Source organism: Cricetulus griseus, chromosome 4, assembly GCF_003668045.3.
Source record: "Cricetulus griseus strain 17A/GY chromosome 4, alternate assembly CriGri-PICRH-1.0, whole genome shotgun sequence".
In the NCBI taxonomy this organism is placed as follows: domain Eukaryota; kingdom Metazoa; phylum Chordata; class Mammalia; order Rodentia; family Cricetidae; genus Cricetulus; species Cricetulus griseus.
In genome coordinates, this window is record NC_048597.1 from 169,934,558 (window position 1) to 170,005,877 (window position 71,320).

General features: G+C 46.4%; 1 protein-coding gene and 1 long non-coding RNA gene across 4 annotated transcripts; one reads left to right on the forward strand and one right to left on the reverse strand.

Annotated features, from left to right (window-relative positions):
* The first annotated feature begins 13,015 nt into the window (after positions 1-13,015).
* Positions 13,016-15,990, forward strand: LOC113835547. The gene is made up of 4 exons (XR_003485181.2): positions 13,016-13,097; positions 13,544-13,610; positions 14,316-14,850; positions 15,626-15,990. It is a non-coding gene; the product is annotated as an uncharacterized LOC113835547 (long non-coding RNA).
* Positions 15,991-20,190: 4,200 nt separating this feature from the next.
* On the reverse strand, positions 20,191-31,825 carry Tbc1d21 (TBC1 domain family member 21). Of its 3 annotated transcripts, none has more exons than XM_035444403.1 (11): positions 31,724-31,825; positions 28,008-28,115; positions 27,793-27,896; positions 24,621-24,715; positions 24,044-24,154; positions 23,844-23,944; positions 22,952-23,048; positions 22,589-22,686; positions 21,719-21,835; positions 20,993-21,076; positions 20,191-20,608 (listed from the first exon to the last, which is right to left on the reverse strand). In XM_035444403.1, exons 1-11 carry the CDS (start codon positions 31,781-31,783, stop codon positions 20,576-20,578), a joined length of 1,008 nt encoding a protein of 335 aa, XP_035300294.1. In that variant the 5' UTR covers positions 31,784-31,825; the 3' UTR covers positions 20,191-20,575. The 3 variants fall into 3 exon arrangements, with proteins under 3 accessions (XP_035300294.1, XP_035300293.1, XP_035300295.1); XM_035444402.1 differs by having other exon boundaries at positions 22,589-22,689; XM_035444404.1 differs by lacking the exon at positions 28,008-28,115 and having other exon boundaries at positions 22,589-22,689.
* Positions 31,826-71,320: the final 39,495 nt, after the last annotated feature.

Sequence of the window (71,320 nt, forward strand, 5' to 3'; positions counted from 1 at the left end):
GACTAGGTCACCTGTAAGTTAAAGGATGGTCCATTATTGCTCTGTAATGAGAAGAGACAAAACCTCGGGATTATTTCCTCTGATAGAGGGGGTGGGGGCTTTGGCACTTCAGTGGACTTTTCTGTCCACGTGGAGAAAGGCTTTGAATTAAAGCATCTACAAACACTAAAAGACACTTAATGTTGGCAAGAGGAGGCATATAAATAAAGCCTGTGTATCAGGCCTCACCTGGTTAAGTGCCTCCTCTGGGTTTCTTTAAGATTTAGAGGAGGATGAGAATGGCCAGAGTTGTAATGTATGTAGAGGGCAGGCCTGGCACACTCTTTACTATGGAGGTCAGTCCCTGCTCTAGGAACAGTTGAGTTACCATTTCTAGAATAGCCTTTTTCCCCAAGTGGTCCGAATCATGTATTCCCTTAATTATTTTCCACTGGAGAGCCAGGACAGGGGGTAGTGTTCAGTTCTCTACACTGATCCATGATTCCCTTTGGTTGCCCCTTGTTTTAGAGCCCAGAGTCTCTCCAAGGATTTATATAACCCTTCTTCAGAGGGACAGTGATAACTCTTGGGGGATCTGTAAGACTGTCTTTTTGTCTAACCATGTCTCTCTGGTAGCCCTTGCAATGAATACTGCCACTCATCTGGAGAGCTGAATAGCTTCTAAAAGATATAGAATATCTAGTTCAGGATTTATGGTTGAGTTGTTGGCTGTTAACAGTTCTCACTCTTAGAGCTGGAAAGATGACTCAGCAGGTAAAGGCATTTGCTGCCAAGCCTTACAATCTGAGTTCATTTTTAGGAACCAGCACCGAAGAAGGAGAGAACTGACTTCCATCAGTTGTCCGCATGCCCCTGAACATAGGCCATGGTGTGTGCACATACACAAAATAGATAAGTAAATGTAATTTAAAAATCACTCCTCATTCTTTATAGATGGTACGTAGACATGCAAGACCATGAAGGAACACTTCAAATCAATGTGAATCTTTTCCTTTTCTCTAGAATGAGCCTCCTTGTTAGAGACATTAGTTTGGCCTTTTGTGCTAGGATAGAAGTGTTGTAATTTAAGAAAAGCGGTGCACAAGAGAAAGATGCCATGTGACAGGGTTCAAGCAGAGGGTTTTTTTTTAAATTAGGGAAAGGGATCATAAAAGGGGGGAAGGAAGAGGGATACTCACTTCTGGAGACAGGAGCAGCAGGATAGAGGAGAAAGGAAAGAGGGGGAGAGGAAGAGAGGAAAAAAGACAGAGAAAGAGAAGGATGGGAGGTAGGCAGGGCCCTTTAAAAAGGGATCATAGTGAATATGCACAGGTGGTGGGTGGCTCTTAGTGGTGCAGCTGAGGGCATATCTTGTCAGAACCCCAAGGACAGGCCAATACAGACGACTGAATACTAACAAGAAGGGGGTTGGGGAAGCCTCGAGTATTGTTTTCTTTTGACCACTGAATATCCTGACTTAAGTTGTCCTTTTAGAACACAACTGCTCCCATCAGATCCCCTCTGGATTAGCCAGGAGCCAATCATTTACCTCAGGGCCTGGCATGGGTGAAGAGGCTCTCAGTATAAAAGTGTGCCAGACCCAAAGTTTCTGTGGTCCCAAGTGAGGCAGGATTTAGAGTGTCACAAATTTTGTTAGTTACCTTTGTGTAGAAGAATGGCCTGACAATTTGCTACTCTACTTCCATTAACCATACTTGTCCCTTTAATTCTAGTATGGCCCTTACTTAATGGAGTATGAAGGCTTCTAATGGTTACCTCTAAAGATAGCTCAGAAGTTTTTTGTTTTTTTTTTTTTAACTAGTAGAACTGTGGCTGCCACAGCTCTTAGAGAGGGGGCTTAGCTCTCTGATGCTACACCATCCAATTTCTTTGAAAAATACACTACAGACCTCAGTTTTGTTCCCAATTGTTGAGTCAATAAATACACCAAGGCAAGGCCCAATTTTCTGTTACAAATTACAAAAAAAGGCTTTTAGGAGACAGGGCATGCCCGGTGCTCGAGCTTCATGAGAACATACTTTATCTATTAGAGGATTGTTTCTGTTAAAGGATTAAAAATCTGAGCTACTCAGTTTATCTGCTATGGACCTAGCTCAATTATGACTCAAGATGGAGATAACTGTCATGCCCCAGAGTCTAAATATATCCCAAATATTGTACTTCCAGATGAGTTATCTTAGCCTTTTTTGGGGGGGCAGGTCGGGGGAGACTTGGTAGTCTGGAATGGATAGGAAGTCTAGGATTCTTATGGTACTTTGGTCTGAATCTGCTTTGGTAGGGCTACTAATCAATATATATCAAAATATCATCCACAAATTCAGAATGGTTCCTTCTGGCAAAACTAGGTCCCTAAGTTATGTCTTTATAGGGAAACCGCCACCCCCCACAGCTTTAAATCAGGAGGAAAAACAAGAGTCCCAGGGGAGAGGCAAAGACTCAGGAAGTGGTCCCAGTACCTATAAACAGATTAAGTTTCTTACCTGTTTTGCCTGGAGAAAGTTCTTCAACAAAGGTAAAATATCACAACTGGAACAAGTCCGCTCTCTGGACCCTCCATCCTGTAAGGTGGCCATGATATTTGTGATTGGACTCCATTTACTTTTAGAATGGGAGTCATCCACCTTCCAGTGCCAAGCCCTTAAGTTCTTACTCCTTGGACATGGCTAAAGAGGGCACAGGTAGTCACATGCTCAGTGGCCTAGGTGTTGTACTCGAAGCAAGCCTGAGTGTGGCCTTCTGGACTCTGAGAATCAATATGGGGATCCCTTAACAGACAGATCCAGCCAATAGCTCTTCCAAGGGCAAGCACAATCATTTAGGTCCCCTTCTCTCATTTCCCAATAGTCTCCCTCCAGACCTTGGTTGTTGAAATTGAGACGGCAATGTCCAACAGCTGAGCTCTGAAATGATCCATGGATGTCAGAGGCTGCCTGCTAATAAAATGTCTACCTACAAGGGCTTGTCCTTCGGGGGATGAGCAATCTTGGTTGGAAAATTTCCTGAGAGCCTCAGATAGCCTGCAGAGAAATAAAGCAGGATTTTGTTCCCTTCATTGAGTGACTTCTCTGATTTAGTCATAATTAACAGACTTAATGCAATTTTTCATTCTTGCAGTAAGGCTTTTTATCCACATTTTATACTTCGGAGTTCCTTCTGGGATGCTATAATTCTGATCAGCGGGTTCTTCCTCTAGAATGGCCTGTACACTAGGCTGATGGACTTTAGGACTTTGAGTAAGTAACTCATCTGCATACTTTTTTGTTGTTTTCTCAGACAGGGTTTCTCTGTGTAGCTTTGGAGCCTGTCCTGGAACTGGCTCTGTAGATCAGTTTGGCCTCAAACTCATAAAGGTCTGCCTGCCTCTGCCTCCGAATGCTAGGATTAAAGACATGAGCCACCCCCACCCACCCACCCACCCCTACTGGCTATCTGCATGCTTTTTTAGCTTCCTTTCAGATCTTCTCTCTTCAGGAGTACAGCAAGAAGTCAAGACTGGGTACAGGTCTTTCTGTTTATGTTCATAAGAGGAAGTTAAGGTCTGTAAGTTACTGGTAAGTCTGGATGAGTCTTCAAAGATGTTTCAGTCCTTACTACATTTTGGAGGTCTGTGACTGAAAAGGGAATGTGGACTTGAATTGGCTCCATGGAAACAGGCTCTTCCCATGGGAGTACCATGGGCACAGGAGAGGATAGTCGACTGGAGGCTACACTCCCAGTGTGCCTTATAGGGCTGGACTCCCTTTTGTCTGGTGACTTGGGGAAATGGGGACATGCAGATGGAGGGTGGAACTCTGTAGAGTGGGAGGAGACACTACTGCCTGGCTCTGTTGCTTGTTGTTTCTTTTTTGGTAAATAGAGTTTAGGCATAGATAGGGATCATTTAAAATAACACAAGTTTGGTTTTTCCCTTTAAGTTTTTCTTTGCATGGTTCCCTTTTCTGGTAGAGGGCCATGAAAGTCTGAATGCAAGACACTTTGGATGCTGTAGGATAATAATATAAGAGGCTCCCATTCTTTGGTCACACTTCCCCTGTTATCCCAGTTGAATTGAGGCCAGATAATATTACAGTAAAATATTAGCCTCCTTTCCTTTAGGTTCTCAGGATTAAACTTGTCCCAACTCTTGAGGACACAACATGAGTAGGGAATCCAAGGAAACTGATGGGAAATTTCCCATCATGATCCCAACAAGAAAGAGATGAAGACTAGAGCTTCTAGAGTGGAAACAGATACCCCAATACCACACAGCTCGAGAACCCTTTTTGTCCTCAGGTTCTATAGAATAGCATCCTTGGGGGTGTCCCCTGAGCATAGCCACAAACGGATTCTACATACTGGTTTGTGCTCCATATACTTTTGAGCTTATTCTCCCCTAACTCAGGATCCAGCCCCCCTCCCCCATCCTGGGTCCCTTCTGTCAACATCTCTGAGGTATTTCCTTCATCTCAGTAGAATACCATCCGAAGCTCTTGAGAGAAAAAAAAAAAAAAAGGAAAAACAAACAACCCTCACTCCAAAGAGTAATAGCATAAAACAAAACATTATGCCTGAGCTATGAGGCTATTAGTTTTGGACAGAAGACAACTTGCTTGTATGAATTGCTTTGGCCCTTCTGTTTAAAAATGGCACTCAGATTAATAGTGTAAGTATGGGGTTTACTCAGAAGTACACTCGTTGCTCTTCCAGAGCATTCGGGTTTGATTCCCAGCACCCACATGGCAGCTCACAACCACTTATAACCCCATTTCCAGGGCATCTGATGCCTTCTTCTGTCCTCCAAGGACACACCGGCCACACACATGGTACACAGACATATATGCAGGCAAAATACTCATACACGTAAAATTAAATTTAAATCAAAAACATGCAAGTGGGTAGGGCTTTCCTACTTTGGCTCTAATCTTATTCCTGGAGAATTATATCTGCCCCATGGGGATAGGACTGTGCGCAGTAAATGAACAGCTAGGAATTGAGAGCAGAAGTAAGTGAGCATGGACTGTAATAGGGGTTTTGAGAAAGCGCAGAACCTATTGTTTTAGCTGATCCAAAAGAGTCCCTTTTTCCTCAGGGAGGGGAGTTTAGCCTTTAGGCAGAGGAACAGGACAGCACACAGTCTGGATTATTGGTTGTCCTGATACATATATAGTGTCTGGAACAGGACAGCACACAGTCTGGATTATTGGTTGTCCTGATACATATATAGTGTCTCACTCTTTAACTTTTATGTTCATTGGTATGGGACTTCAGATGTCAAATCCTTATCCCATTAGGGATTATCCCTACAGAGAAGAGAATTGGAAACCTGGGCCATCAAAAGGTTGGCATTCAAAGCTGTGGGCAGTAAGTTCTTGCAGGAAATGGAGTCAATATTGACTTTACAAACATCACTTCTCCCTCATCCCTGAAACTTTCAGGGATGCAGGAGTCTCTGGGGGAGGTTGTCTCAAGTATGAGGAAGAAACAGGAAAGAGCTGTCATAGTGTCCATGTTGGAATCCTTTCTGGGTCACCTGTTTCTGTGATTCCGGTAGGTATCTGGGAAGGTAAAAGGAGAACGAAAGAAACTAGGAGAAGATGGGGAAGTACAAACGAACACCAGCAGCACAGTGAATTCTAGGCCTGGTGATCCCATGGGACTCGGCCATTGGGAAGCATCAACAGTTGTGTGAGCACTGCCATTTTGTCTAGTCATGTGATACTTGCAATCTTAGCTTACCTGATGATTGCCCTCCTAGCGATGTTGTCAATCCCACTGGTGAGAATAAAACCTCAATTTTAAGCCAAATTTTAATCGAGCTTTAATTAAATAAATGCTGGCCAGGATGATGGACTCTGGCCAGGTCCATTCCTAGGTTCCCAGAAAATGCCAATGAGTTACATTTTTGCAGAGGCACACCCAAAGGCCACTGCATTTCCCATCAGGTCCAATCAGGGACAAGCATATATCCTATATACTTTCTGCCTGCATAACTCCTACCTACATCCAATCAGGGGCAAGTACATATCCTGACATACTTCCTGCCCACGTACCTCCCACTTAGATGTGATCAAGCACATCCTGTGCAGTTGAGTCAAACAAACTTGTTTAGGGGAGTAAAACATGTGGCTTGTTATCTCCCATAAGCAAGAGCCTCTAGCATTTCAGGAACTGTATGTCCTGGACAAGAGGCTTACAGATTAGAGACATTTTTGTCTTATGGGTCTGTTAGGCACAGTAATAAAACTTTAAACATAGCTTTGTCTGTCACGTCATTACTAGCCAAGATTGAGACATATGCACATGGTTACTTCCTGAAGCCTGTGGTGGGGTCAGCCCCATGATAACACGAGCCATCTACCATCCAGGTGGGAGTGCCTGTGGAATCCAAGCATCTCACAGATTCAGTATCAACAGTTATCTGGCAGCTGCCTCCTACTCTTAAGTCTGGGCCCAGCAGCTGCTGTCATACATTTCTCAGAGGGTCTAGGGATTCTCTTGGGCCCCATCTTTCCATAATCTGGAGAGAGAAAAAGAGACAGAGAGAAATTGATTTCCACAGGCCACGATTAATTCACCTTTAGAAATCTCTCATTTCCAAGTGCTCAGTGGAAGGGGAAATAGGCCGATGGCCTTGCTGAAAGTCCAGGACTCCTACAACTTCCCCAGTGCCACCAAGTCCTATGGGATCATGCACCCTAGAATTCCCTGTGTTCATTTGTGCGGTGTTCATTTGTGCATCCCTGTCTTCTTCCAGTTCCTTTCTTCCTCTTTCTCCGTCCCAGATGCCAGGTTCTCATGCCTTCTTACAAACCAGTTCTCTAGAGACACATGGATACTTACAGGAAAGGCGATAGTCTATTAAAGGAGAAATAGACAAACTTGGAAGTGCACCAGACCCAGCCTGTGGCCCTGCTCCTAGAGAGGGAGAGAGAAGAGGTAGGGGGTTGGTGCAGCATAACCTTTTATGTGCCATTTTCATGGTACTTGCCTCTCCCAAGTTTATATGAACTACCTGGTAGTTTTTGAGCATGCTCCCTTGGTTGAATGAAGCTCAGGTGGGCTAGGAGCTTCCAGTCCTTTTGATGTTGCTGTTTCACCTGTCAAATGTTAATCTGTGAAATCTCCTCCACCTAATTCCCTATTCTCCAGTCGCACCCTCTCTTTGCTTTGTCATTCTTCAAAGTGACAGAGCTGAGGGCCACTGGGACGCAGCTTCCCAGAGAAAGTGGTGAGGAATTATAAATTTACAATAAAAATTTCCTATCTATAGAAGCTGCATCAAAGCTCCCTGGCTCTCTGCATCTGAGTGGCTTAGACTCTTAGGAGCTCAGCGGGAGCCTGAGAGAAAAGCTTGGATAGTCATTCACAGTGCCAAAGCCTAGGCGGCTGCACAGACCACCAATCCACAGTGCCAGAGGCCAGGAGGCTGCCTAGACCACCAATCCACAGTGTCAGAGACCACAGGCTACCTAGACCACCAATCCACAGTGTCAGAGACCACAAGGCTACCCAGACCACCAATCCAGTGTCAGAGACCAAAAGGCTGCCTAGACCATCAATCCACAGTGCTGGATCCTGGGAGGCTGCTTAAGCCACCAAACCAGTGTCAGAGGCCAGGAGGCTCACTGGGCCACCAACCCATGGAGCTAGAGCCTAGGAACAAGTCACTTCCATCCCTGAGTCCAAGAGTCTGTCTCCTCCCTAGCACTTGAACAGGTGTGCTGCTTTCCAGTCATACTACCTGGATGCGGGGGGACACAAGAATTCCTTGGAAATCCATCAGAACATCCATCCTCCCCAGGGACACGATTCTATTCTGTCCCTTGAAGCATCCTCACAGGTGTGGCCTGAAACAAATGTTAGAAAGCCACAAGGAGGCTCAGAGACAAAAACTTGGTAGCAGGTGGGAGGTAAGTAAAGGCTTCAGTGGCATGATAGGAAGAGGAGTTGTAGCTACTGACAATTCCTATGGTGTGATAGTCCCACCATAGTGAACTTTAGGCTCTCACCCATGACACAATTAAATGTGCACTTACGAAAAGATGGGCACATTTGCTTTTTTTCAACCAGGACAAACTGGTGCCCACACACCGTACACAATGGGGAAGGGTCTGAATTACAGAACCCCATCCTCAAGCATTTGCTGAAGTCAGAGGCAGAACTACCAAGCAGGACCCATAAATCCACATGCTCTTTTCCTAGCTTGGCTTCTGGAAGGAGATGGGTATCATAGCTCATGCCTGCAATCCCAGAACTCAGAGTATTTGGGTGACCAGATAGGCTTGGGAGATGGTCCCAGGAATCATGAGGGACCAAGGAAGTGAGACGGGGGAAGGGTGGTGGGTGAGAGTGTGTTAATGAGCAGGCTACCACTGAGGACAGCTGGGAATCGGTCCCAATGGGTTTCTAACTGCAGAACAGGCTCCAGTACTATCTCTCACAGGGATGAGCAGCTCGGGATATTTATCCACCAGACCCTATCGCTCCGGTCCAGGGCTGCTCCTGGGTGTTGATCTCCCCCTGGCTTTCCAGTGACACTTGGAAAACAGTGAAACATGTGGGTCAGATTCAGGCCAAGACCACAGGATGCCCTCATAAAGAGAGACCTGAGAGGATGGAGGGCAAGGGGGCCAGGCAGGAACGAGCAGCATGGGGTTGTTGTTAGGTGGTTCTGGAGCGGAGGAAAGGGACAAAAGCAAAAAGCAAAGTGATACAGAGAGAATACGAGGGGAGGCCACACAGACACTGCCATTCTGAAGACAGCAGAGAACGGGAAAACATCTCAGCCCGATATTGGAAAAGATGATCTGGGAGAGAGGAGCTAGGCGTGCCGTTGGCCTGAACCAGGGGGAACAAGCCGCTTGGCGGCCCTGCAGGAGCAGTTTCGTGCCACTCCACCTGCTGCCAGCATGGCTTTGTGGGTCTCAGAGTACCCAGCTACACTGATTCAGACAGAGCTACCAGATCATTCAGCTGCCACCTTGCACTTTTGTCCCTTTCCTTGGGAATCCTGGAATGGCTCAGCATGACCCAGTTCTGTAAACATTTATTTGATTGATTGGACACAGACAAGGCCCCTGCTCTCCAGGGGAGCAGACCCTGTGCTAGGAATCACAGCTGCAGAGGTGGGGAGAATGGGGGATGAGAAAGACCTAGCTAGGTAGAGAGGAGATGGTGCCTTGCAAAGGCTGATAGGTATGTGAATGCAGCAGGCTGTGGGGTATGCCCAGCAGAGGTACCAGTGGGCAATCCCTGAGGGGAGACAGCTGTTCTGGCTGTGCTGGGGAAGGCTTCATGGAGCAGCAAGGTCTTGAAAAGCCACTTTATTTGCAGGTGTAGGAAAAAAAAAAGAGACATGCTGCTTAAGCCTTCCTCGTAGCGGGGTGCCACCACCTTCAGAACAAAGGGGTTATCGGGTGCAAAGGCAGGCCTTCATGACCAAACCCCTCCATCTGTCCTTTGATAGAATGAGATCACCTGGGGGGGGGCAGTATTAACAGGATGGTGGGCAGGAGACGAGAAAGGCCATAGCAGGAGGCCAACTCTGTCCTTATCTCCAGAACTTGGTCTCTTATGTGGCAAAAAAAGACTTCTCAGGTGCAATTGTTAAGGATCTTAGACTGGGGTGGTGGGTTGTCTTGGGTAATTTGAGTGAGCCCTGAGTGTAATCACAAGAATTCTCAAACAAGAAGTGGCAAGAAGGTGGAGGGAGGAAGGAGGCAGCTTGAGGATGGCAGTAAGAGGTTGGGGTGATAGAAGAAAATGGCTCCGGGCCACAGACAGCTGCTTGCATCTAGAAGCTGGAAAGGGCAAAGACAAGCACTGGGGAAATGTTGCTGTGCGTGCGTGAGGACCTGGGTTCAGACCCCCACCACCCACGTAAAAAGCTAATAGTGATGGCAGATCTGTAACTGGGTCTGGACCCTTAATGCTCTGAACCCCTTGGCCCAGCATGTGTGCTGTCCCACCTGTGCCTCATCTCGTTGAGCTCCACAGCTCAGGGCCGCTAGTCCAGGAGAAGAGGGAGAAACAGAGCAAAGCTGATGGCTTGTGGCTTTTGAGTTTGACTTGTATCCAGTGTACAGACTCTCTCAATCCTGGGAAACTGAATGAAGGACAGTGCTTGTGTGCTCGGCTGCCGCTGAGAGCAAGTGAGGATTGACATCTAGCCCACACTGGCTGCTTTTTGCTTGGCACAAGGGCACTGTCTGTTAAGGGCTGCATGTGCCCAGAGCGAGGCAGCCTTGTTCTTACATGAGCTTTGTATTGGTTCTCAGGGACTATGAATTTTAAGCTGGCTTCAACTCAGCCCTCAGACCCCAGCATGCCAAGCACAGAGTGTGTGGGCACCACAGGCAGGTTCACATCTAACTCATTTCCATCCAGAAGACATTGACTGAGCAAACCCTTCCAGAGAAGCTGCCTGGGTCCTCCCTGAGGCACACACAGGGAGTTCTATGGCTCCAACTCAAAGTCCTTGGCTCCCTTCTCTTCATAGACCCATGGCACAGAGGCCTCACCTTAGACTGAGCTCCCTCAGGCCAACTCCAGAAGGTTGCTGCCCACATCTCTATCCACCCAGAGTAGGCCCTTCCTAGCTCATGTTATCTCTAGCTCTCCCTTGTCTGTCCCTGTCCTGTCTGTATGTGCTCAGAAAAACATACCTCACCTCTTTCTCTCTACTCTCTCCTCAATGTGTGTGTGTGTGTGTGTGTGTGTGTGTGTGTGTGTGTGTGTATGCTTGCACAGCTAACAATTCCCTCTTTCCTTCCCCCAGACTCCCCTCTGGCACTCTGTCATTTCCTGTCCCCCGCATCCCATATCTATACATTTGCCATATGGTACCGCTCTCAGAGCTTTCTTACCCCCCTCTTGCTACCACCTAACTTCCCTTTTTAGCTTCTTATAAGGCCTGGGACCTTCCCTGCCAAGCAGGAGGGGTATGGTCCATGGCAAGGAGCATCTTAGATGGCATTTAGGACTGTGCCTAAACAGAGAGTAAGATGAAGCCTCTGTAGGACTGTATCCCACTGTGAGCTAGGGACCTAGAGCCAGCACGTTGGTTCCTCAGGAGTTCCTAGAACAACCTTACTGAACGAACTAAGGGCTAAATTCTCAAGTCACAAACCTCAAGCTCCTCAGACCCTTTGGCCACAACTGCTATGGGATTCCTGGGAGAGCCCAGCCTATAGGGCAGGCAGTATCACCAGAGTGAGCACCAGCAAACAGAAGATGGCAGGTGTGGGCTGTGAAGACACAATATTTCATGGGTGATTTCATATTGATCACCTGTTGAAATAATATGTATATGCTGGAGTAAATAAAATTGTCCATTTGTTTCTTTTTACTTTTTGTTTTGACAGGGTCTTTCAGTGTGATCCAGGCTGGCCTATTCTGTCTGCCTCAGTCCTCCAAGAGCTTAGATTATAGGCTTGCTCCACGACGCCTGGCTCTTTTTGCTTTTTAAATATGGCAACTAAAATATTTATAAATACATGTATTCATATTTGTTTCTGTGGGACATTGCTGGCCTTAGATTTGAAAGACATTAGAGAGTCCTTTGGATGGTTTCTCATAGTGGGAAACAGGTTATGTGTTGGATTCATCTCCAGATCCACACTGATCCCTGACTGTAGTCAGTGACTAGCATCTCTTTGTAGCTGCCCCTGTGGTCAAGGACAAGACTGTTGGCAGTGGTTCACTTTCCTCGGAGAACAGCACTTTCCTAGGATCTTGCTCTCTTCAAACCACCCCCAGTAAAATGGGCCACCATCTGGGCCATTAAGATTACAGTCACAGTGAGTCACAGTAGAGAAAGGAGAGAGAAGATGGGAGAGTACTAGGGGAGGGACTCCTGTCATAAAGAAGGCATGGGAGCAGACGTGGTCCTCACCATACCTGCTCATGGGATCCTCGATACTACACTTGCCCTAAGAGTTTTTCCCAGCAAATCTGCAGCCAAAGTAGGTTTAATATCCCTGAGAGCCAGAGACCAATAAATTCCTTCATGGTTGTCTCCCCCCCCAATGCAGCTCTCAACCAGGCAATTAGCTGTAGGGGAACCCTGTTTAGAGGTAATGCTGACAACGCCTGCTTGGGGCTGGACACAGGTGTCGCTGACCCTTGGGCGTGATCAGAGTGGAAAAGGTTTAAGTAGTTAGGGATGTGCACCCAGGCCTCCCTCCCTCCCTCCTTCTCTCTCTCTCCTCTCTCTCTCTCTCTCTCTCTCTCTCTCTCTCTCTCTCTCTCTCTCCTGCCTGGCTAAGCAGACTTGCATGAGTACTATTTCTTAATAAACTACCTGTTATCAATCTAGATCTGGCTCCACATTGCGCTCAGCTTTAATCAGGTTTCTCCCCTTCTCCTCTTCTAGGCTGGGTAGAGTGCAAGGGTGACCTAGTGACTCTCAGATACTCCTGGCAGGGGCTGTCAGGAGACAGGCCCTTTTTTCTGGTGTAGTCTAGTGCTTCTGGAGGAGAAGAAGCATCCTTTGCAGGATGTCACGTGGAAATGCAGGTTCCTCAGAAAGGAGGTGGGCTCATTGAGAGGCAGTAAGTACCTCCTTACCATGGGAAGCTATCAGTCCTAGAGAGGTTCTCCAGGACCCCTGCAGTGTCATCTGGCTATGATGACTAGATTTAGGTAGTAACTAGACCACTGGAACTAGACTCTTCCTGCTGCCTGGACATCAGAACTGCAGGCTTCCTGCGCGTCTGACTCTAGGACTTACACCATTATCTCTGGCTGTCAGGGTTAGAGTCTCAGAATAAATTACACCATTGGTTTCCATTGTTCAGGCCTTTGAACTTGGACTAAATCACACTGTCAGCACCCTAGGGTCTTTAGCCTGCAGATGGCCCCATCATGAGACTTCTCAGCTGCCACACTGTAGAAGGAAGTCTCCCTATTAGTTCTACTTCTCTTGAGACCCCTGACATTATTCTTCACAATGACTTTCACCACACTTATATCTTCATTGGCATCCTTTCCATGATGATAGCAAGTAACATGACCCCTGTCATCTCTTCTTGTGTTTCAGGGAGCCCAGAGATTACCACTCAGACACAATTTACAGCCAATTGAAAGTCTTTGTTCCAGTCGGCTGGGACTACACTCAGGTATTTGGGACCCAAGTCTAGCGCCAAGTGTTTAGGGTAAGGGGATTTTAAAGACAAAAAAACACATCCTGGTATCCTGGTTCAGCAGCTGCAGGGGGAGGATTTGTGCAAGCAAGCAGTTTAACAGAAGCTAAGTTAGCTGGAACATCTTGACCTCAGGTTCCTAGAATAGAGTTGAATAATATTCCATAGAACAAATTCAAGTAAAACCAAGAATACAAGATGGAGGAACATCTCCATGGTCTGGCCCTGACACATTCATCCACTACATCTTTTCCTCCACCTGCCATCCTGTTGCCATTAATAGCACCAGTACTGCCACTGTTCTTGTACCAGTTACCATCCCCAAACCCACTCCCACCCCTGTTGTCACCATCATTGCTGTTGCTCAATCACTACCATCACCAGAAACTTCACTGTCACCTCCACCCTTACCGTCTTCTCAGCGACACACTCTTCAGCTAAGGATGGGACCATGCCTGGACAAGCATTACAAACAGAAAACAGCCTAAGGTAAAAATGAATCTACATTTAACATACGGACCATCACAGTTTAGGGGCACAGTGGAAGAGGATATGGTGCTGCCTGTGGTTAGCCTGAGCAGAAACAAAAATGTAAAATTCCGACAGTCTGTTGGTGAAGGCCTGTAATCTCACCACTTGGGCAGCAGGGGCAAGAAGATTTTAAGTTCAAAGATATCCTGGGTGACTTAGCTAGACTCTGACTCAAAAAAAAAAAAAAAAAGGAATCTGAACACCTAACTTAGTGATAAAGTACTTGCCTAGCATGAATGAAGCCCTATGTTCAATCTTTAGTGATTTGAAAACAGAACAAGAGTGAAAAAACAACAAGGACTACCTAGGGAAATAAGGTGGGTTAAAGAATGTGGGATTTTAAAAAAAAGAAAGGCCGGGTGGTGGTGGCGTATGCCTTTAGACCCAGCACACGGGAGGCAGAGGCAGGTAGATCTCTGTGAGTTTGAGACCAGCCTGGTCTACAAGAGCTAGTTCCAGGACAGCCACCAAAGTCACAGAAAAACCCTGTCTCAAAAAAAGAATCATTACTGTCAGATAATCAGTAAACATCTTTTGTGGCTGGCTGTTAGTGGGTGGGTGGTGGTGGTCACAAGGATGGATACAGAAAGAATCTAGAATAACAATTTTATTTTAGAAACACACAGGCCTTCTGTGCCTTAAACTTGTCTCCTACACTCCCAGGTTGGAGCCCAGGGCTCTCCCGTCCTATAAGATTCCTTCCCTGTCAAGACTATCTGCCAGAGCTGGACACACCACAGCGCAGATCAGAGTCTACAGTCTAGAGCGTCGTGTCAAGCTGTTCTGACTGAGCATCCCATTAAGAGTAGCTGGGGCCTTTTTAGGAAGACCCTGGCCGCCTGTCGTGAGGGGAGAGAAGTGACAAACAGAAGTACTGCTGGCCAAATACCAAAGATAGGCTGGAAGGGAGAGGTCTTTGTGGATGACCCATAACTTTAATTTATTCAGCTTCATCGATTATTTTATTTTTTTTAATTCCTCAAGACTTTTACTTTACTGCTTCATTAAGTCAAAATACTGCCATCCTAGGTAGAGTTTTATCATCCCAGGAACTACCTCTACTTTTAATTGAAAAAAAAAATTGGGGCAGGGATAAGAAAAGGCAAGCCTGTTGTGGACCACGCTAGGAGCTCAGTCACCCCAAGGAGGCACTGTGGACTGGGATTGCTGCTACTTAAAGTCAAGGATAGAGATGCTGGTAAGAGTCTGCACCAGATCCAGGCTTGGCTATAGGACATGAGCTAACCTTCCCAGACCACCCTCTGTCCTTTGTGATGTCCTTGGGGAAGTTTTATATCCACTCCAGGTTCCCATGATAGTGGCTTCTATAGGAGTCACAGGAAAGCACTTCAGGCGGCTTCCATCTGGCCACCCCGAGGCCAGGGCTGGAATGCTGTAGTTAGTGGAGGTGCCCCAGGGTGAGAGTGGGAAGGAATGAGTGGAGTCCACTGGGGAGGGAGGAGCATGCTCACTGAATGTCCTTTAAAAATATATATGTATTTTTTTTTTAGTTCTAGGAACCAAATTATTTTGGTTTTAGGAACTGTCATTGTTTAACCAAAATGGAAGAGTTTTACAAAACGGCATGATTATGGTCAAAAACCATCTGTATCTCCAACTGTTATTTCCACCACTGTCTGTTCATTACCTCCATCGCCTTCACCATCCCTTTCATCACCACCATTCCTCCAAAGTTCAGTGTCTGTTTCCTCCCAGATAAAACATTCTTTCAAGCCGGGCGTTGGTGGCGCACGCTTTTAATCCCAGTGCTCAGGAGGCAGAGGCAGGTGGATCTCTGTGAGTTCGAGGCCAACCTGGTCTCCAGAGCGAGTGCCAGGATAGGCTCCAAAGCTACACAGAGAAACCCTGTCTCAAAAAACTCAAAAACAAAACAAAACAAAACAAAACAAACAAATAAACAATTTCTTGGAGAGAAGTTCATTATAATGATGCCCATGAAATCTTCTATTCAGCAGGCTTGAAGTAAACAACTCAGAAGCTTCAGGAAGTCCCTGAAACTGATCAGAAGTACTAGATCCCTCCTCTCCTCCCCAAGTTTATAGAAACAGTAAAGACTGCTGAAAGACACTCCCCAATAAGCCAGGCTGCCTGAAGAGGCAAAGACCACTGGGCTTCTTCGAAGAGGCTCAGACCAACTTAATCTACCTGGAGGAAACACTCTCCAGTCAGTTGAGCTACCTGCAAATTGTTTCCAGTTTTCCTAAGTTCTTTACTCATGCTGGGGTAGACTTTGATGATGCAGCTTTCTTGGAGTCATTTCTGCTCCTGTAAATAACCCCTCATCCATATTTCTGGAAGCAACCCCCAATAAACTCATTGGTCCACCAAATGAACTTTAGTGGTATCCTTACTTAAGTCTATCATTAGTTCCCTATCTGGGTGAGCAGACATTTGCTCCTGTCTCCCTAGGAACACTAATTGACTTTTTCGGTCATCAGTTCCCTACCTTGGGTGAGTAGGTTTGTTCATGTCTCTCTAGGAATAGTGCCATACAACAGTGTCTAGCATTTAAACTGAGACTCAGACCAGGACCCATCAGAAAACATCCTGCCAGGATGATAGACACACCCAGACTTTTCAGAGCAGAGGATCAGCAAGCCAGGTGTCTAAACAATCTTCCCTCTTGACCTGAAAGCTGACCCTTCCTCAGGATGCTTCTAACAGGAGCCCATTCAGCCCTGTCAGCCGTGCTTATCCCTAAAGAGACAGCTGCTGCCTGGTTGAAGGATGGGGGCCATTAATCTGGGGCTGCCCTTGTTTGCATAATTGTTGCATACATTTGCATCTATTTGCTCCCAGCCTCTGAATACTGCACTGTGGGTGTTCGGGTACCATTTGCATATCACTGCAGGTAAGGGTCAGGTCTTTAAGACTTGTGCACTTATTAATTCCCCACCTCCAAGAGATTCTTTTATGTGGTAGTTCAGAAAAAACTTGGGATGCTTATTTCTAGAATGATCCTGGGGAGTGCTATATAGGTGGAGGGGTAGGGAAGTTCCAGGGTTTGCAGTGTGCCAAGCTGAAGTTCCTGCTGTCCTCTCCTAATAGACCCAGCACGCTGCTTCCCCCCCTCTCCGCCTAGCCATGCATACCTACCTATTCCTGGGTCCCAGGCTTTGCTGCTTTAGATTCCATGTGTGCACTTACAGCCCCCTCATGACTTCTGCTCACTCCTGCAGACTGACTTCTTAGGAACCCCAGAGACCCAGCCTAGCACACTCCCAACAGCCACCCGATTCCTCCCCTCCCATCCTGAAGAATGAATGTTCAGAGAGCCTGAACTTGATATAATGGGTATAACTACTGGGGGGGGGGTCTTCCCCCAAATTTACTGAGGAAATAACTGGCTTGGAGAAGGGGAAAAGAAGGTGGATGAAGCCTCCTGCACACCCTTTACCTAATCGACTAGATCTTCAGAATCTAAGCCCAGTTGTGGGTTCTTAATCACTGAATATAGGGCCAGATCTATGAAGGGAGGGTAGGAGACCCTGAGGTAAACCAGAAAGAGCCCCAAGACTCATTATAGAGATACCTCGTCCTCACTCAACTCAAAGTGCCATAGGAACAGTACTTGTGTCTCTTTCATCCAAACAGTTGAAACTTAGACAGCAGACAGCTCCCAACTAATATTATCATTTATGTTGGTGTCCCTCAGATTCATATAGTGGAATTTATGAAGCTTGAGGAGGTGGGTCTCCAGGGAATGGTTGCCATGAGGGCTCCATCTTTATGAGTGGTGTTAGCACCCTAATGAAAAGAGGGGCTGGGGATGTAGCTCACTGGTAGAGTGCTTGCCTAGCATGTGTGAGGCTCTGGGTTTGATTCTCAGTACTGCACAAACCAGGCTTGGTGGCACACACCTGTCATCCCAGCACTGAGGAGTTAGGAGCTGGAGGAGTAAAAGTTTGAGGTTATGCTAAGCTACATAAGGAGTTTCTGGACAGCCTGGGCTACATGAGTCACTGTGTTAAACAACAAAAATAAACAGCTAAACAGAGTTGAAGGGAGCTGCTCTTGTCTCCTTTGCCATCATGTGTGGATGCTAAAGTCCTGTCAGGAAGAGAGAAGAACACACCACACACAGATTCAACCAGCACTTGTGTTGGAACCGTTAATCCCACAGATGTGAGGAGAAAGACCACTGGCCCACATCCTTATGGCCAAATTAATTAAATCAAGCAATTAAAGCAAGTTTTTTTTATTTTATTCCTGTGCACAGTATACAGGCTGCCTCTCCCTGTTCAAGAGGGTCCAAGATGTCAGCCTTGGACATGGGGAAGATAGGGTTTTTGTTTGTTTGTTTGTTTCTTTTGATACAGGGTTTGTCTGTGTAGCTTTGGAGCCTGTCCCAGAACTAGCTCTTGTAGACCAGGCTGGTCTCGAACTCACAGAGATTTGCCTGCCACTGCCTCCCTAGTACTGGAATTAAAGGCATGTGCCACCACCACCCAGAAAGATAGGGCTTTTATAGCTCAGAGGTAGGGTGTTTCCAAATGGGGGATTTGCCAGGCAAATAGGCAGGGTTATAGAAACAGACTACAACAAGGTGGTCATAGCAAGGTAGTCATAACAACAGGTTATGGCAGAGGAGTGGGGGTTCCAAAGATCTCTGTGTCCTGCCCCTAATCTCAGGCTTGATCTTTGCCTGGATTGTTCAGTGTCTAGGCTCAAACCTCCTCATCTTTAAGACGTCACAGAGATTTCAAACATGTTCTCCAGTAGGTCAGAGGATCCTTGAAAGGACTGTCCAGAAGGATGTGAAATTCAAGAGGGACTGTAGCAAGAGGGCTCTGGAATCACCACCCCTACTTCTTCCAAGCAGGGAAGACATTAACCATTGGGCTCCAGTGATTTAAAAAAATATTTTATTTATTTATTTTAAAAAAATTGTGTGCATGCCTCCCCCCCCTCTGTATGTGTACATACATATGTGGTGACTATATCCACACCACAGCATATATTTGGCACAGCATATATTTGGCAAAGACAACTATTGAGACTCAGTTATACCCTTCCACCACATTAGTCCCAGGGATCAAGCTCAAGTTGTCAGGCTTGAAGGTAAATGCTTTACCCTCTGAGCCATCTTGCCAACTTCTAGTGACTTTTAAAACATGATCGTGGGGTTGGAGAGGTTTCTCAGTGATTGAGAGCACATTATGCTCGTCCAGAGGACCGGTGTTTGGTTCCCGATACCCTGTTGGATGGCTCACAGCTGCCTGTAATTCTAAATCCAGCAGACCTGATGTCTTCTTCTGGCTTCCTTGGGCACTTGTACTCACATACCGTACCCCCACACAGACACTCACATACATACACATATTTATACATGGTTTGGAATCATGTCTTAAAATTGTTGATTTATTTATTTTTTTTATTCTTGAGCTGGGTAATATTGTGTGTATATTCTAACCAAAAGTTATGTGCTTAACTTCTACCACCAAGCCCAAGGACCATGAAAGAGTACATACATATCTGCTGTTCAGTTTGCCAAGGTTAAGTCAGGAAAATGTTTTACTCTGTATGGTTATTTGGGAAAATAAAAAACATAGTTTCCTTCTTGGAGGACTGTTTTCCATGCAAGAATGCTAATCTACATTGTCTTGTCTTGAGAACACACAGCTGAGAAGAGCACAGCACATAAATTCACCCATGAGCTTTGCTGATAGCAAGTGCTCTCTTACTAAGCAGAGAAAACCCTGTCAGTGGGACAAGGCTCCGTTATTCAGCACCTCCGCCTCCATCAAAAACAACAGCTAAAAGACTTAGAGTCAGCCATAGAGGGGGGACTGTCACTTGAGAGGAGAAGACCAGAAAATACAGAGGGCATAATACCTTCTGAGAGGTGGCCACTGAGACTGACACTTTGAAAGCAGGAAAGAGAGGGCTTGTTGACTGGAGAATCCGAAACATTGTGACTTATCTACAGGGGCCAGGGTCTGCAGCAAAACCAATGGACCCACCAGATTTGCTGAAAAATGTAGCACTCGAGTGCACGTGTGTGTGTGTGTGTGTGTGTGTGTGTGTGTGTGTGTGTGTGTGTGTGTGTGTGTGTGTGTGTGTGTGCCTATGTGCAACTCTGGGGCATCCAGCCAACCCCAAACCCTCTGTAGGTCCATCCCCTCTCCATGCCTACTGGCACTATGGTTCACCAGAGCCTTGGTAGGCTGGACATGGAGCTTGAGGCCTATGGCATGTCTCTTGCCCCAGGAGAGAGTAGTCTCCTGAGCAAGGATAGAATGAAGTCTCAGGAGAGGATGAGGAAGGCTGGGAAGCCTGGCTTCCGTCAAGGAGACACTTGGAGGTAGAGGATAAAGGTACAGTTATGAGGGGGACTTTGAGACCAGGAGGGGAACAGCCTGATGGTCAGACATTTGGGTTGGTCCTTCCACAGTTGGTGGGAAGCCTGGGGTGTGGGAGAGAATCTGAGGACTATGTTGAGAGTAAAGGGATAGTGCAGACAGATGCAAAGGCTAGAGCTCATCTCCCCTTGGAACTTGAGTCCAGATGTAGGAATCTCTGTATATTCACTCTTGTCTGTGGCAACTGTCTGGGAGGACTTCAGGGTTGGTCCTCCCCTACCCATTTGCTTTCAGGTGTGGACCTCTGAAGACCTATCAGTTGGGAAGAGTGACTGTCCCACACTGTCCTGTCCCAGTGTGCCTTCTCCATAGCTTCTCAGCAGTCTGCTCACTTACTATATTGTCTCAACCATCATGCACTCCAAGGTCAAAGAAGACATGTGACCACCACAAACCAATACTCCAGAAGCTGTTTCCATGGTGCTGTATTGTTTATGCCCTCATCCCAGTACTCAATGAACTTGATCTTGACCCCATGGCTGAAGAATTGCCTTCATCCAGTCCATTGAGGGCATGTACCCATTGTGAGTGTCGGTTTTCTCAGAGAAAGAAATCCTTTAATGGCCCAGGAATCTGGAGATGAGAGGAGTCATGAAGGTATGGTGTAGACAGATATTATCTGACTTGGCTCTCACTCTTCGGTCTGTCCTGGGTCCCAGGGGGTCCAGGTTTGAACTTGGACCACTTGGGAAGGACATAGGGAATGTGAAATGAAGGCTGTGATCCCAGGAATCAGACTGCCCGTGAGGATATCAATAATGAAAAGACCACGCAGAACTACTTCTGTAGGTTGGTGGGAGGGAGCACCACAGACTGTCTCTGAAGCCAAGTGTGATGGCTACAGGGTGGGCATGGGAAACCAGGGAAGGCTTCTTGGAGGAAGAATAAAGGAAGAGGAACAGAGGAGAAGGAAGAAGAAAATGACAAAAGAGGAAGGCAAATCACTGGGCAACTTACCTCCTTTTGCATGAGCTCAGCATAAACCAGGCAAGCAGCAGAGATCAGTTCATCAGCATCAAGGTCGATGAGGTTGTTGCAGGCCTAGGAGGGAGATGCATGTGTGTGTGTGTGTGTGTGTGTGTGTGTGTGTGTGTGTGTGTGTGTGTGTGTGTGTAAACAGAAACACCTCTCCTGTGCTTTTGGGCAAGGCAGCACAAAGGTAAGAAAGCTACTACTCACAGCAGTTACTGGGGAGCACCTGATGTCTCCACAACCCACCACAATGCCTGCAAATTGTATGCTTTGGGGAAATGATAAACATAGCCTTCACACAGGGGTCTAGACACGACATTCTGCTACGTGTCTAAAGCTCCTAAAGAAGACCTAGTTTATAATTGGGGTATCACCCAATATTTTTTTTCTTGTACTTCAGCTGGCTTTTAAGCATGTCTGAAAACCTGAGGCCCTTATGAGAATGCTTAGACCATTCAAGGCTTCAGTTTCCTCACATGCTTACTTGAATGATAAACCAATGTAGCCTCTGTCACAGGGCCTTCAGAGCTAGTCTATTAAGAACCATCAGTATGGAGCTCCATACTTTTTCCATACAGCTCTCATCACTTGTTCCCTTCTGGAGGCAAAAGCGGCCATGAGCTAGCATACCACGGATCTGTATCCTTCAATGAAATGGGCACAGGGATCTAGCTCTAGAGGCTGGAGAGGGATCGGGCAGAGGGTGCTCACCAGAAGGATGGCATCACCACTCATGCTCTCCAGCAGCGCCTGCTCACGCACCATCTGTAGCATGCTGTAGGCCACCAGCACCTGGAAATTCCTGCAGGGCTTCCCAGTCAGCAGGACCTGTGGGCAGCCAGCAGGCCTCAACTCAGTGGCCTGAGACCAGGACACCCTGAGGGTAGCAAGCTATCACAAACCACTCACTCAGAACAGGGTATAGAGGAACCAGGATTTGAGTGGGGGCTCAGAAATCCAGGGTTTCCCCAAAAGTCGGTAGAGGTGCTATATTAGATTTGGATATGGAGAGTGGCAGGCCAAGATGAAAGGGTGAGGCAGGTGGAAGCTGGATTGTGGAGTGGTACATGCCAGGCTGGCAGTTGGGCTGGATCCTCCAATTAGGAACAGCTGTGAGGCAGGACAGCAACAGGTGATGGGTTTGTTCCTAAGGAGGATCATCTGCTGGTGGCCCTTGGGACTGTGGTTGGAAGACTACAGGTGTCCTTGGGGCCTGCCTTGGGGGAAATCAGGTTCTAAGAGAAGCCAGCATTCTAGGAGAAGGGAAGGCCAAGGAAAGGCAGTGAAAGATGGCAGAGAGCAGGGGCAGGGTGGCTGAGCTGCAGGCCAGCCCAGGAGCATCAGCAGGTGCCCCTGCACCAACTGCCCTGTAGATGGTCAGTGGAGTCTGGCATCAGAATTGATGCACAGATGTGCTAGCATTCTCCAGCAAGGAGGGGGTGGGGTTGCTGACCCAACTAAACTCTAGACCCCTGAGCACCATCCAAAGCCAGGAAGGGAAGCTGGCAAAGCTGTGGCTTCTCCTCCTGAGGCAGGAGGGGTACAGTCCACATCAAGTGTCCCCGGCTGCGTGCACCTCACCTCCCAAAGCCTCCAGACGTCATCGAAGGATTTGAAGGCACGCTGGAAGCAGAGGCAGAACCAGGGGAAGAGGGACTGCACAGCTCCTGAGCCCTTTCCTTCTGCAAGGAGAGAAGCAGTCACTGAAGCTGCCACACAGGCAAGGTCACACAACAGAGCGTGCAGGACATAGGAAACATCAAAACTCTGGCTACTACTTTCCCAGCAAGCCACGGAGTCTGTTTGGAGCAGATGTTCAACATCGTAGACTCGGGCTCTTCCACATACTTCCCTCCCCAGGCCTGAGTATGTCTGCTGTGGGCCTTGGTCCTCCCATAGCCTACCTGTTGGTGTGGGAAGTAGTAATAACTGTGGACCACTCACTGAGGTGTTCAGCAAATTCAGGGTCCAGTAAAGCAATCAGACTGTTGAGCATATCCAGGTTCTTGCCTACGCCGATGTTGATGACACAGCTGTGCTCCTGTACAAGATGGGACCAGAGAACAGTCCTCCTCAGTTCAACTTGAGGACATCATGGAACCAAGCCCACTTCTCAGCCCCAATTCTGAGAAGTAGTGTGCGTGTGTGTGTGTGTGTGTGTGTGTGTGTGTGTGTGTGTGTGTGTGTGTGTTGCATCTGGTCCATGTGCACAGCTATGCCGGTTTGCATATGTGTACATCTCTGGGCAGTCATGTATTCATGTGCATCTTAACATATGGGGGTGGGTCGGTGCTGCAAAGATGTTCCACGTGTGACCATGACTCCAGTTATTGGGTCAGAGCCTAAAAGGAAGGTTCAGCAAGCATGTTTTGAGAGAGGTGCATAGAGAGGTAGGGGGTGTGGGAGGCTTCTAGAAGGTGACAAAGAAAATCTCAGATGGTAAACCCTTCATCCTGGGTGTAGATTAAGGTACAGCCTGGACCTCCAGGGTATCTGGACTATAGGTCATATGGAAGAAACAAGGAGAGGCAGGAACAAAGAGGCAGCCTTGGAGGCCTGACAAAGTCTAGTGGACTTTATTCTGGAGGCCTAGGAAGCCACAAGAGCTCTGCAGGGAGATTTGTGTGTAAGGAGTGAAAGGCCAGCTGAGGGTACCACCACTGGGCCTGGTCAGAGTGACACTCTGAATAACCAACCCTTCTGAACTCTAATGCCTCTACCACCCACCCCCTGACCTACAGGGTGTTTGAGGGCTGAAGGAAGTGGCTGAGGCTGTTGGTGCCTTGGCTTGATGGGCAGTGAGGAGTAGGAGATTTGAGCCTGACTTAGTCCTCACTGTTTTCTGCAGGAAGAACTGGAAGAGCCAGAAGGTCTCGTGGTCATGCTCCACCATCAACTGGAAAAGCATCACCATCTCATGGAAGCCTCTCTGGTACTCTGCATGGGAGGGCACCAGTAAGGAAAAGCCAGTGGGCTCTGGCCCAGGGTCCAGGAAGGAGCTGGCAAGTATGGGCTGGGGCTCCACCCTCAGCTCACCAGCCTTTGTGTTGCAGACATAACTCAGCAGTAGGGTCTTCTCTAGTTTCTTCTTGTCCACAAGCACATTACCCAGGGGATCTTTGTCGTAGAGTTTCTGGATGTCATATGCTAGGTTAGAGCAAGGGTGATACTTGATTGTCTCCAGCACAGAAAGCATGGATAAATTCATCTCCATCCTTAGAGGACAGGTCCTCCCCCCTAAAAATATCCTAGTTGGGGGGCACTACTGCAGGCATGTCAGCCCCACCAAGCTTAACTCATCACCATACCCTGCTGGTATGGGGTCCTCCTTGCCTCCAAGTCTTTGACCAGACCATAGCCTTTGTCAAGGAATGCCTCTCCCCATCCAATTCAGATATAATCTAGTTCAAAGTCATGGGGGCGGGGCAGGAATCAAAGCAACGGGGAAGGCATGGAAACGAACTCATCTAGGAATACCTGTGGGCAGGGGTGGGTGGATTGACTGGGGTTTGGCTAGGAAAATTCCAGGCCAAAGTGAAGCCCCAGGAGTCACCTGTGCCTAGAAATGACTAGGAAAAGACCTGAATGGCATCCACCCCGTCCCTCTGCTCACCGATGTTGTTCCGGGTCTCTGTGAAGTTCCCGTGCAAGTTCTCCAGCAGGGGCCGGATTTTCTCATACATCTGACACAAGACCTTGTAGTTTCTCCTGAGAGAACACACCAGGCTGAGTAAGGAGGCCTTCTCCTCCCAAGAAGGGACAACTCAGGGCAGCAGCAGGTGTTGAGCTCAAAGGGAATAGGGTAGCTTGCCCAGCTGGTCCCCACTGGTCCCCACCTAAGGTTCTTCCTTCCACCTGAGCTGATGCTTTCCAACATGCTGCTGGCACACAGTGTGGAGACAACTTAATATGGGGTGGGCTCTGTGGTCCAACTGTAGCACCCAAACCGTGGAGCCGCCACTTAACAATGGAGTGTCTCCAGAGGGATGCCATCCTCCCTCTCTAAGCCTCAGTTTCCTCATCTGCAGAATGGGGACAGTCTTATGCTGATCACTGAAATTTGATTAGTTGGTGCAGTAATTGACTGGTGGCCTCTAAAAGTCATAGTGTCCTGGGTCTAACACCTAGAACCTGTAACATGGGCTTATTTGTAGAAGGGGTCTTTTTCAGTGTGATAATGGATCTCAATATGTGATCATTCTGGGCTTTCCAGGGACCCTAAATCAAATGACAATTGCCTGTATAAGAGACACACATAGAGGAGGGAGGGCCCATGTTCACTGAGACAGAACATGAATAGATGTAGCCTCAAGCCAAGGAAGCTTCTGTGGGAGGTGTGGAGAAGGACCTTCTGTCTCTCAGAGCTTTCTCAGGAGGCCAGCAAGCAAGCTTGTCTTCTGCCTCTGGAATGCCAGAGGAAAAAATGTCTGATACTATCAACCACCCTGTTCAGGGCACTTTGCTCACTGGTGGCTTTTTGCCTCAGCAATCATGTGTGACACACACACAAGGCTTGGTCCCTGATTTGGTACCTAGTCTGACACTCATATCCCTACTGTCCCAGACTATTCTCGCTGGTCCCTATGTGAGCTGTCTTTTCCACATCTTGGCTTGGAGCTGCTTTGTGGCTGAGCTCAGCTGCTCCAGGCCCTAAGCCTTGGTCAGGCAGCCCAAGATAAAATACCTCTAAGAAGGAAGCAACCCACTGTGGGGTCATTCAGGATCCAGTGGATCTCAAGTGCTCACATTGACAGGTGAGGCCTGCACTGAGCTGAAAAAGGTGACTTGGGGAGGACTCAGACTTTTCCCCAGTGTGTGTTCCACCTGGGGGCGAAGAGGCATGCACCAGGCTCAACAAGTCCAAGTCCCAGGGTTACAGAAGTGAAAATCTCGCTTCTGGCTTTGGGGAGCATCCTTACCAACATGAACCCTAGCTGTTCTTCTCCCACGAATGATGACATGCCTGTTTCTATAATTAGATCTTTGTAGCACTCTGTGAACTGTATTGTGACCTGCATTTGTCAGAGGAGGAGACTGGGCCTTCAGCAGCGAAGTTCATGGGCAAGTTTACTGAGTGTGATGTTAACACTAGAATTTTAATTGAATTCACTCCTAAACCTAATAATATTCCAAGTTCAAAGCCTGTGTATACTTACCTGCAAAGATCCTCCAGTCAGGAGGAAGTGCCCAGTTTGTTTCTGGCCTTGAAGCAAGGATGGAAATTTTGCATTTGTTTGTTCAGTGTGTGTGTGTGTGTGTGTGTGTGTGTGTGTGTGTGTGTGTGTGTGTGACACTTGTGGAGGTCAGAGGACAATTTGTGTGAGAGTCCCTTCTCTCCATCCACCATGGGATTGATCTCAGATTGTCAGGCGTGGTGGCAAGTGCCTTTATCCCCTGAGCAATCCCTTTGGCCCAAAGGTGGGGTTTTGGAGACAGCTATTAGAGAGACCAGTGTGGGTGGAGGCAGAAAGTGAACCAAGAACAGAGGAGTACAAAAAGAACACCCAACTCGGCTGGAGTGGGGTGTTTGAGCCATAGAGAGTCACTGTGCTGGTCAGTTTTACACCAACTTGACACAGGCCAGAATCATATCAGAAGAAGGAATCTTCATTAAGAAAATGCTCCCAGCCGGGCGGTGGTGGCGCACACCTTTAATCCCAGCACTTGGGAAGCAGAGGCAGGCAGATCTCTGAGAGTTTGAGACTAGCCTGGTCTACAAGAGCTAGTTCCAGGACAGCCTCCAAAGCCACAGAGAAACCCTGTTTGGAAAAACAAAAACAAAAAACAAAAACAGAAAGAAAGAAAGAAAGAAAGAAAGAAAGAAAGAAAGAAAGAAAGAAAGAGGACGAAAGAAAAAGGAAGGAAGGAAGGAAGGAAGAAAGGAAGAAAGGAAGAAAGGAAGAAAGGAAGACCAGATTAGTCTGTAGGAAAATGCCTGTCAGGCATTTTTTGATTAATTATTGATGTGAGAGGGCCCAGCTCACTGTTGGAGGTGCCACCTCTAGGCTGGTCCTAGGTGCTACAAAGAAATCAGATTGAGCAAGATGTGAGGACCAAGCCAGTAAACAACATTCCTTCATGGCCTCTGTATTAGCTTCTGCCTCCTAGTTCCTGCTCTGACTTCCCTCAGTGATGGACTGCAATATGGAACTGTAAGTCCCCAAACAAACCCTCTCCTTCCCCAGTTGCTTTTGGGCATGTTTTTTCATCACAGCAATAGAAATCATAACTCTAAGATAGTCCCCTCAGGAATGGTCAGATGGAGGGTGCTTGGGATGGGAGAGCTAGGATTAAGAAAAAAATAGGCTATTTGAAATGTCAGCAGAGACACCTCTGGGATTGTTTAACCTGAGGACATGTGCAGCCCATACTGGGCACCAGGAGGAGAAGTGGGCAGGACAGAGAGATGGAACCTAGACTCGGGAAGCAGTTAGGCCATGGGGTTTGTGGGTAGCAGTTGGCAGGAAAGGGGATGGGACAGAGGAAAGAAAGTTCCCTGGGTTGGTAGGCTGTGCAGGGAAGGATGAGGTTGGGAGCAAGGCAATAAGGGGATTTTCTGGACAAGTCCCTGCCTTCAACTGCTTATTTGGTCAATGCAACTGGAGAGGAGATGCCTGCTTAACTTGGCTACACCTGCTGTATGTGGATCCTGTGTGGGAAGCATCAGGAGTCTTTTCAGAATAAGTTATCCATATGAAGAAGAAACCTGAACCTCTAAGCTGGGAGGTGCCCCTCCCCTGAAGCCCCAACAACTATTCACTGAAAGAGGTTCTGGAAATTTCTACCTCCTGTTGGCGTCCACCATGAGCCGCTCATCCCGGGAACTCTGCCATGAATAGTAGCCTGTGAGGAACTTCCAGGCTTCTGTCCTCACGAAGGGGTGTAGACCCTGGGCATGGGAGGTCATGAACTCTCAAGATTCTCAGTGTCATGCCTGATCCCTACCATTTGTGCCACCCCCAAGTGTCAGGGCAAGGCTGAGGTAACCTGGGAATCATACCCTTTCCAGGATATTAACACAAATGAAGTCCCGAGTTTTGGCCAAGTGACCATTCTCATCGAAGAAGCTGTCCCATTCTGTCTTGTCAATGGGCGGGTTTCTCTTCTCCTGGCAATGACAACCAGATTAACCTTCTGTTAGAGGCTTTGGGCTTTCCTTCTAATTTGAAGACTCTGTGAGGGATCAAAACTCATAGCCTATGGCTCACATCTAGAATACTCTGTCCCAAGGAAATTGCTGAAAATAAGTGGAAAACAAAACTCCAGGATGGACAATAATGTTTGCTGCACATAACTTATCCAAATTAAAACTGTAAGCACTCTGAATGCGCTGCAATAAGGGAATAGTTACGTAAACTATGTTTTATATACAGTGTGGAATACAGGGAGGCATATAAATAGATGTTTACAAGGCATGAATAATGATCTGGAAAGATACAAATGTTACAGGAAAAGGCAGAATACACAATTTGATCTTTGACATTTCTCCCTGTGCACCAGAACTGCCTCTCCATGAAGTCTAAAATCTTACAAGCAGCACTACCCATCTCCATGCTGGGTCCTCCAGTCCAGCCATGTCAGTATTCTCAGCAGCACTTCTGTTTGTATACTGTGTCTGTTATATATTAAAAAAACTGTACCACACACAGGAGATTCTTAGAAAAAAAGACTGAAGCTTGGGCATAGTGCCACTTGCCGATAATTCTGCCCAGCACTTGGGAGGCAGAGGCAGGTAAATCTCCAAGTTTGAGGACAGCCTGGTCTATGTAGTGAGTTCCAAGACATATGAAGCTACACAGTGAGACCCTGTCTCAGCAACAACAACAAATTAATAATAGGAAAAATACTGAAGAAAATACCAATAAAACATCCTCCATTAAAAACAATGGAGCCAAGGTGAGCTGGGTGGTGGTGGCTCATGCCTTTAATCCCAGTACTCAGGAGGCAGAGGCAGGTGGATCTCTGTGAGTTTGAGCTAAGCCTGGTCTACAGAGTGAGTTCTAGGCCAGCCAGAGGTACATAGAGAAACCCTGTTTCAAATGGCCAAAACGAAAAACAACAAAACAAGCAAACAAATAAGCAATAGTGGGACTGGGGAGATGGCTCAGCAATTAAAAACGCTAGCTGCTCTTCCAGAGGACCCAGGTTCAATTCCTAGCACCCAGATAGCAGTTCATAAATGGCTATAACTCCTGTTCCAGGGACCCTTTTCTGGCCTCCTTGGGCACAGACATACATATAGGCAAAATACCCATACACATAAAATCTAAAGAAAATAACCCCCACAATAGTGATTGGAGATAGGGCTGTAGCTCAGTGGGTAGAGTTCTTGCCTAACATACAGGAAGCCCTGGGTTTGATCCGCAGCACCACACACTAGGCATGATGACACACACCTGTGGAGGCAGGAAGATCACAAGTTCAAGATTATTCTCAGCTATATAGTAAATTTGAGGCTAACCTGGGATGCACAGGACCCTGTCTCAAAATAAAACAAAAAGCTACAGTGATTATCTTTGAGTAAGTTGGGGAATATAATTATATTATTTATTTTTCATGTACTTTATGAAAGATATAAGCACAAATTAAACAATTCGTGTGCTCTATTTTATCTTCCCTGAAAATGTAAAGCAGCTGACGCAGGAATATTTGAATAAGGAGTTTTGTTTTGTCTTTTATTTGTTTGTTTAGTGTGTGTGTGTGTGTGTGTGTGTGTGTGTGTGTGTGTGTGTGTGGTGTGCACACTTGTGTATGAGTAGTAAGTACAATGCCTGCAAACCATTTATAAAACAACAACTAAGAGTGAGGGTGTAGGATGGGCGTTCTCTCCTGTTGAAAAGAAGGGGATCTTGAAGTACCAGATCTGAGAAACAGACAGACAGACAGACAGACAGACAGACAGACAGACAGACAGACAGACAGAGATGCCCTGATGTACAGAACCCAAGAGCTGAGCAGAGATGTCCCCATCTTTCTCTTAATACCTGAATGTGTAAACACAGGACTCTAAATTAAATCTGTATAAAAATCACTTGAGGATCTTCTGGCTCAGAAAGTTTGGCGAGCAGCCTACAGAGATGCATTCCTAACAGTTTCCTGGACCCCTAATGCTGTGGTACACAGGCTGAGTGAGGAGCCAGGCTTAAGACCTGACACCCAAAGTAACAGTTGCATCACTGACTACAGATGGGGCAGTTTCACTATCTGCATGTCAGGTGAGCTTGAGAGCTCCCTTTTTGTTATTGCTCTCTCTCTCTCTCTCTCTCTCTCTCTCTCTCTCTCTCTCTCTCTCTCTCTCTCTCTCTGTGTGTGTGTGTGTGTGTGTGTTTACAGATATGTAGGCACAAATATATGAGTGCATGTGGAAGCATGAGGTTGATGTTGGGAACCATCTGTGTCCTTCTACCTTATTCAATGAGTCAGGGTCTCTCAATCAAACCTAGAGCTCACTGATATGGCTAGTTCCTCTAGTCAGTTTGCCCTGGGGGCCACCTATCTCTGCCTCCCAAGGCTGGAATTACAAGGGAACCACCACATCTACCCAACATTTCACATGGATTTTGGGATCTGAACTCCGGTCCTCACATATGCAATAAAAGCATCTATACACCGAGCCAGCCTGAAAACCCTTTCCTTAATAACTCACACCTGCTTCATCTACTGGGCCAACACCAAGACTTAGGGCACTGGAAAGTTCAGGGAGCTTTGGCACTGGTCTGCCCTTGGGAAGCAAATTCTCCCTGATGCTGGCAATCACCTCCACACTTGGGAGTTCATGAGTTGATGAGGAGGACTTGTCAGTCCACAGTCTGCATCTGGATTCCTGATTGTCAGGATGCTAAGTCTCTAGGATCCATTTCCTCACTCATCAAATGACAATAGCCCCGTCACATCCCATCTCAGAGGGCTGGGAGGAGAAGGAGCGACTATAAACAAAGCACTTACAATGTCATTTGTACACACCAACTGCTGTCTGGCAACTTATTCATCATTATTATTAGCCTTCTCTAAGTTTGAAGAACAGAAGGAACAGAATATTCAAGGCTTGGTGATCACAGGCAATAAAATCGTAGCATTTAAACTTCAGGTGCTCATTTTGAATTTTTATGTATCATTCTACTAATCACATGATAAATGGATCTTGAGATTGGTTAAGGTCATTATAGTTAGTTATGATTTTGAATAATAGTGCGTGGAAAATTTTCGTGACCCAAACTGACTAAGGAATTGTGTATCAACTGTGCTTGGGACCTAGTAACAGAAGCACTACTGCCACTTGGTGGCTATATACCAAAATTGTTGGCAAAAGCACCAAAGAAAATTCACCAATGTCTGTGCAAACTCTAAGAAACACCATAACTTTAGAGTGACACCTCTGGAAAGGAAGCCATGCTGGGTTCTGAGCTCTTCCAGTAAGGTAAAAAAGTGGTGCATGTGTCTGTTCTGTGGTTGGTGTTGAAGGGCAGACCAGAGTACAGCTGGTCTTGCTCCATCTTTCACCTGCAGCCTTCTCTCTCAGCAGGGACAAAGAGCCCCAGTACAAACAGAGGTTATGGAGGGAGGCACTTGGGACTGATGAAGAACACGTGTCCGTCGGGTATGGTGGCATACTCTTGTAAGCCCAGCACTTAGAAGACGAGGCAAAAGGATCACAAGTCAAGGCCAGGCTAGGCAGCATAGTGAGACGCCCATCTCAAAACAAATCAAAGAACATACCAGGATGAAGGTGGCCGACCGCCTTGCAGAGAGGCTGTTTTCTGGAGAAAGGGTGGTCATGTTCCCCTCTAGCTTTCTTTGGAGTTAGTTGCCTGTGTCCGGATCTCCTGGGGAGCCCAAGTAATGCCTACAGAGCCAGGGAAGGGGAACGTCCTTTTAGGAGATGAATTGCATTCCCCAAAGGAACAGGGCTTCTTTGACTTCCCACACTTGAACAGATCCAGCTAGGTGTGTCACAAGGCCCTGGAACCATCATCACAATGACCTTGGAATACACACAGAAGCCAAGGAAGTAAAGCTACTGTCACCCCCCAAAATTACAGTGCATGAAGGCTGTGCTCTGGAGGTTGGGTTAAGAGAATGCCAGGATCCCGTGGGTTGGGCTAGCCAGGAAAGCCTTCCTGGAAGAGGAGAGCCACAAGTCCCTTTTCCATGTCACTGGCTCTTCCCCTTTGTTTTACCAGACTAGTACCAGAGCTAAGTGATAACTATGGTCAGAACCTCAGATTTAGGGAGGACTTCCCAAAATGCCAAATCAGTATGTCTGTTCTGGAGGCTAGAAGTAGATTTTTAAGGTCTATTTAGGGAACTAAAATTTAGTGTTTGAATAGTGGTTCCTGGTGTGTATGTGTGTGTGATGTGTGGTATATATGTGTGGTATGTATGTGTGGTATATGTGTATGTGGTATGCGGTGTGTGCATGTGTGTGTGGTATGTATGTGTGGTATGTGTGTGTGGTGTGTGTGGTATGTATGTGTGTGTGGTATATGTATGGTATGTGTGTGTGGTATGTATGTATGTGGTGTGTGGTATGTATGTGTATGGTGTGTGTGTGTGTGTGTGTGTGTGTGTGTGTGTGTGTGTGTGTTTGTGTGTGTGTGTGTGTGTGTGTGTGTGTGTGTGTGTGTGTGTGTATGTGTGTGTGTGAGAGAGAGAGAGAGAGAGAGAGAGAGAGAGAGAGAGAGAGAGAGAGAGATGTGGCTTGTGTGCACTTCTGGACACCAGAGGTTGGCGTGGGGTGTCTTCAGTCTCTCAACCTTATTTTTTGAAACATATTTCTCACTCAACCTGGCTAGACTGGCTGGTCAGTGAGCTTCAAGGATCCATCTGTTTCTGTCCCCGGTGCTAGGGTTACAGATGCACACAGCTGTGCCTGGCTTTTTACTTGGGTTCTAGAGATCCAAATTCAGTGTGTCATGCTTGCACAGCAAGCACTTTGTCCATTGAGTCACCTCTCCAGCCTTCTGTTTCACTTACCTGTACACCCAGAGCATGGTCTTGACTGAACTAAGACAGGTTTGAGTACCAACTGAATGAATGCTTTAATGGAATAGGAATAACTGATACTGCCAGGTGTAGTGGCATACACCTTTAATCCCATCACCTGGCAGGCAGAGGCAGGCGGATCTCTGCCAGTTCCAGGTCAACCTGGTCTACATAGTGAGTTCTAGGACAGCCAGACCTACATAGTGAGACCCCGTCTCACAGAAAACAAACAATAACTGACACCCTCTTGGATTTCACGCCCCTTTCTGTGCCCTGTACTTGTCCCTCTCCCCTCTTACCCTGATTTCCTCTAGACAGGGTCAATGTCTGATTATTTGTGTTTACTCCTCCAATACTCTTCCCCCACACCCTGGCAAGCTTCCTGGTGCCTGGTAAATGCTGAAAAGGCAGTGCCTCTTGGCTCCAGAGTTAAGATCTCTACCTCTAACATTGCTTGCCTTTCTATTTAGGTTCATTCTGACTGGAAAGCATTTTCAGTCATTACACAAACCAAATTGCAGTCAGGAAATCCAAGGTGGAACTTGGAGTCGGATCTCAAATTTGGATGCTACTGATCCCTTGGATTCCCCAGCCATGAAAACAAAACACAATCAACCTCTGCCTTTCACATACTGATTAACTGAATTGTCTATATGGAAGTCTTGGGTGGACACAATTCATTGTCTCCTTGCCTGTTACTGTTCTGCTGGCTGGAGGCACCACAGAAAGTCTCTGAGAGCCCCTGTCCTCTCCTCCCTCTGCTTTCCAACCATAAATAGGAAGATAGCTAGGGCCTCTTCACCTTAGCCTGCTGTCCCAAGTCTTTCCAGAGCTGGAGAGGTGGGCAGCACCAGTAGGAACCGAATGGAATAGGAATTGACTCCTTGCACATTGCAGCAGCTTCATTTAGAGGTCTGTGAGGTTTCCAAGTCAAATGCGGGGAGCAGGAGACACAGCGTGGGCGTTCCAATTGAGCAGGAGGATGACGGATGCCTCTGTTCCTCCACATTAGCAATGCACATTGTGTAGAATTAACTGCAAGCTTCCCTGAGAAGAGAACTGGGCAGAGAAGAGTTGAAACGATCTGAATGCTAAATGCAACTTGGTTTCTAAAATGAGTGTGGTGGACATAGATCATATGCTGAACTTCCTTTAACCTTCGGCTCCCTGGGTGCAAACACTGGGTCATAACTCTTCAAATTAGCCAGCCCAGTCTACTCATATTACTAAAACCTGGGAGAAACAATGCAGGGGCTTAGTATTCAAACAGAATCCAAGGACCCACACAGGACGCAAATGCCTGAATCTGACCCATGCCTTCTTTTCAGATACTTTCAAAACAATGTATTTATTTGTGTATGTGAGTGTATATTCATGCATGTGTGTGCACAACTGTGTATGTATGCACAGACAGAATAAGGCATGGGATGTCCTCTATCACCACCCATCTATTCCTTTCAGGGAGGCTCTCTCCTTAAACCTGGGGCTCCCACTTTCTCCCTTAGCCTAAAAGCCAGCAAGCCCTGGCTCCTTTCCTGTCTTACCCGCCACTGCAGAACTGAGGTTACAGGTGTGCACCAGAAGCCTAGTTTGTTATGTGGGTGCTGAGATCCGAATTCCTGACCTCATGATTGTGCAGCAAACACTCAACTGCTGAGCCATCTCTCTGGTCTCCTTTGCAGAGTCCTACCAGCCCTTCACATCTCCTGGGGCTAAACAGTCCATGTGTCCATTTTCGTATATAATTGCCAAAGATTTTGAGTGTCAGGTTATTATTTTTCTTTTATGCATGTCTTTCTCCCCTCTCTCCTCTTACCCCCTCCCTTCTCTCCCCTCTCCTCCGTCCGTCCGTCCCTCCCCCTCTCTCCCTCCTCATCTCCTCTCTTCTCCCCCCTCTCCCCCCCCCAGCATCTAGCTTTCTGCATTAAACCTCTGTGCATGGAGATGTTTCAGGGCAGGAGAGCCACAGGTTCTGAAATGCCATTCTTGGGGTCAGCATTACAGACCGTCACCTAAGCCATCTTTTCCCTCAGGAATCTGTTAGTTGATGGGCTGTTTTGGTGAAGAGGGAGGGAGCCTTCCAGGGATCAGGAGGCTCTCATCTTCAGACATTTCAGACTTTTGCCTTCTTGGGTTTTGTTTTGTTTTGAAATAGTATGGCACTGATTTGGAATTATCTAAGCAGGCTGGACTTACTGACCAGCAAGCCCAGAGGTCTCTGCCCATGTCTGCCTCTCCAGCACAAGGAGTGTAGGCATGTGTCACCATACACAGATCTTGTTACATGGGCTTGGGGAGAAGTGACTGAGCTCAGGTAAGAAAGCTCGTGGGTTGTGGTGCCAGGAAGACTTGTGTCCAAATCCAGAGGCAGCTTCACCAACAGCTTGACCTTGGTCCCAGTGTTGGGGAATAATGACCAGGTACAAGTTACCTTTGACTCCTACTCAGCTTCAGGAAAGTGGTCTAGGCCTAAACCCCTTTCCTCCCAAGAGATAAGGTACATTAAGGGTGTGTGGAGTACATCACTTTCTTGCAACCATCTTTTCCCTGTTCTGAGCTCAAAGCATGCTCCTTTGTTCTGCTTAAGCTTGTGTGCCATGTGGCTCTTAGCCAGCCCCCGGCATCCCTTCCAGGTGGAGAGGGAATGAGAGGCCTTTACCTGCATAAAAAGTCTATGTGAAGGTCATTGTCCTGTGTTGGTGGCAGACTGAGACCCCTGGTCACAGGGGGACGATACCCACTGTTGAAGTCACTCTTGTTCTGTCTCTTCTCTGTGTGACTAAAGCGTGCTTCCATCTGGTGCTGGGTGACTTGTGTGTTTCTTGGCGACACCTGCCAGCCGTGGAGTGGGTTGACACCCTGAGCCTGCTGCTCCTGGCAGCAGGCATTGTTGTGCCATTTGCCATCTTCCACACAATGAGACTCCTCCCGGGAGGCGGAACAGAAGTCATTCCTTTGACACCATCTCCTCTTACCCTGTGTGAATTGCAGTATCCTCCCATTGCCTGGGAGGAAGCGGGGATGGTAATGCCTGTTGGGCCTGAAGGATAAATGAAGCCGTGCCTGTTCAGAGCCCAATGTGGCTGGAAGCACAGTGGCACCGGCAGCCAGTTCTCACTGCACCCCAGCCTCACCACTGCTATCCCCTATGCCCAGGGCTTGTTCATAAAAACCACCGCAATCAAGACTCCGTCAAGATGCCACCTGATTCCATGAGGCTTGTAGTAGCATCTGTGCCCACGTTCAGAGATCTGACAACCTGTCAGTTTTTGTTTCTCCACATGTACCCATGAGCCTAAGAGTCTGGCATTACTGAAATAGCAGTAAGGTCAATGTAAGCAACCGAGTTGACTTGCATTCCCTTCATGCCAACACCCATGACACAACTCTGAAATGCCACTCAGCTGACTCTTGGTTAATAGTACCAGCTCCTTTAAAGTAGACATCCCAGGACCCTCAGGGTCTGGGACAATTGAGTTCTCCATCTAAATCATGCACACTGAAGATGTTTTGCTGTACTTTTCCTTTTGCCCCTCTTTGTGGGGAGCCAGGATAAGTTTAGATTTTGGGTGTCAGCCTTTCTGCCCTCACTCCCACAGAGCAGGGTATTTCTGACAATGCTGGAGATGGCTGTATGTCATGTGTCACCTGTGTGATAGGAACAGGGGCGAGGGAGGAGCGGGCGGCAGCAGTGTTCTGCTGAGCACTGAGATGGTTGGAATCTCCCCAGAACCAGAGCCACCCATCCACACTGTGCTTTTACGGCACTACCTGGGGCACCTAGGAGTTATTTGTTGTATTTTGGCTCACCTCCTAGTTCTTGGGGAGCCCACCTGCCAGTCTACTGCCTACAACACTAAAAGTAACCCACAGGAACCATTCCAGATAAAAGCAAACTGGGGTGACAATTCTTTAAATCCCTTACAATCCCAGAGGACTTTGTTCCCACAGTCCCATGGAGAGCGAAGCTGGCACATTCCTCTGGAAGCTGTGCACATGGCAATGATGGGGATGGGGTGGGGTGGTGAATGCTGCAACCCAAATTGTAACGAGAATGGAAAGAGTGAAATGGAGAGGAAAAAGGACAAGACATTCCTGAGAACACTAGGGACAGCTAATGGAGGGAAATAACGTGGCTAATTACATCTCTGAAGGCTATCCATTCCAAAATAAATTTTTAATGAAAAAATAATGCATTTTCCCTGCAACTTAAATCTGGTAGAGAAGGAAATGAGCTGAGCCTCTCTCAGTGCAGGCAAGAGCAGTGATGTGTGTCTAGGAGCAACAGTGACCTCCTCATTGGTCATTTCCTTAGTGTCCTCATCCCTAGCAGGCATACAAGTCAGGGTTTCATGGAAGCCATAGGAATGGGCCAAGAGAGACTCATATGCAAGCCAGGCATGACTCCCTCATGCCATGCAAGTTCAGACTGTGTCAGCTCATCTGCTGCAGAGGCAACCTCCAGGAAAAATACCCTTCCATTCTCCTCTTCCATTCTCTCTGCCCAGGAGGGCAGGATCTTAAATCCAGGGTATAACAGTGAACTCTCTTTTTTCAAGATGGAAGCTATTACTCAAAAAGCTTTGTTTGTTTAGTAGGTGGATCTTAGAGAAAATGGCTCCCTTTCCTTCTCTAAGACAATGTGTGGGTCAAAACATGGAAAGACAAGCCCCAGGCTCAGTGTCTTATGATTGGACTTGCATCCTAACCTTAAACTTACTTGTCATATGGTCCAGGGCAAGTCATCCTTGTCTGTAGAATGGGGCACTGGGTAGATTTGCTATGTGGTATAAGCCATATCCATACAAGCTACAGCCCACAGCACTCAGCTCACAGCACTGCACCCTACCATACCCCAAGCATGCAATAAGCAGTTGCTCTTTGGGGGTAATGTGTGTTCTAGAACACACCAAAACAAACCTTGAACCCTGTCATGAATCCTGTAAGATTTCCAGCCTGTCAGTGGCTACCTGGACTGGGGGCAGCAAAGAATACTGGACCAGCTAGGGGGATGCTGAGGCTGCTACTGGCCCTTGGCCTCAGAAAGACTATACGACCAAGGGCTCAGCTCTCATTCCAATACATAGGAGGAAAGGCTGAAGCCAGCAGGAAAGGGTAGCTGATGTGTCCAGGGGCTCCCAGGAATCCAAACACACTGGGCGCAGGCATTCTATCATTTTGTGACATCCCTCAAATTCAGGAGTATATGAGCAGCCCTAAAAGTCAGGACTTTGTGCTTCCACTTTAGTCCTCAGCATGTTCAGAGCCTGTACATTGCACACTGCAACATGCCCGAACATCCACATTCCCCCAGACAGATACCTTCCTCTGTGCGGAGCTTGCACTCCAGTGAGTCCAGCATACATGCCCATGACATGCACACACACCACACTCTCGCACATACATGCTCAACATGAGACAGCTCACACAGGTACCCCACAATGTACTCTTTATAAGGACAGCACCTCTGGGCCTTGATGGCCTTGGTGGCCATTTCCAAGAGAGGTATTCTTTCCTGGGGAGATCCTAAGTGGCCGAGGAGGGAGTGGGCAGGAGAAAGGCTCATGAAGGACACAGCAAAGGGACAAGGACTACTGTGTAGGGGTTGGTCTAGTGAAGGAGGATGCTGAAGATCAACAATGACACCGTGGGGAGCTGGAGGCAAAGAAAAATTTCCAGAGCTGTCCTGGCTCACTCCAGGCATATTGCAGAATCTTAGACACAGGAGAGATTTCTTTCCTGCTTCCTTCTCCGTTCTTTTGCTGGAAACATTCTATTCTTCACACCCTGGGAGGGTACTTATCTGACCTAAGGAGACCTATCAAGCTTCACCACAAGCTATAAAGTCCCACCAGGGACTCTGCAGCTACTGGGATCTGGGGTTCAAATTTTCATAAGTCTTGTCCTCATGCAGCTCATCTCAAGCCAAGGCCTGTTCAGTGGATGCTTCGATTGCCCCGCTGCCCATACACAGTAATTGTGTTGCTGGGTTTCTCAGTCATTCATGGGTTCTGTCTCTGAGATGTGGAGATAAGCAGGGAACCTGAGTTGATAGGAGTTTGAAATGCTTTCACTACACACCTTAGAAAGTGAAAAAATCCACCACACTCACCAGGAAAGACATTCATCCTGCCCCTACTGACACGGAATCTCCTCCCAACCAGTCTGTTCCCCTTTTTACTTTCTTTCCCTAGCCTTTCAGGACACAGTGATATTGGAAATCTTTTCTCCACAGTCCCTGAACCAGCCAGAGGCAGTGCTGATGGGAAATGCTCCCGCCATTCCCCAAAGGACAGAGCCTACAGACTTGGGGTGCAACCTGGCCCTCTGTACTAGTGAGATGCAGGAAAATGTTTGGTGGAGACAAAAAGGAGCCAGAGAGGTCAAGATTACAGGGGCAATTACTCTGCAACAGCATCAGAGAAAGTCATTCCTACAGCCCAGACCTACCCTGAGCCCAAGCCCTGTCCACAGGCTGGTCTGGACCTCGGAGTTTTAAACTGAACCCTGAAAGCATTCACCGAAACTGTACTTAATGGAGAAAAGAAGCCCCAAAGAAGGGCAGTAACTTGCTCAAGGTCGCACAGCATATCAAAGGCAGACCTGTAACTAGAATCCAGTCTCCTGCCTCCTGGCCTAGCATCTTTAGATCTCAGCAAAAGGTGATATTTGAAAGCAGACTTTGAAGACAAGAGAGGGAATGCTTGGGCGAGCTGGGGGCGGGAGAGAGTTGATAGGAGAGTCTCAGAAGACCTAGTTTCTTGGCACTTAGCATTCATTACCTTCTCCTTGTGTCTGGCACTGATTCAAGTGGAGGTCAGAAAGTGGCAGATACCACACATGCCCCTGGCCCCAGGGGTGGCAGGGAGGCAGGGCAGGGCTGCTTGGGTACTGCCCGCTCTGCTCTGGGTTTCTTGGCCTGCAGCAGCACACGACACATGCTGCACTATGCAGAGGCTGAGATAAGAAGTGAGATTGATCTTCCTGCTGCTTCAAAGACAACTGAAGCCAGCCCTGTCCTTGCTCTGGATCAAAGTTCTGCGGAGGATGTCTGTGTGCCTACCCAGCCCCCGCCCGAGGCTCAATGGGCAAGGGCTCTGCTCCTATTATGCCCAGACCTTCTTCCCGCCTTATTGCAAACTAGACAACCCCTGCCTTCCAAACAGGGACTCAGGAGCCCCGGAGCCCAGGAGCCAGGGTTCCAGTTCTCACTAGCTTGTCTCCTGTGCCGTGTCTTCCTGGTCAGTGGGTGCTGAAAACATTGTCCAGAGGACAAAGTGAAACAGAGAGAGGTCAAATCTCTTGTCCACAGCCACATGTTAGTTATTCCTAGAGAAAACCCCATTCTTGTGTGCATGTATTCACATGCGTGTGCGAATATGTGTGAGTGCATGTGTGTTTGTGTGCACGTAAGTGAAGGCCAGAAGACAATCTTGAGTATTGTTGAGGATCCATCCACTTTGTGATTCTGAAGCAAGTTCTCTTACTGGTCTCCAGTCTGCCAAATAGGGAAGGCTGATTAGCCAGCAAGCCCCAAAGGCTCCCCAGGAGTTGGGATTACAGCACACTACACTCAGATTATCCTGAGTTGTCTTTGGAGGTAGAACTCCGATCCTCATGCTTACACAAGGCAAGTACTTGACCAACTGATCCATCTCTCCAGGCCTAGAAAGACCCTCCTCTTTACTGGATTCGTTCTCAGAAAGCCCATCTGATGGTGGAGACATGTTACTCTCTCAGAGGCTGTAGGATCAACAGGCATGTGTATGTACATATGTACGCCCCCAAACTACAGAATTAACCTGTGAAAAGGGAAGGGCAGGGCTGTTGCCAGGATGACTCTTTTTTTTTTTTTTAAGAAATTCTCATTGCAAAAGGAAAAAAAAAAGGTTATTTGCTGTTTGTTTGTCTGTTTATTGAGACAGAGTCTCACTCTTTGGCACTGGCTGGCCTGGAACTCTCTTTGTAGACCAGACTAGCCTTGAATTTATAGGGACCCATCTGCCTCTGCCTCAAGAGTGCTGGGATTAAAGGTGTGTGCAACCACCTTGCCAAACTTAAGATTTATTTTTGCTTATGTGTATGAGCGTGTGTTTGTGTGTGGCAATATGTGCACATGAGTGGAGGTGCCCATAGAGACCAGAGACTCAGATCCTCCTGGAAGGAGAGTTACAATGGTTGTGAGCCATACAGCACGGGTGCTGGGAACATGGGTCTCTCTGCAAGAGTGCTACGTGCTCTTAACCACTGAGACATCTCTCCAGTCCTCCAAATTCTTATTTTATGAGGAACCCTAACTCCTCATTTCACATTGCCTCCCTTGTCCTGCCTTTCCTGGACATCCCCACAAACTATACCAGACTCATCTCTTTGCAAATAGTATCCTGCCTTGTAAGGAAAAAAACAAAACAAAACAAAAAACAAAACTGCTCATCCTTCAAAGCAGTACAAATCCCAAAGTCCTTAGGCTGATGGTCAAATCTCTGGAAACCTTGAGAGGCTGTGTGACCTGGTGGCTCAGCATGGGCTCCTAGGCCAAACTTCCTAGTGTCTCAAGCTCTTTAAGGTCACAGTCCTTTGGATTAGAAGGTAGTGGTTTAATTTCCAGTCCCATATTTTCCACATACCTACACTGTAGTCAATTACTGACTTCATAGGCAAAGGCTGCCCTGTAAGAGTCTATCACACAGTGATATTAGAGCCATCTTGGTTTCTCTCAGTACAATGTCAAGTCCACACAATAACAAAGTCACTTAACAACATGTTTCTATGAATATGTTCCTGTCTATTACTTTACTGGGAACTTCCAGACACAGTACCCCCTTTTTGCATAATTTCTGTGATGTCTTGTTAATCATGATTTGAGAACACTAAGTAAATTCAAAAGAAACCATTTGTACATTTGAAATCATGCACCATTCTTCCTAGCATCATGAACTCTCTCCATGTCCTGGACCATCCCAACCAGGACAGGACTATCTGCTTTTCCAGGACAGGATAACAAGATGTTTTGAGAGCAGAGAGACTGTATCCACATAACTTATTGTAATTCATTATAACATTTGTGAAATTGTCCTATTTTATTATTAGCTGTTACTGTTAATCACTTACATATCTAATTTACAAAATTCAACTTTAGCAGGCTGGTGAGATGGCTCAGTGCATAAAGATACCTGTCACAAAACCTGACAACACCACCCCCCACTTCCACTCTGGGGATATCTACAGTGCCAAGGAAATAAGCATCTCTTGCAGGTTATCCAGAGTGAAACAGCATCTTCTGTCATCATGACAGGACCATTACAGGACCTCTACACTAAGGACTAACCGTCTGTGGTTTCCTGAACATGATCAAGCCAGACAACATTCAACTAACCTATCCTTAGACAAGGAGCTATTGACAACTGACACAAGAGTCAGTTTTCTTTAAGGGTGTGGCCCCTAGTAGGTTGACCATGATTCAGTGTATGTTTCCCATACTCATGAGTACATGGACAGCACAAATTGTGATGGTTGCAATAGGTTGGTTATTTTTAAAAAAGAAGATAAGAATTTAGTAGACAGTCAGATAGTGGAGATGGATCTGGGAGAAGCTAGGGAGAGGAATGGAAATGAATAGTATCATGCATGCATGAAATTCTCAAAGAATTAATAAAAATAATGTACTTTTTTAAAAAAATCATTGTATGGGAAATGTAGTACTACATACAGTTCCAGCACCCACTAGGCGCTTGAACCCATAGACAGCAGAAGGCTAGCAAACTCTCTTTCATTTTTAGTTTATTTCCTTTCTAGACAGAGAGCATAGTTATCTTCATTATCACTTGATTTTTAAGTTAGGATTTGTGTTACACCTCAGAATGTCTTCTACATCAGAGGAATTTGAAAAGAATGTGTATTCTGCTTGTCAGATTCAGACGTCAATTCCAATGAACTTGTGGATAGTGTGTTCACTACTTCTGTGTCTTTATTGATTCCCCTCCCAGAGCCTCCCAATATTGGGAGATTGGTCTGTTTTCTAATTCCTCTTTTGGTTCTGTCATTAGACAGTCCTCATTTAGGACTGTTGTGTCTTCTAGATCGACTGATTCCTTTATCATCATATAAAATCCATCAACATGAATCTTATTTCCTGCAATATATATTGTCTGATATTAAAATAGCCATTCCAGTATTTTTTAAAAAAAGCTTGTAACATTTCATTATATAGTTTTTGTTCTTTTTTGGTATTGAGGGTGGGTGACAGTGAAGGATGGTTTCATGTTGCCAGGTTGACCTCAAAGTCACTGTAAGCTTGGACCTTGAACTCCTTCCTGATCCTCCCCCTCCCCCTCCCAAGTGCTGGGATTACAGGCATATACTATTACACCCATCTTGTCCTTTTTCTTTTAGCCTATATACATCTTTATATTTAGAATGTATATTTTTGTTTGTTTGTTGGGACAGCCCTGGTTGTCCTGGAACTCACTATGTAGACCAGGCTGGCCTTGAACTCACAGAGATCTGCCTGCCTCTGCCTCCCTGGAATTAAAGACCACTATGTCTGGTTTTAGAGTGCATTTCTTATGACTAGCGTACAGTTACTTGGGTCTTTTAAAAAATCTAACCTGGCAAATATTTTTTAAAATTCATATGTTTAAGCCATTTATGTTTTATTGAGGTCAGTTCTACCATTTTGCTATTAGATCCTTCTGTTTTTAACTCTTGTTTCCTTTTTTCTGTCTTATTTTGGATTTTTTAAAATTTGACTATAGTATTGCCTTTTAGTTTCTTTGCTAGCTTGTTGTTTGTTTGAGACTGTCTCATGTAGCTCAGATTGGCCTCCACTCCCTATGTAGCTGGGGGATAGCCTTGAACTTTGGATTCCCAAATCCTGGGATTATAGATAGATATGCACCACCACACCGCAGGTCTCTGTTGTCTTTTTTCTTTATCCTTTTGTACAGTTCCAATTAGAGAAGTTTGAAGTTATAGTTGTATATGTCTGTGTGGAGAGATGGGAATATATGTGTCACAGTGCATGTGTGGAGATCAGAGGACAGATTCAATTCTCACTTCTATCTTTATGTAGATTCTAGGGATTGAACTCAGGTCTCTGTGCGTGTGCTTTTCAACCCCTTGGGTCATTTTCTTGTTTCTTGGTTGCCCTAAGGCTAGAATTTATATACCCAGCACTTCACAGTCTACTTAGAGTTAATTTTACTATGCAAGTGGAATATAGAAACCTTACAGCCACATAGGGCCCTTTTTCCCTCCTCTCTTTATGTTGTTATTATGTGTCCAGCTACATCTTTATTAACTAAAACTTAACAATGTAACATTCTACTGTTTGCTTTTCAACCATCCTATGTATCTAAAGGTACTTAAGATAAGATTATGATAAGCTGGTCTATTTTATCTACCTAGCTGTGCGAGTCAACGTTCCATCACTGTGATAAAATAGCTGATATAATTATTTTTAAAAAGGTTATTTTGGCTCAAACTTTTGGAAGGCTTTGGTCTACGACTGGGTCACACCATAGTTTGGATATCTGTGGATGGAAACACATGACAAAGCAAAACCTTTTGCTCCAAGAGCCAGAGAGGAAGAGATTAATCCTCTCCAAGGACAACTCTAATGACCTAAAGACCATTCCCTGTCTCCTGAAGGGTCTACCTTGTCCAAACAGTGCCACCCTGGATACCAAGCCACAAAACAGGCTGCCTTAGGAGTCAAGACCCAAACTGTAGCACCAGCTATTATCATTTTCCTTCTTCTTTTTTGTCTTCCTGTAAATTTCCACATTTCCTTCAGTGATAATTTTTCTCTCTCTCCCAAAGAATTTCTGTTAGCATTTTTTTTAACACTGGCATACTGGCAAAGAATTCTCTTCATTTTCATTCATCTGAAAATGCCTTCATATGGCCTTAGAAAAGATGTTTTCACTGATACAGAATTGCTGGTTAACGCTTCTTTTTTTTGTGAGCACAGGTGATGTTATCACTGGCTTTGGCTTCTGTGATTCTGAGGAGAAGTCTTCAGTTATTGAAGTGTTTTTCCTCTTGTATGTAATATATTGTTTTCCTCTGGCTGCTTCTAATACAGTTTTTTCCCAATTTCAGTAGTTTAAGACACATTTGGCTCAGATTTTCTCTGAATTTATTCTTGTTGAGGTTGAACTTCTTGACTCTATAAATTTATGTCTTTCACTAAATTTGAAAAGTTTTCTCCATTATTTCATCAAGTAGTCTTTTCTTGCACCTAGCTTATTCCTGTGTGAGACACTAGTGACTTGAATATCAAGCCTTTGACTTGCAAGCCCGGAAGCTCTGTTCAATCTTTCCAATTATTTTTCTCTGCTGTTCTGATGAGATTATTTCTGTAGGTCAAGTTTATTGACTCTTTGCTGTGTCACATTGTATCATATTTTTTCAGTTATAATTGTATGTGCTTGTATGTTTCTGTGAGTATATGTCACATGTGTGCAGGTACCACAGATACCAAAAGATGACATCAGATCCCCTGGAGCTGAAGTTACAGGTATCTGTGAGCCACTTTATGTGGGTGCTGGGAACCAAACTCAGATCCTCTGGAAGCACTCTTGATCACTCAGCCATCTCTCCTAGCTCTCTTATAATTGTTTTTAGTGACAAAATTTCCATTTGTTTTATATATGTATATTATGTGTGTGTATGTATGTATGTATAATGTGTATATATACGGTGTTGTTAATTGCTGTGTTAAAGCTTTTATTGACACCTCCATCATCTGGACATTCTTGGGGTCAGCATTCATTCATTCTTTTCCTTTGAGAGCAGTTGAAGTTGAATTAAGGTGAGGCATTTTGACTCTGACGTAATCAACCAGCAATACCAGACCTGTCTTCTGTTATGGGTGAGTTCTTAACACCCACAGTTTAAGGGAGACATACAGACATCAGTGAATCTTCTCTGCAGTTCTCTGTGAATCCCCTCACATTCGTAGGCTTTCAGACACCCTTTTCTTGATCCTTGGGCCAGAAGCCTAAGAGTTCAGCCTCCTCATATTGCCACATATTCTCCCGATCTTGGTTCCAGGGTGTAGCAACAAGATCAAAAATAAATAAATAAATAAATAAATAAATAAATAAATAAATAAATAAAATTTAAAAAAACTAAAATAATTTCCCCAAGCTCCAAAGGGCCCCTGTCTTAGTTGCTCTTGTATTGCTGTGATGAGACAGCATGGCCAAGGCAACTTAACAGAAGAAAGAGTTTATTTGGGGTTTACAGTTTCAGAGGGTAAGACCTTAACCACCATGGTGGGAAACATGGCAGCAGGAAAGTAGGCAGAGTGCTGGAGCAGTAGCTGGGAGCTCTTGTATTGAGACACAACCTCAAGGCAGAGAGAGCTAACTAGAATGGTGTGGGTTTTTAAAACTTCACAGCCCTCATACAAGGACACACCTCCTCCAATAAGGTCACACTTCCTAGTCCTTTCCAAACAGTTCCACCAACTAGGGACCAAGTTCAAATATATGAACCTTTGGGGCCATTCTCATTCAAACCACCACAGACCCCTTTACTAATTCCTCTGATCAGAGAACAGGGTTTTTCTCCCAAAGAAAACTCAAGAAGATACTGGAATGCAGTTCCTGATTGGGGTTTTCCTTTGGACAGGCTCAGGAGAATATATATATGGAAGAGGAGGGAGAGGAGGAGGAAACAGGTGGTGTACAATTCTATCGTTTCCTCTTAGTCTATAGAGTCCCTTTCCTCAGTTCCTTGGTAACAAAGAGGACTTCTTTTCTTCTTTTTGCTTATCCTTCTATGCATGTCTGGGGTTTGGCTTCTTAAAATCCAAACTGGTAGATACGAGAGGGGGAAGAAAGCTTCCAGAAAACTCCCTGGTATAGTGGTTTTTCCTTGAGTGTTTATCACACACCCACCAGCTATTATTTACTTTTCAAAGTCTTAGATGGTGCTGTATTTACTCCTGGGTTGTACTCCAGGGTTTTTATTAGTAAGAAGTGGGAACAAGAGAGTAAAGTGTGCTTACTCCATCTTAGCTGTAATCACAAGGCTATAGAGAAGGTGATTTCAAGTTGAAAGGACTAGGAGAATTTGACTAATTTTGCAAGCATCATTGCAGTATTTACAGGGATGTGAAAGTCGGTCTATTTATACATTTAATTTATTAGATTTTACAGCACTTTTCCAAGTACACGATGAAAAGGGTTTGGTTGTTCAATTACACATTTAAGTTACTTAGGGAAAAAATCAAATAGATTAAATGTTTAAATGCAGTTGAAATGGTTTAAGCAAATTTAATTAAGTTGTACATGGCACTGATTGTTTAAAAGAGTATTTTTTTTTCAACTGAAGTTAATCAAACTTTAATTGAAGGAAAGTAAAGGTTCTTGTCTTATTTTATTACATTTATAAATAGAACTGTGAGATTGGTACGTGGAACTTAATTCCTTAAAAAAAGCTATGTTTTAATATGTGTATTCTTAAATTGAATATTAATTCTGAAAAGGTAACTATAAATAGTACTTTTATATGCACGCCCCCTCCCCCTCATACCGGAAAAATCTCATGACAGGGGCTTACCACCTCCACTGTCAGGCAGCTCCTACGGTTGAGAAGGTGGCTGTCTTTCCATTTGGAATCTACAGGTCATGTAGCCTGTGAGGCTTCTGTCACTTTGAGCCTCAGTTTCCATATTTGTAAAATGCAAATTAAAAGAGACTTACTTGAAATTTTTTTTTTTTTTTTTTTTTTTTTTTTTTTTTTTTTTTTTTTTAGAACAGAGTTGTGTGTAGTCCAGGTTGGCCCTGGACTCACAATGTAGCAGACAATGAACTTTTGATCCTCCTACTTCCAGCTCAAAAGTACTGGAATTACAGGCGAGGAATGCCCACCAACACCCATCAAATTTTAGGCAGTGCTGAGATCAAACCCAGGGTTTTGTACATGCTAGACAATAACTCTTCTAACTGGGCGAAATCAAAGATTAAATGAAATGCTGCCTGTAAAATGCATATATGTGCAAAGGCTTGAGCACAGAAAGTCACAGCAATAGAAGCTAGGTGTGGTCACTTCTGTCACTGGTCAGTTCCAGAAAGGGCGCTGTGAGAAGCAGTAAAAAGCCAGGCTAGAGAAAAAGAAAGCCTTAGCAGGAGAACTTGCTCTTTTGTCTTGCTGCAGGCAGCTTTTCCCTTGGTTCAGCTGCTCCTGAAGATGCAGATGGTTGTCTTGTGTCCTCAGGTGGTGGCTGAGATGGAGAGCGTTGGTCTCAGAGAGACCCATGTTGATTTGGAGCTCCACCGTGTCCTCCTGGGAGGTTTGACAAAACTTCCAAGAATCTCCATGCTTGGGGATTTTAGGACATGTGACCAGTGAGGTGGATTTGAACATTGGCTGAGGTGCTATTCAAGATACCCAGCCTCTAGCTGTATTGCCTCTCCGAACTAGAACCAGTGACCCAGGTAATCCAGTTAACTTCTACACTAGTTATCTAGCTTGTCTTTATTGAGTCACCTGAGGAGCAGGTGGCTGAGGTTCTAGTCCTGAGCCGTGATGCTTGAGCAAAGCCTTTCCTCTTACTTGGGACACAGTTTCTTCATCCCTACATTGGATGTGACAATCTCCCTTCTGCCCCACAACCCCCCGCCCCATGACTCAGGTTACCCCTGGTTGCAGAGACCTTAGTTCTGAAGGTCAGTTTGCATAGACAACTAGGCAGGGTTCTTTGCCTCTTCTCACCCTGACAAGAATTTAGGTGCCTTGTGCTTTGAAGGTCTAGAGATGGCTTCCAGCCTGGCAGAAGCACAGAACTGTTCACAGGCTCCTGTCTGAGTCACCCATTCATTAGCCCCATGCTCCTTCTTTCAGAGCTGTTGTGACAGAAGCAGAAGGCTCTAGGGTTCTCAGTGCCACCCCCACGTCCTCTCGAAGTCTTCACCAGCTGTTCTTGGCTCCCGTATTGTTGGGCTTCTGAGCACCGGACTCTGTCTTAAGAACTGGAATGAGTGAGAGTGTTTTCTGGAGCTGGCTCTCTTGCCTTTGGGACATGGGACCTTAATCCACTCTGGGTTCAGACTCACTGCCACAGCAACTGTATCTTACAAGGCCTGGATGGAGCTCTTTCCTTACTCTAGCCTACCCCTCTTCTCCCGCCTCTGAGCACCTATATATCACATCTGCTCCTGCTCATGTTCTGTCATGCTTGGGTTTCTCATTGTTCTCTGGGTGGTTTGTTACCCAAGTAGGAGGTCTAGGAACCCTACTCTCTCTAATTCCATGACATCTCTGCTCTAAGTTGGGCCCAAGAGGAACTGAAGACTGAGGAAGATAAGATGGAGAGGGTGAGGGGAGGGCAAAGAGGGAAGGCCCTAGCTGTGCTCCTCAAAGCCCCCTCCCAAACACAAAGAGAGCCCACAAACAATAGACACAGGCTGCACAATAAGCCCTCAGGTCAATAGGGCTCTAGAGAGGAAGAGAAACCTCCCTGGACTCAATACTGAAAATATCTCCTGGGTGATTGGAGCCTTAGGGTTTCAGGAGGTCACTCCCAGACCTCTGGCCATTTCCCAGAGTGGACTTCATCACCTCTGACCCACAGAAGGAACAGCCAGCATCCAAAGAAGGCTGGACCTCCCAAGATCTCAAAATGCCAAGGGCAGATACCTACACAGTCTGCTTCCAGGCTCTTGATCTTTGTCTCTAGCTTTTGCAAGGGTGGTGGGAGGTGGTGGTGGTGGGAGGAGGTAGGGCCAGAGCCAAACAGTGACTCCCCAGCACCTCTGCACCCACCCCCAAACCTTCCATGCCCCCCCACGTCTTCCCTGCTGAGAGGGAAAGGTAGACAGGGAGGAAACAGAGTGTGGAAACAACAATGTTTGAGCCTTCCTGTAATGGAAGGTATTTGGAGCCCAGGTCAGCCATCATTCCTACATCCTACAGCCCTACCCCAGCCTTAGAGACCTCCAGGAACTCCTGTCCTTCCTGGTGTCACAGAGAAAGAGAGACGGGGGGGGGGGGCAGGGGGGCACACTGTGAACATCTTTGGAGCTGCTCTAACTCCACAGGGTACTGGAGCTGAGGCTGGAGTGAACTGTAAGTGGTGATGCTAACAGGAAAACACAGGAGACTTCATTCTAGCCCCAAGGCTTCTGCTTCACCCTCTGAACGTGGGCCAGGCTGGCCTCTGGCTCCTGAGGTCTTGTATCCTTGCTCTGTAAGCTGCAGTAAGGGAAGCTAAGTCTTCCCTTCACTGGCCCATTTTCCTCTCATCTCTTCATCTGCCTCAAGAGGGTTCTAAAGAGGAAAGGCAGCCAGTCAGCAGTCTTTCTTACTAGCCCAGCAGAAGCTTCAGGGAGAAGAGCCTTCAGTGTGTGTGTGTGTGTGTGTGTGTGTGTGTGTGTGTGTGTTCCCTGATGATAAGTTAGTCCCCTCCCCCGCCCTCATCACTGCCACCACCATTCCCCTTTCCCCAGGACAGGCAGGGACCCAGCCTTGTCCCAGGAGTGCTAGCAGAAGCGGTACTTCCCAATACATAGGCCTCATTATCCCACTGGCAGGTTCAGGAAGTGGAAGGTGCTGACTGTCAAAAGAAGCCAGGCCAACTCATTAGCTACCACTAACTATGCAGGAGATAGACTCTGACACAAGCGGCCAGGGAGGAGTGATGGGAGGAACCAGGCCAGAGCTGCAGAGGGCTGGAGACAAGAGCATGCCTCACAGATGCTAAGCATTGGCTAGGAGTGAGGCAAGCAGCTCATTATACAAATGGGGAAACTGAGGCTCAGAGAAGGGCAGGCCTCTGCCAAATGTTGTAGAACAGTCAGGAACTGAAAATAAGCCTTGAAGGGGTTTCCACTGGGGCTTTTTAGGATGGATTATGCCAAAATCAATAGCTGGAAATCGTTCATCATGATTCCTTGCCCCATTAGGGACATTGTGGGCAGCAAGCCCTATGCAGAGATATGGAGAGACCTGGGGTTGCATGGAGCTGCTCCCTCTGCAGCCAGGGACTATTTGCTGTCCCTGAGAAAGGACAGCCCCATGTTCTAAAAGTGCTGCTGATGGAGTTGTTGTCAGAGCACTGTGAGACACAGGACAGTGACAGGAATAGAAAGGGGCAATCTTATATACACCCTGCTTTGTTCCCAAAGGACTCATAGTGGCTGTGACACTGTGAGCTCATGAAGGCTTCAGGATATGACCTGGTCAAAGAGGACAATATAAGAACAGGTGTCTAGAAGGTGACAGCTTGTGCAAAGATACAAGCTATGCATGCAGTCTCAAATGAAGGGACAGCAGATGCACCAACTGAAGATGGGCTCACGTGACTGCCAGGTGCCAGACTACTGTGAGCACAATTGTGTACAAGCTTGTCCTTCTAGAAGCTGGTTGCCTAGGCTTTAGTCACTGTACTGTTAATGCTGTGTTGCAAACTGTCCCAAATGCAATGGCTTAAAACAGTATTGTATGCCAAGGCATACAAGGCTTGGTCCTGAAAACCTGACTGGAGCAACGAAAGAATGGAGAAAGGAAAGACACACAGACACAAGTTCAGAAAAGCTGGGACTGGGCAATCAGTGCTCATTCTGATGAGCAGCACCCACTATGGCACTATCCTGGAACCAGTCCCAGGAGGAGGTCTCTGTAGGGGAGCAGCCTCAGGCTGCCGACCTCTGGGAAGAGGAAGCTGCAGTCAATGCTTCCGGTTCACTCTGTCAGCATTCGCACACCGACCAGAGGAAGGCTTTGCCAAGTCCAAGCCTGCCTTGGGAAGGGTTTGCTATTCCCATTGTTCTGAGGGGTGCTTGTCAATGAACACACATTCACTTGGACTTCATCCGCTCCTTACACACTCAGAGTGTCCTCTGCTCCCCACAATTATAATTACAGTTACTATTCCATGGTCAGCAACTCAGACCAGCCCTGCTGGCTGGTTCTTCAGGTTTCAGCTGGGCTCTCTCACATATGGAGGTAGGTTAGCCTTCACCAGGTTGGGGGACTAGGGCACCTGGCCTTCTCTGTGTGGCTCGTCAGGTCTGTGATCTCAGGTCATCTCAGGCACCTTCTTGGTGACAGCAGAAGTACAGGAAGCCAGAATCCTGAATACAAACCCATCTCAAACTTTTGTTTACAGCTATGGCCTGCTGTTCATTAGCCAAAGCAAGTCACATGGCTGAGCCCAGAGTCAAGGAATAGGCAAGTCTCTCTATTAACATTAGGAGGCCTAGGGGATATTGCACAGCATGGGCCTGGACCAAGGGGCATGGAGCATGGAGCATTGGAGGCATTCATTCAGTCCTTGGTCATTTGCCATGCAGCTAAGACACGGGCATTTTACAGGGGTGCAGAATCAACCTCTAGAACTCAGCAGAAACTCTGACTTCTCTGAAGACTGCTCTTTGGCTGGTCTGTGTGTGCATGTGTGTGTGTGTGTGTGTGTGTGTGTGTGTGTGTGTGTGTGTGTGTGTGTGTTGCTGTTTTAAGCTGACGATGAGAACTGGGAACTGGGAGCTGGTGGGGGTCCAGCTGTTTCCTCATCACCCTCATCATTCTGTTCCGTGGATTTATACAGGTGCCTCACATGTGGTCCCAGCTCTCCAGAAAGTCTTATTCTCTTTAGGAAAAACTCCTATCAGTGGTGACAAGCCAGCATAGCAAATACCAGGATCAGACAGACAGGACACAGAGAAGGCCTAGGGGAAGCCCATGCCCATCCAGTGTCAAGTTCAACTCAAGAGCTAGGGGCCCCCAGATAAATGGGATCTGGGAAGGCTTAGGGTCCCTGACAGCCAGCAGCCACAGAGGCCCGCTGGCACTAGGGCAGGAGTGCTTTTCTCTTTTCAGCTACTTGTCACAGCCCTTGCTCCCACCTGCTGCTTCTTCATCTGACACAACCTAACGTCACAGCTCAAGGACAAAGAGCAGAGGGAGCCTGATAAAGGCACCAAAGACAGGTGGCATGAAAGTGCCTGCCGTCTTGTTCCCCCAGCTTCAAACTGGCTTCAGATGTTCCCCCAGGCTGGTGGCCTGAGGGTCACACTGTTCACCAGGAAGACCTTCAGTCATATAACCCTCCCTTGGAGAGCTTCAAAAGCGGTCTTGTAGAGCCAGCCTCCCATTTCCCACCAGGAGCTGGAGGCTGGATCCTGCCTGCAACCTGGAAGTCCTTGGTACCTTCACCTCTGAGCCTCTGACTGACACCAGCTCAAGGGGCACCCTCCCTGCTGCAGGACTTCCTCTCTCCTCTAGACTTCCCTTGGCTCAGGATCTGTCATCCACTGTGCCCACCTGGCCCAGAGCACGAGATCTTTTGTTTTAAGAGCCAAGGTTCCTGCTACTCCTGAGTCTGGTTCAGTATGCTGCAGGCCCTGACCGTCTGGAAGAAGCTCCCAAGCAGTTGCTAAGAGAGGGAAGGGTTTTCAGCTGGGGTTGCAGCTCCATGGTAGAATGTTGCACAAGCAAGGCCCTGGGTTTGATCCCTAGCACCATACATAGTAAGTGAATGAATTAATTACCTGAGCAAGAACTATGGAAGTATTTTCCCTTCCTTGTTTATTTACAAGAAGGGGCTATTTCAGGACAAACTCCAGTTGCGCAACTAGGTTCCTAGCCTTGCCCTGGTGATGTAGATTTGAGAAACCTCTTTGGGTTCAGTTTCTGCTCCTCTAGAATGGGCTGGCCTCCAATTCAATACAATAATGTACCTACCTGAAATTGCTTCATAATGGTAGGCACAAAATAGGTACTCATTTTCAAAAACTCATTCAATAGTCCACACAAACCTTTTATTCTTGGGATATGTGGCAAGAAGGGTCCATCGGAGAAAGCACCTTGGAGAGGTCTCAGGTGTCTGCTGATCAATGTTCCTACCACACAGAGTGTCAAAGCGTGCAGGGAAAACACAAGCAGCAGGAGTCATATGGAAGAGCCCAGAGCAAGAGCAGGGGCCAGAGGAGCATGAACAAAGAAACGGCAGGAGATGGTAGAGTGGGCAGGGAGGCAGGAAGGAAGTCTAACTTGACATTAATATTGGGAAGGCAGAGAAGGTGGGAACAGGCCCAGTGTGTCCCTGTTATGGGTCCTTCAGGGATGCTGTGTCTGAAGAGAATAGGGAGATGATGGGAAAGGTGCTTTGACCTATGAATCATAAATATCACGATTGACAAAGAGCATGGCCTGCTGGTCTGACCCTGCATTATTGTATCTGCATTATTGTATTGTATATGCGGTTGTAGCCACTCTTACTTAGGCCTACCTAAAACTTTCTCTTTCTGTAGATGTCTGCAATATAGCTGCTTCCTCAGCCCTGACACAAGACCAATACATCCCACATCTGCTGCCCATGGTAAAACCTAATGGTCAATGCCGAAGTCTTATAAATAAGTTCTGCCCTTTGTATTTTCTTTAGCCAATCTGTATCAATATAAAGAAAGACCAAAGGATGAGGCCTGTGAATTTAACAGAGACACAGCTTCTGAGGCATGCTCTCTCTCTCTCTCTCTCTCTCTCTCTCTCTCTCACACACACACACACACACACACACACACACACACACACACACACACACACGGTTGGGGGAGTGTCTCTGTGGTCTCTGAATTTCCCAGTGGTATCTTCATTGTTCCACCTGACACCCACCCCCAAGCCTAACATTCCTCACTGGGGCTCTCTTATGCAGCAGTTATTTTGGCTCATGGCTCTCAGGAGACAGATCTCAAGACTGGTAGAATGCTGACCTAGCATACACAAAAGCCTCACATTCTATCCCTAGCACAGCACAGACTAGGCATGGTGGTTCAGACCTGTGATCCCAGCACTTAGGAGGTAGAGGCATGAGGATCAGAAGTTCAAGGTCACATCAATTTGAGGCCCTGTCTTAAAAAAAAAGATTGAATTACAATACAAAAATAAATCACAACACCCAGGGAGACCACAGTGCTGTTTGCCTTTTGCCAGATATCCTCGGGGCCGGGAAGATGAATGACATGGCCTTGGTCTTTGCTGCCATAGACTCACCTAGAAATGCCAACTGGTCTTGCAAGCCTGGTGGGAGAGAAGTTCTTACATCCTAAAGGTGGGACTGAGAACATGAACACTTTGAAGTCACACAAAATGCACATGACAGTCATTTCTGGGGCACGGGGTGTCTGGAGTGGGCATTTTCCCTGTCTTGAGAAGCAGTGACCAGGCCTCTGGGTGCAGAGATGTGCAAGAGAGGCAGGGACAGCAGCAGCAGCCTGCGTATTGCAGAGCCCAGCCGTCTCGGTGTTTGTCAAATCTATTCAGCTCAAGATCTAGGAGGATCCAGTAACGGAGACAAAGACAGAGACTGACAAATGAAGAAATGAAAAGCAGTACACACTCAGGGAGAGAGAGTGAGGTGGAGAAGCAGGAAAATAGAGATAGTGGAAACAAAGAGGGGAGAGAAAGCTCTCACCAAGCCCTAGAACAGCAACTGCTGGGGCCGGCAGTCTGCCCCACCCGAGATGGCCCTTTAATTGGGGCTGAACTCAGCATTCTCCAGCCTGGCATGTTAGTGTCACTGAGGACAGTGCGTGCTGGTCTGAGGTTGTCCAAAAGACCCAGCTGGAGTAGAGTGTGTACCATGTGTGTAGCTGTCACCCTGAATGCCAAGGACCTGAACAAGCACTGAGAAGATAGCACCAGCCCTGGGAAGGTGAAGGTCTCTCTTGCCTGGCTAGGGAGAAGGGGGAAAAGGTGAGAGGATGTTAAGGAGATGGTGGAGGGAACACTAATTTAGGGACAAGTTACTCTTTCACAAAACTAACTCTTTCTCTCCACCCCCTGGGTGTGTGCAGTCTTTGTGTATGTGTGAGTGCAAGTACTTGGGTGCTCACTCATACATGAGCATAAACATGCATGTGGAGACCTGGGGTTGATGTCAGAAGTCATTCTTAATGGCTTTTCCACTTCCACTTTGTTCATTGAGATAGCATCTCTCACTCAGTGAAACCCAGAGCTTGTCTCTCTCTCTCTCTCTCTCTCTCTCTCTCTCTCTCTCTCTCTCTCTCTCTCTTTCTCTCTGTGTGTGTGTGTGTGTGTACACACATACATACACAGACAGGGTTATGCTATATATCCCTAGCTGTCCTGGAACTCTCTATATTGACCAGGCTGACCTAGAATTCATTGACATCTGCTTGTGTCCCGAATGCTGGGCTTTAAGTCATGTGCCACCACACACAGCAATATGGCTAGTCTTGCTAGCTAGCTTACTCAGAGGCTGGAGTTACACACAGGCCAGCATTCTGCATTAAGTGGGTTTCTTGGGATCTGAACTCCAATCTTTGAGCTGACCAGGCAAGTGCTTTAACCACTGAGCAATCTGCCCAGCACCCACCAGACTCTAAGAGGCTGTACATCTCCTCAGATCTCCTCTAGTGACAGTCAGGTTCCAAGTAGCCCTAACTTAAGGTACTTCCTTCTCTCCAGCCCAGGTTCAGTTCCCATGACTCATGTGGCAGCTCACAACTGTCTGTAACTCCACTTCCAGGGACTCTGGTACCTCTCCTGACTTCCACATGCTCATGGTGGACATACATACACTCAAGCCCACACACATACACATACAATAAAACAAATACATATTTTAAATACATGAGAAAATTAAATTGAACGAGCTCCACCCCACCTCCCTCCCACTCCACCTCCCTCATCAGTCCTAAGGAAAATTCTAAACCTTTTCTGTAGACTTGTACTATATCTGTTTGTGAATCTCAAAAATGAGTCAACAAAAACTTTCGAACTGGATGCCCTAAACTTAGGAGTATAAAAATAATGATTCCACCATGGTGCCAGAGTCCTCAATGCTGATGTGAGATCAAGTTCTGAGCAAGTAAAAGGTTGCCTCTTAGGTGACCCAACTACTTTTGGGGATACCTGGCTTTGTGATCCTCCAGTCTCCTATACAGTCAGTCACAAGAGAAAACAAGGTAGAAGATTGAAGATGGACTTGAGATACCATGAGTCAGCAATGCTCTTCACTGAGGTGACCACTAGCTGGGTGTGGTAGCCCACGCCTGTAATCCCACCAGTTGAGAGACTGAGCCAGGTGGACTTCCATGGGTTTGAGTACAGCCTGGTCGTGGCTTTGAGGCCAGCTTAGTCTATATAGTGAGTTCCAGGGAGGCCCGGACTACAGATGGAGGCCCTCTCTAAAATTAATCTATTTATTGAATTAATTCTTATTTTTACAAATTTATTAAAAATAAAAATTAAGTTGGCAATTAGTTAAAAGGTTACCCTAGACATAAAAGAAGGAGAGGGTTGTAGTTGAAAGTTTCCTTGTTCTGCCAGGTCCTGCTGCCCTTCAGCCCCAAATAAACACACAGATGCTATATTAGCTATAAAACTACTGGCCAATGGCTAGGGCTTCTTATTGGCTAGCTCTGTCTTAGTTATTAACCCATTTCCATAAATCTATGTATTTCCACATGGTCTTGGCTTACCAGAGAATTCCCAGACTTATTACTCCTTTGGCAGCTATATGGTGTCTCCTTGCCACGCCTCTCTGCCTCTCCCCAGCATGCTCCTCTTCTTCTAACCCCACCTATCTTCCTGCCTCTATTGGCCAAACAGTGTTTTATTCATCAACCAATAAGAGAAACATATATACAGAAGAACATCCCCCATCAGAGGGTAGCACAAATATGTATTGAGTACATATTTACACACCAGGAATCATGGAATATAAGCATTCTTAATTCCACTGTATCATTTAGTCTTCTCAGTAGGTCTACAATTTTTTTTGCTATCATTATGGGTTTCAAATGAGGGAGTCCCAAATAGAGATATTAGATAACTTTCCGAGGTCACCTAGCTTAGTGGAGGAATCAAGGTCCAGGTCCCAGTATGCTTACCTCTAAAGTACATTTTCCTACCCAGATGGCCCCAGGAACTTTCTAGACATAAGGCTTATCATTATCATAGAAAGTGCAATGAGTCAGTCTTCCAGAAGACTTGAAGAAATAAATGCAGAGGGTGGATTTCCTCTACCTTAGTAAGCCTGGGTTTCTATAGCCAGCTAGCAGGCAGGGGGTGTTAGCATGAAGCTTACTCCCAGAGGGTCATGACTGTAGAAATGCCATAAGGTAGTCAAGCAGAAGCCGGTGCTAACATGATTAGCATGCAGAGTCCATCCAAGCATGGTCTCAGACCAATGCTTATGTGAGTGGGGAGGAAGCAGAATGGGGCAGAGGAAGCAGCTGGGTACCACAGCAGTCTCAGTGGAAGCTTCAGGTGATTACACAGTATCTCCAAAGACAAGGTGACTCTCCAGAGCTGTTCAGTGTTGGGGAGAGGGAAGTGCAGGGGGGGCTGTACCCTATCACTGACCAGTCCCTGGGTGTGAAGTGCCTGTTACCTAGAACAAAGATGCTTTTTCAGCTGACCCAAGTGATGCTGACAGATGTGAGTTGTCAAACAAACATCATTCAGCAGCTGGGAGAGTAAGTCCTTCAGCCCCAGAGGGGCCACCAGGATGTTTGGCAAGGTTCCTCAGTGATGCCAATGAAGAATTCTCTGGGGAAGCTGTTCCCTGGTTTGATGAGGCCAATTCCACAATACACAGAAAGTTCCAGGGGTAAGGCATCCCATGGATAAGGACTTGAAAGAGTAAATTCTGAAATATTAAGGTGGAGGAATAGGAAGGCTGGATTTCTGGAAGATGCCATGACATTTGATCATGCCCCCTCTGCTCCCTGTCCCAATGAAGTGAGACAGAAAAGGTGCACAGCATAAGGAGAATCAAAACCGGCATCCCATGTCTAATATGTTCCCCAGAAAAGCTCTGAGTGGTTAGTTCTACACTGGGTGGGAGAAAAGGAGACAACGGAAATGATGAGTGAGCTGGTCCTGCTATGAGGCAGTCACATTCTGTGGGGGGTGGGGTGCAGCCTTGTATGTGGGAGAAGGCAGAGAAAAGCACACGGTGTGCTTCTGGGCTGTCTTGGATGGTTCTGCCAGATTGTAGGGAAAATTAATTCAGCGGAAGCAAGCAAGCAAGGTGGGAAAGTCAAGGAGAAAACCTCTGAACAGGAGACTCAGGATGAGTCCTGAATAATGGAAAGCAGAGACCTGCCCCCCCCAAATGTTCTCATTTCCCTGTCCTGAAACCCTGAAGGGTGGGGTGGGGGTCACCCAAGTTCAGTCCATCTGCAGATTAGGAGTCTACCCAGAGAGACATGCACAGCTTCCATCTTCGCAGTAAGCCCTTTGTGTCTTGCCACTCTGAACCTGTCCATGGTGCTGAATCACAAAGCCTTGTCCCCGGCAAGCCTTCCCTTGGGATGATCAAGTAGGTCTTCAGAGTCTGTTTTCCTTCTTCAAGAACACAGCAAGATGGACCTCCTCACAGATGTTAGTTCTAGGAGACCTCTTCCTAGACATACAGTTCCCAACCTTCCTTACTGGGCAAAGCCAGACAGGACAGGCAGTCCTACCTTGGGGCCAACACAAGGTGCAAGGTGGGCAATCTGAAGATGTGCCCTGGAGTGAGATCCTTCACAGTAATGGAGTCATTTTTTATCCTGACTTTGGTGAGGGCAACAATGGACTTACACATGAGATGAACATACATATACACATATACATATGCATATCCACATGCAACAGCACTCATGAAAAATGTGACAAATGCAGAGTAAGGTCTGTAGACTGGTTAGTTAAGCTGTGCCAAGGTCCACTTTCTAGCTTGATACCTGTGCAGCTGTTACCCTCCCACACCACTGGGGAAGCTAGGGATAGCTATCTAGAGTGCTTTGCATACCCTCTGTGTGTGCACAGTCCAGAAAACAGCACTGTGTCATTCCTCAGGCACAATCTACCTTTGTTTGTCTGTTTTCTTGCTTGCTTGTTTTTGAGACAGTCTTTCATTGGGCTGGAGCTCACCAAATGTCAGGCTAGCTTCCCTGTGAGTCCTAGGTATCTAGGTGTCTCCATCTGACCCAGTGCTAGGATTACAAGCATGCAATGCTACCCCTAACTTCTGTTAGATCCTGGTGACTGTAAGGGAAGTACCAAAAGAGCCAGTTGTCTCCTCAGCCCCTATGTCTTCTTAAAGTCTATAATTACTTCAAGACAATACTTTCTATGTTCTTTATTCTTTGAATGTTCCGTGCATTTATACAATGTAATCAATCACATCCTATCAATCATATCCATCTACCACTACTTATTTTAACTCCCCTAGTGCCTCCCTATGAGCTTCATGTCCTTTATTTATGTATTTATTTACTTATTTAAGCACAGGATTCCCAGTGGCTGGGCCTGCTTGAGAGCCTCTTCCTTAGTTACCTAGATCCTTTAGAGGTTTAGACATTCCATCCCCAGGATACTTCCATGCCCTGAAGCACCATGCTATGGCCTCAGGGTCATGCCCTTCTTTATGTCACTTTAAATGTCTCTTTGGTCCACCCCTTGGACATGAGCAGAGTTCTTCAAGAGCAGAGGTCATACATCCTGAGTCTCCCATTTTCTCAAATCCTTAAGACCAGCAACTGGTGTCCAGCTATTACTTGATGACAGATGGATAAATGTCTGTCTCCTACAGCATCCAAGCACTCTCAAGCCCTTAATCACCCTGCTCTTCCCAGATTCTAAGTCCATCTCCAGAGTGGCCTGGTTTTATGTGAGAACATAAAGAAGTACATGACTTGCAGTCAACAGGAGTCAACAGGCGCCATGAACTAGATACTGAAAAGGTACATTACAACGGGGCCTGACTGCATGACCACCCTGAAACTGGGCTGCATTTTACAGATGGGGATATTTACACTGAATGAGGAGGTCATGGTAATGAAATTTAAAACTGAGTTGTGCTTTCCAGTCTCCCCACCTACAGGGAGAATAATTGTGAGTCTCATTGCCCGACCTTGCTTATCAATCATTGTAAGGTAGGTGTGGAAGGCAGAGGGAACCTTTGGAGCATTTGTTATCTGGCAGATTCCTCAGAAGCAGGACCAGGGCTGAGAGTGCTGACTCCCCCCTGTGTTCTTACTGAAGTAGTCAGTGAATAAATTCATAACAGAAAGAATGAACTGATGCTTGCAGAGCCTGAGTTCAGAGCAGGAGCTCTGCCAACATTCCTTCTCAGTTTTCTGCCCTTCTTGTCTTCTTCATCCTATCCCAGCCCTTTCTGGCATGAGCCCCATCCAAAGCATGCCAAGCAGTGGGGAAGCTTCCAGTGCCTTCTGGCTGTAAAGGAAGGACAATGTGCCACCTGCGGTTGGGGAGTTTGGGCATAGGATGGAGGAGACAGGCCCTGGGTAGATCTCTGTTCTCTCTCTCTCTCTCTCTCTCTCTCTCTCTCTCTCTCTCTCTCCATATATATGTATATATAATATATATGTGTGTGCACGTGTGCATGTGCACATGTGTGCATGTGTGTGCCTATATATGTGTGTGTATAGATATAGATATAGATATCAACTTGGCACAAGCACAGAGCATCTGGGAAGAGGGAACTTCAAATGAGAAAAATGCCTCCATCAGATTGGCCTTTAATGAATGACATGGGAGGGCCCAGTCACTGTGGGTGGTACCACCCCTGGTCAGGTGGTCTTGGGGTTGTACAAGAGAGCAGTAACAAGACACTAAGAAGCATTCCTCCATGGCCTCTGGATCAGTTCCTACTTCTAGGTTCCTGACTTGAGTTCATTGCCTGACTTCCCCAGATGATGGTTCATTACCTAGGAGTATAAGCTGCAATAAATCCTTTCTTTCCCAAGTTACTTTTGGTCATGATGTTTATTACAGCAATAGAAACCTAACTAGGACAAGTGCCTTCAGCCTAAGGCTGGCCAGGGCTAGGGGGAGGCAGGACAAACCATTAATCTGGGTCCCTTTCCAAAGGGCCAGAGAGTGAACTCCAGGTTGGCTCTGCAGCCTGGTGTTCTCCCACAAAAATCAATGTGTACAAAGGAGCCAGCAACACCAAGGAAGTAGTTAGGAGAAGGTTCATTAGAACTTTACAGTGTGTTTCTGCCTGTCACTCTGAGTCTATGCTTTTCAGAAATGCAAAGGTCCCTGTCAGTCATCAGTGTAATCTCCAGGGGACTGAGTCCTTACTTCTTTCATCCAGTGAGGAGAAGGAAGACTGCTCTGATATCAATGTACCAAAGCCGATCTACACTATTTTATAAAAACAAACCTATGATAAAATTTATAAATGAGACACATCAAGAGATTAACAATAATAACTAATAATAAAATATAACAATTTCAATATGCTAAAATCAGAGTTATTTCAAGCTTATGAGTTGTTTATTCCAGATCTTGGTTGACTAGAGGCTCCTGAGACCATAGAAAGGAATTTTGACATTGACTTCTGTCTCCTACCTTTTTCAGAAACTTGTGTTCCCATAGAATCAAGTCAGGTAACCCAGGATCATCTCCCAGTTTCCAGATCAACTGATTAATGACCTTCATTCCATCTGTAGCCTCAGCTCCCTTCTATCACATCGGTGTAATGTGTTCACGAGTTCCAGGATTAGAGTGTGGGCATTTGGTATGGGTGCTTCTCTGCCTCCTACACCAAGTAGTAGAGATTGCAGTGTGCCCAGCATCTACAAAGGGAGGTCTGTGCTCCCACCCAGAGTTGGAAGTCCAGGTGCTCACCCAAACTTGTTCCTAGATTGGTGTGTGCCTGGAGGTTTTTTTCCTCCATGGCCAGCCCCAGCACTGTCTATATTTGAAAGAGTAGACTAGATTACTAGTGTGAAGCCATCTACAATGCTGCCAATTTTGGTTCTGGGATGGTACTTTGTTACAAAGTGTGGTGGGATGTGGAATCTTTAGCTGAGCAGCCACTGGCTAGTTGTGACTCTCATTGTGGAGAAGAAAGTCAGGTCTCATTCTGTAACAAGTCCAGTCTCTTGTTGTGCAATATTAGTTTGGGATGTGTTACATTCATTTATGCTGTGGAATGTTTGTTTGATGATGCAAAGATGTGTTACATTCTTTTATGTTTCATTTGTTTAACTCTGAATCTTTGTTGCTTTGCCTGTCTAGTAAAGAACTGAATGACCAGTAGCTAGGCAGGAAAGGGATAGGCAGGAGAATAAATAGAAAGAGAAGAAGAGAAAAGGAGAAAAAGGAAGAGAGAGGACACCAGGAGCTAGTCATTCAGCCACACAGTCAGCCACGGAGTAAGAAGTAAAGGAAAATATATAGAAAAGAGAAAAATAAAAACCCAGAGGCAAAAGATAGATGGAATAATTTAAGGAAAGCTGGCTAGAAATAAGCCAAGCTAAGGCTGGGCATTCATAAGTAAGACTAAGTCTCCATATATTTATTTGGGAGCTGGGTGGTGGGCTCCCAAGAGTTTGTCTGCCTAGGGATGAATGTCTGCCCCAATCAGAGACTCCATCAACCAGATACATGAGATGTTTGGAGGTATTTTTTCCAAGCCTGGCCATCTGGCCACCCAGGTCCTCCACTAAGGTGGGCTAAGGAGGGAATGGGGGATTTGCCCTGAGAATAGAAGACTAGCATTCACTTTAGTAAGGTGAAGCCACTCTACAATGCTGCCAATTTTGGTTCTGGGATGGTACTTTGTTACAAAGTGTGGTGGGATGTGGAATCTTTAGCTGATGCAGCCACTGGCTAGTTGTGACTCTCATTGTGGAGAAGAAAGTCAGGTCTCATTCTGTAACAAGTCCAGTCTCTTGTTGTGCAATATTAGTTTGGGATGTGTTACATTCATTTATGCTGTGGAATGTTTGTTTGATGATGCAAAGATGTGTTACATTCTTTTATGTTTCATTTGTTTAACTCTGAATCTTTGTTGCTTTGCCTGTCTAGTAAAGAACTGAATGACCAGTAGCTAGGCAGGAAAGGGATAGGCAGGAGAATAAATAGAAAGAGAAGAAGAGAAAAGGAGAAAAAGGAAGAGAGAGGACACCAGGAGCTAGTCATTCAGCCACACAGTCAGCCACGGAGTAAGAAGTAAAGGAAAATATATAGAAAAGAGAAAAATAAAAACCCAGAGGCAAAAGATAGATGGAATAATTTAAGGAAAGCTGGCTAGAAATAAGCCAAGCTAAGGCTGGGCATTCATAAGTAAGACTAAGTCTCCATATATTTATTTGGGAGCTGGGTGGTGGGCTCCCAAGAGTTTTTTAAAAAACAAACAAACCAACAACAATACAGTCTCTGCAATTGCTAAAGTCTCTTCCAAAAAGGAAGAGGGATGAAGATTTTGCGTGTCTGCCCCAATCAGAGACTCCATCAACCAGATACATAGAGATGTTTGTCCTCATCTATTTCAGCTCAGCTCCAAGCTGGGCTTGGTGGCACATACATCTGCAATCTCAGTGCTGGGGAAGTAAAGGCAGGAGTCCAGAGCCAGCTTCAGCTACACACAGAAGAGCAAGCCTCAGCTACATGGGATCCTGCCTCAGAACAAATCCAAACTCACCCAGGTCAGTTCTCTAATTGGAACTAAGGTGGGCTAAGGAGGGAATGGGGGATGGGCTGCATGAGGCCTTGCCCTGCCCTCATTTGAATAGAAGGGGCTGGGCTGAGCCAGGCTTAAGAGACTGGGCATTTCAGTTTCATGTACCCTTTAAGATACATAAAATACTAGAGATTTCCAGATATCTTAAGGACAACAGGAAAGGAGGCACACTGGGGACTGCCCCTCCCCTCCAGGAATATCACCAAACATTTATTGCAGGTCTGTGTTCTGTCCCTGAGGTGTTTGTTAAACGAGAAACTGACCCCAACTGCTGGAGATTCTGGAAATGCTCACCTCTCTAAGCAGAAAAATTTGGGGTGGGGGCAGCTGACTATTCTTTTTCTCCCTCCCACCACATTGTTCTAGAAGCTTCTGAAGTTTAAGATGAAAGGCCTCCTTCAGACTAAGCGTCATCACAGACAGAAATACTGGCTGTCCTTGAGTCTGGAAAGCGTGGGGTTGGGAGCCTCTTCTCTCTCTCCTCGGTCACCCTGAGCACACTGACTTGTATTTTCTTGTTACATGCTGGCTTTCTCAAGTGACCTGGGTTTTCTGACCCCTCCAGCCCATGCTGACTAGCTAGCATTCACTAACACTGTCCTCAGCTGTGCTCTGGAACAGGCTGCAGCTTCTACAAGGTGTTATGAAGAGCACGTCTGTTTTTTACAGAACTCGGGAAGACGGTTCTCCAGCTCGTAGCTCAGTGTACCTTAAGTAATGGCTCCCATGATAAATTCCGCTTAGAGTTTAATGCCAGGAGCCTGTTTATGTCCCCTGAAAACTGGCCTTTTGTTCTGGCGGGGAGAACACTATATCCTTGTGCTTCTACTTTGGTCTGAGCTGCCAGGACCTCAGAGCTAAAGTGAGTGATTAATTGCCACAGGCTCCATATTTTCAGTGGAGGCTGCAGCTCAATCTTTCCCATTCACCATGCCTTCTAGGAGAGAAGAGGGTCAAAGCCCCAGAGAGACCAACTTGCTGGCTTGCAGTCTACTTGTTCCATCCCAGACCTAATGGGTAACCCCAGATGCTGCTTGGAGTCTTTACATCTCCACTCGTTCCTCTGCAGAGTCTGGGAGCTGCTGCTCTGAGTCACATGGCTTCTTATCTCAAACAATTCTCTGCTGAAGCTTTGCTTTCCTGTAAAACCACTTCAAACCTATTTGGACATGGGAAGATTTTTTTTTATGTGTGATATTGCATTTAATTGTGTTATATGAAAAATAGAGATGATAGCATCCAGCCTTTGTACACAGTAGTTGAAAATCACCATAAGAGTAAGACTGATAAGGTTAAACTTAAAAGCAATTCTAAACTTAAGATACATGGGCACCTATGGTAAAGAAACTAAAACCAAACCAATTGAGCATCAACAACAAAACCATGAATGGTCTCAGAGCCTGTGTCAGCACAGGCAGAAATGATGGCGAACTCGTCCGATCCTGGCCAGTAAACAGCAGTGTTAGAAGAAACTAGAAGGTGATGTTTTCACTCTATTAAGTCATAGAAAAATTAGAAACTGTTACTTTGAAAAACTATTCAACAAATCACAGTGGCTGTTTAAAAGAAAATCAGATGAAGATGGATCATGTTGTTAAATGGTTTTCTCTGTGTGGTGGTCCTTCTGTGTGAGTCATGATCTTATGTCATGCATTTCTACACGGGTGTTGGGGGTCTTAGATTCTAAGCTCCAGGTAAATTCTTCAATGGAATACTCTGCAGCTGTGAAAATGAATGCAGGAGCATATTAAGAAACAGAAAAGACCTAGGATACATGAAGTCCCCTCTCCCAACAAAAAGAAAGAAGAAAGGAAGGGAAGAAGGAAACAGGAATGAAAACAGAATAGCATATGTAGGATTCTAACTTCTGTGAAAACAGGCAAAAGTGTGGATATATATTTTGCTTGCTTATATAGACTTTGAACTAACAGCCGTTTATGTGAATGCTAGTGAGATTTGGGTGGATTCTGTGTTGGACTAAAACAGGCTTTCTATACTTTTTATTTTTGAACTGTGTGAATATATTTCAGTTTCAAAATCAAAACATAAGGCTGGAGATGGACTCAGTGGTAGGGTCTTGCTTACTGAGTACATGGCTTACATCACCAGTGTAGGAAGAAAGGAAAGAAGGAAGAAAGCCATAAAGAAGCCTTCTCTTTTAATTTCTCCATAAACTCATTACACATTTTATTTAGCTAAGTGTTTAGAGCCAGTTTCCTCCATGTCAATCCTTACCTCACATCACTTTATTCTAGGATAACCTGTTCTGAAAGGGGCCCTAATATTCATGGCTTTGGACAGGCAGTGACAGCCACGGAAAAGTCCAAGAGGGACCAAGGAAATTCAAGTGCAAACCCTTCCCCCTACCTAACATTGAAGTTGAATGCCTGGGTTCTCCATCACTTCCACATTTCCTGAGATGGACTCTGAGGCCATTAAATGTCAGATGTTGGCCTGGCAGGATTGTAGCGGAACAGTGTGTGTGTGTGTGTGTGTGTGTGTGTGTGTGTGTGTGTGTGTGTGTGCTGGAGGGGCAGGGACCAGACCCTCCTCCTGAAAGAATAGCTTTTTTTGAGATCCCTACAGTATGTTGAGCAATTAGGGGTGCTTTCTCGTGACTCACTTGGTACTTGGTTCTGACTTCCCTCTGCAATTCCAGAATGCACACACTTTATTGGGCTAAGCTCTGAAATGGTTGAGTATTGCTACCTGGCTTCCCAGATTTAGAGTAGGAAGAAGTGGCAGAATGCATCAATGAACCCCTTTGTTCTCTGGAGGAAATGGGGGGATCTCTAAATGAAGTAAGTGACTTCAAGCCACACAGTTGGCACCTGGACTTGCCATCAACCCCTTACAGCCATCCTGGCTGGATGCTCAGACTCCAGGATTCAATAAAAAATCAGGGCCTATTAGGATTTGGATATAAAGAGGCTCATAATTGGCTACGTGATCCCATCTATTTGAGGAAGTTCTGGAAATTTTAGGAGGTACAGTCTAGCTGAAGAAAATAGATATTTAGGTGTCTCTTCTCCATGGCCCCACTCTCTCTCCTTTTCTGCTTCCCTTGCAATTCGAGGTGAATATTCTCTGCCATTTGCTCCTGCCACCACAACTGTCTGTATTACTGCAGACCCATTCATGGTGCCAAGAACCATGCACTTGAAGTCTCTGAAGCCATGAGCTAAAGTGAACCCTTCTTTAATTTTCTTCTGTATGGTATTTTGTCACAGTGATAAATGTGACTGGGCCTATCTCTCCTTATATGATAGTTCATACTCTGGGGTTCTTTCTCCAAGGTCAGAAGGAAGGGCTTCTCCCAAATGAGAATCTGGCATTGGTGAACACAGTCGAGAGGGTCTTCCCAAAGAGGGCTGCCAGTGGGCACTTGCATACATCTAGGGACATAAGGGACAGTAACTCAGAGATAGAGAGCCAGAAAGACTGCCCCTGGAGGAGAGGAAGAGTGACATAAATTATGACTTCATGTCCCCAATAAATCTCTATGATAGAGCGGAGTTCTGGCTGCAGGCATAAATGCTGGGCTTGTGATGGATGAATGGACGGGGCGCTAGAGATGAAAGAGATTCTCCAATCTCCGAGTGATGCTGGCCTGTTTGATGCTCAGTATCCATAACAAGGATGTGCCCTGTGATGAAAGATAGCCCAACAAATGTCAGTGCCAACTTGTTTAAGTTACAACCTTCCTGGTGACCAGGGACTGGCAGGTTGGGCTCAGAACTCTCTGCCAAGCCCCCAGTGCATAGAGGGACCAGTTCAAGGCTTCCTCACCCACCATGTGCATCCTGTCACCTCTTAACCATGGTAAGGTGCAGAGTGACTGATCTCTTACCATTCCCCACTCGGTTTATTCCAATCTGGTTTTTTAACTTCTGCTCCATACATCTAAGAGTGAGGACTACAAAGGACCAAATCCTATTTGTAAGCATGTGGCCTAAGAGAACAGATCCATCTACCTGAGGAAGGTTCTAGGCTAAGTACAAGGTCTTCTCACAGAGAACATTTGACCCACAGACACCTCACATCTGCTAAAGCCATCAAGGAGCTACACTCTATTCCCCAGTCTCAGTACAGTCCTAATGTTCAGAAAAACTCTTTCTCAACACTTTTCCCACCTCTGAACATTTGTTTCTTTATCAATCAAGTACACCCAGGATGCATTCCATCAGGGTGCTTGTCCAAGTGGCCACATATGTAGACCAGAGGTTGCCATAAAGATATCTTCCTGTATCATCCTCCACTTTATTTATTTTTGGTTTTTCAAGTCAGGGTTTCTCTGTGTAGTTCTGGTTATCCTGGAACTCACTCTGTACATCAGGTTGGCCTTGAACTCACAGAGATCTGTCTGCCTCTGCCTCTGCCTCTGCCTCCTGAGTGTTGGGATTAAAAGTGTATACCACCACTACCCAGTGATACCTTATGTTTTGAGACAGGATCTTTCTCCAAGCCTGGAATTCACTATTTTGGTTAGATTGGCTGGCCAATGAGCTTCCAGGATCTGCCTGTCTCTATACCCTAGAGCTGGGGTTACAGACATGAACTGCCACACATGGATTTTGACATTGAACGTTGAGGTTCACTCAGGTCCTTGTGCTTGCATAACAGGAACTTTATCACTGAACCATCCCTACCCCCAAGTCTTCTCAGTTCTGAGCCATTCTTTCTCACCCTGTCCCATCAGATCCTAGCATCCTAAGCAGCTTGCCAAGCTTATCCTCCGCCCCGCTCCACTGCACAAGTCCACTTGAGTTACCAGCTGCATTTTGTTCATATCTAGTTGCTTGGCAGGTTTCTACCCTTAAGAAAACTACAAAGTGTTTCCAGCCGGTGCCCTGCTACTTCCTTGTACAGAGACACTTGGTAAGTGGGGACTGGACCACAGCCCTGGACTTAAATAGGAGCCTCTTCTTTGCTGCCAATCGGAGAACTCACCAAACACAAAGAAGGCACTTACTGAGCCTGCCCCATTGCCCAGCACATAGAACTGGCACAGGATCTATGGAGAATGGAGGCCAATAAAGCTGGCCAGTGCCATCCATCTCAGCAAAGCTAAGCTGGCTCTCAGCAGTGGTTGGCAAAGCCAGGCTGCCCAGATGTTGGTACTGAACTGCTGATTCTCAGGTGAGTCATACCACCTCCTGTGATGCCCCAGACAGACTTTAGCCCTGGGTTTCCCTCTAACACAAGATCCAGGGCCAGACAGTCTGTCTGCTTCCTCTGTGGGCTCACATCTTCTCTGCTCCTGGACAGCTGAGGGGCAATAGCTCCAAGGGGGAAGAAGATATCCCTTGGAGAGATCCCCATAGTTAAGTATGTACATCAATGTTCATGGAGTATGACACCCCTGCTCCCCTAGTTCTGGCCAGCTGGAAGGCTACACACAGAGCCCCTTCTTTTTGACCACTCCCAAATGCTACCCACTTCCACCTGGAAAGCCTTCTCATTTAAGAATGGAGTCACTTCTTATTCCACAGACTTTGGAACAGTCAAGTTGTCCATAACTGTGTCAAAACCTGTGCAGAAGGGATGCATCTATCTGTGGGAAAACAAGATGGCATTATACTTGTGCCAACACTTAACCCCTCTCATCTCTAGGAAGTTCAGCTTTTTATCTAACCTAAATCTCTTTCAATGCTGCGGAAGCCATTTGCTCTCTGTCCCCCTACAGATCTTGGCTGCTATCCAAAAGTTCATTCTTGCCTCCTCTTTGCTGGTTGTGTGGCCAGGATAGGGTTGTCCTGTGACTTTGCTTTAAATATCAAAGCCTAGGGAATGATTTTCATCCTTGCCAGTTAGTTCCATCTGCCTTAATTACATTTTCAATCTTGTCACTTACTGTCAATTCATATTTCTTTTAACAGCTGAGAATGCCCATGAGGGCCTGGGTGTGGGGGTTCCCTGCCCTTCTTGGGCTACTCCATCACTGAGAACTGGTAAATTGCTGTCACCTGCCCTGAGGCTTGCTGAATAACAAGCTGAGTAAGTCTCCACCCCCACCTGCTACCCCAACTCAACAATGCTGGCTGCTGCCCAGCCGGCTGTCCACCCTCCTGCTGACTGCCCCTGGGTTTCAGGGTGACCTGGCACTTGTGTACAATACACTGCAGGAATCTGGGAGTCCAGCAGTCTGCCTGTGTTGGGCACCTGCTCAGCTGGCCCTATGCCTGGCTTCAGCACAAATACTAACTGAACTTCTGTGAGAATACTAACAGCTTATTGCTCCCTTGACGTCTACATGCTCTCTTCTACCAAAGGCCTGAAGATCTAGACCACTGGCTTGAGGGAAGACTGAGGAGAAGGCCCCAGAAAACAGATGAAGGGTAAAGATGACTCAAAGGGAGAAATGACATATATACCCACGTAACTGTATACTAGCGTAGCCCCACATTTTGCTTTGTTATTTGAGCAGTGCATAAAATTGAAGGAGCACACCCAGAGTTTGCTTCAAGCCCCTTTCCTACCAAACCACCCAGACTCCAGCCCCAGGTTGAACTCTGCACCAGTGCTTAGGTAGAGCTCTGGTCCTTGCCCCAGACTAAGCTATGACCTGAGGCTAAGGCAAACCTTGTCACAAGCTGGTCTCTGTCCTGACCTAGTTTCTGTCCTGCCCAGGATTATTTTCTTAGTCTGAAGAGTCTAACCTTGGTCACAGATCAAACCTTGACCTTGGTCTCTGCATGCACATCCTAACACCTGCTCTGACCACTGACAGATCAAGAGAGACCAACTGGCTGAGTGTGGGCCAACCCCTGGGTCTGCATGTAGGTCCACAGGATAGTCTTTAGTTCCTAGGCTACAGGTGAACTAAAGGCACCACTGGAGGAGAGGAGCCACAGGAGCAGGTGGGGTGA

Bases quoted from the DNA above. Each gene is read 5' to 3' on its own strand.
- Tbc1d21 (XM_035444402.1), bottom strand. From the start codon at position 31,783: ATGACCACCCTTTCTCCAGAAAACAGCCTCTCTGCAAGGCGGTCGGCC. The intron at 23,945-24,043 runs GTGAGCTGAGGG...CCTCCCATGCAG, and splicing joins TGTCTGCAACACAAAGGCTG to AGTACCAGAGAGGCTTCCAT. The intron at 20,609-20,992 runs GTAAGTTGCCCA...TCTCATCTCCAG, and splicing joins CTGAGCTCATGCAAAAGGAG to ATTCCTGGGCCATTAAAGGA.